This window comes from Cryptomeria japonica, chromosome 10 (genome assembly GCF_030272615.1).
Source record: "Cryptomeria japonica chromosome 10, Sugi_1.0, whole genome shotgun sequence".
NCBI lineage: Eukaryota > Viridiplantae > Streptophyta > Pinopsida > Cupressales > Cupressaceae > Cryptomeria > Cryptomeria japonica.
The window spans coordinates 80082872-80154960 of record NC_081414.1 but is presented as its reverse complement, the minus strand read 5'-3'; positions in this window follow the sequence as shown (position 1 = coordinate 80154960).

Here is a 72089-nt window from a genome sequence, read left to right as displayed (position 1 = left end):
CTAGGGATATGTATGACCACACAAATATGACATGTGGCTCAATAAGAAACAAGCGTAGGTAGGAAATAGGTGTGGGTAGGTAGGAGAAATAATATAATATTCCACATGAGGTGGATCACCCACCGAAGGTGGAATTATCACTCCACAATAAGTGGATATGATAGTGTAATAACAAGATCAACACCATAAGAGGTGGAATTTCTCCTACACACACTATCCCAATGTGGCACAAACACCCAAGTGTCTCATATCCAAACTACTATGAAATGCATTATCCTAAGTAAACTTAAGTAAGTGTAATAATATCCATGATGAATAATTATTTACACCAACAATAACTATTAATCTATTTTACCAACACTGAGTTTTAAGTTGGAATAATTTGTTTTGCATTGCAATTTATTGACAAATGATTCACCCCCCCACTCAGTTGTCCTTCCCGGTTCCTAACACTAAATGAGTTAGTTTAACTTCCCAAGGGGTATCCCATAGTTCTCTATCTCACAGGATCCCTAAAGACAATATTTTGCTCTCAGATCATTGAGAAAATGACTTAGGAATGACAACTCCAAGAATGAGTGATATTTGATCTACATCCATGAATGCATTCTAAGATTTACATTCAATGTGTTAAAATTATGATGATTAAGCTTAAGATGAAGATAGTGATATGATAAAAGATTAAACAATTATCGTCACATGATATACTAGCCTAGCATGAATATTCTATGAAATGAAAACTACTTCTAAATGCAATAATGATGTTTTAACAAAGAGAGGCTAAGATGCTTAGTAAATTAGGCTATAATGTAGATGCATGAAAACTTGAAGATTATTAATAATGAAGAATGAGAGCTCTATTTATAGGGAAAATAGGGCAATGGATGGTCAAGATTGAATAATCTTAACAAGGGCTAGGATTGAAAGTTAATCAATCCATGTTTACAATTCTCACCAATGAAATGGTGACAATTGTCAAAAAGAGGTTGAGTGAGAGGAGATGCAAGAAGCAGTAAATGTCTGAGAAGACATGAAGGTTACCCTAGGATGTAAGGGTTAAGGTTAAGTTAGGGTTATCCAAGGGATAAAGCTTTTATCCAAGGGGTAAAATCTTATGCAAGGGTTAATAAGATAACTAGGGTCAAAGCCATAAGTGTTTAATGAGACCCTCAAGTCAAAAGGATGGTTAAGTTAGAGGAAAGTCTCTAACGAAAGGTGAAAGATGAGTTAACCATAAATGGTTATGTAAGAGCCTTTAATGGTTTGGAAGACTTTAGAGGTTAACCATTTGAAGACACAAAGCCTTTAATGGTTATTGAAGACTTTGGAGGCTTTGAGAAGTGACTTCCTTTTACTTAGGAATGTGACAATAATTAGGAGATGAATTAGGCTAAATTGGAAGTGATTAGAAGAATCTAGAAGGGTTTTAGGAGGCAAGTGGGAGATGTAGAAAATTGCAAATGGATGGGGGAAAATGATTTTAATTAAAATAAAATTACTTTATTTCAACCAAAATAGATGCAACTTGCATAAATACAAGTGGGGGATTTAATAAATAAATTAGATTTATTTATTTGCAAGGATAAATTTAATTAAATGTAAATTTAATTAAAAAGGGAGAAACGGGAATTGTAGTCACATAAATCTGTCCATTTTAATTAAATGAATATTTCGTATTTATTTGATTAAACATCTACTAGCCATCAGTTAATTAAATTAATATTTAATTAATTCATCCCCAAACATTCTTCTATTAATTAAATAAATTATTCAATTTATTTTAATTAATTCATTAAATCAAATTCCATTCAAATTAAATAAATAAAATCTATTTATTTAATTAAATTCCCTTTTCCTGTTTTAAATAAATTAAATAAAACATTTATTTAAAATTGATGCTCTGCAAAAAGGATTAGAAAATCTGTTTGATGGCAACACACACAAGAGCACAAGAAACAAACGTTAGTGTTAGCAACAAAAGATTATCCTAAACAGGCATATCAAGAGAGATATTAAGCATGAAATAGAAAGCATATAAACATAGAATAAAATAGCTAATCAAGATGCTCATAGTTGCTCCTCCCTTGTTCCTCTCCTCTCCAAGTCCCAAATGAGTGTAGCTCTTAGCTTTTAGCACTAGCCATGGATGCCATATGGAGAATCAAGATGGTTGAATATGATAAGCAAATACTATGCAAGAGTAGATAGTGATGCTATGAAAAAGCTCTATGCTAATGCCAGTATAACAACAATACTCTAATGCTTCTTTTTTTGCTTGAGGAGAAGGGTTCTATTTATAGAAGAAATGGGGAAATGAAGGGTTAAGATTGAATGGTTTAATCAAGGGCCAAGTTTGAAAGTTGGGGATCCATGTGCACAATTGGCACCAATAAAATGGTGACAAGTGTCAACATAGGATTGGGTTGAGAGAAGAGGTTGGAGGCATTAAAGGCCTGAGAAGACCTCATGGTTATCTAGAGGCTAAGGGTCAAGTCCAAATTAAGATTACCCACTGGATTAAGAGTTAATCCAAGGATAAACTTTTGTGCAAATGTTTAAGAGATAATCATGGTCAAAGCATTAATGGCCTGACGAGACCTTTGGGTTGGGTAGAGGTTGAGTCAAAACAAATGTTTTAACCATGTGGGAGGGTTTGAGGTAACCATTAATGGTTATTGGAGACTTTGGGGATTAAGTGGTTGAAGGTTGAAAGCCTTCAATGGTTATCAAAGACTTTGAGCCATTTAGTGGTTGAAGGTTGAAAGCTTTTAATGGTTATCAAAGACTTTGAGGGTTTGAGAAGTGACTTCCCTTTTGCTTAGGAATGTGACAAAGTTTAGAGAAGGGGTTAGGTTATTTAGAAGTGATTAGAAAATTCTAGAAGGGGTGGATTTTGTAGGAAAATGCAAGTGGGAGAAATTTTGGTATTTTCAATTAAAATAAAATCTTTTATTTCAATTAAATGGTGTAATTTGCATTTGGATAAATATTCAAATAAATATTAATTTATTTAAATGAGAAAAATTAAGATAAAGCATTAAAATGCTTGAAGACTTTGAGGGAAACCGTTAAAGGCTTGAAGACTTTAAGGAAAACCATTAAAGTCTTAAGAAGACTATAGAAGGAAGCCATCAAGTTTGAAGACTTTAAAGCCATCAAGTTTGAATACTTTAAGGGAAACCATTAAAGGTTTCAAGTGGGTGAGAATAAATAGGATTTTAAATAAATAATTTGTTTGATTAATAGGAGAAGAGGGTTAAGAAGAATTAATTAAATATTAATTTAATTAATTATTAATTGATGGTTAAATAATCAAATAAATACTAAGTATTCATTTAATTAAGTGGACAGATTTATGTGACTACATTTGCCCCTCTTTGAGACGGTGCGGTTTATCGCGTCGTTTCAAAGAAAGAAAAATAGGTGTGAAGAAATGCCCCATAAAATGTAAATTTAATGGGTGGTATGCCCCCTCGAGAGATGGGCCGAATTTTTTTTTTGAAAAATCAGGTGATCTCTCGAAAAAGAATGAAAAGTGGAGTTGAGGTAGAATAGAAGAAATTATAACTAATGATGAAAGAATGGGAGAAAATGGAGTGAATATGAAGAAACAACAAGCCAACGAGTACCTTGAGGTCATGCAAGAGATACATAGCAGATGTAGTGTGGGGTTTGGATTGATGCTATACAATTGATCAAAATTGGTTGAACAATCTGGTGCAATCAGTTTAATTGCCCCGGACAAGTCAAAGCGTGACAGTTGATGTCAGTTGGTCGCTTGGACATGATAAAGTCTGAGTAAGTGAATCAAAGTGACCTGATGTGACTTAGACAATTGATGTAATTGCCCGATGAAGTCAAGGTATATGAAGCAAAATACTCGTTGAGACGTAGACAATTGATGTAATTGTCTGTTGGATTGTGTTTGATTGGTTGATCAATTGATAGTGTGTGCGTGTGATGGATGGTTGTGGGGAATCATGGCAACCCCGTTGAGACTAGGTCATTATGATAAATTCATGTTGTAGTCTAGGATTACCATAATCGATTACCTGTTGAGACCCGAAGATACTTGATCAAAGTATCTGTTGATAGTCTAGGTGTGTGGGAGTCGATGTATCTGTGTAGACAGAGTAACTGGCTTAATTTTATGGATGAGTGAGGATGGGAAGCGATGAAGGGATTAGGATGATGTTGATGATAAAGATAGGGAGGGTGAGGGGGGATTTGATGTTAGATAGAAGATATGGAGGACTAGGACCGAGTCCTATGGAAGAAGATGAGTAAAATAGAGTATGCATTATTATGACTATGTATGCATGATATGTAGCTATTATGAATGTATGGATGGGTGGAATGCAATGAAATGCAATATATACAGATGAGATGGAATGACGATCCATGGTGCTTTATTTTTCATCATTGAGCTTTAAAATGTTGTAAGAAAATACAAGCAACTTGACATAAAGATTCAAGATGACCAGAGTATTGCTTGCGGAACAGACAAGGATTATCTCCTTTCATGCATGAATTGGATCGTCCTCCTTGATCTTAGGTTGATCATATCCTGAGACAAGTGCATACCGTAATAAGAGATAAAACCTTTATCCAGTTTGGATGAGGTAGGAGGAACCAAAGAAAGAGAATTGTACTTGCAAACAAACAATATATACATAAAGAATAAAGAATATGGATCCTTGGTAATGGTTCATGCTCATATGGTCGAGGTATACGCTGTAGTCAGCAAGCTGTAAAGATCTATGACATTTGGCATAAGATCACGTAGCTTGGTGAACTTCCCACGTAGACACCATTAGTACATGCCCCAGAACTTCATCGAAAATAATGCGCAAACGATACAAAACAATGCTGCAAGATCCTGATACAGATAAATGAACGATTGTACTCACAAATCAACCAAGTATTTGATAGCTTAGCATAATTTTCTTGTCAAAGAAAATGTCACTTTTGTCTTTGTTTTGGTAAGGAATGATGCATCCTTGTTGAAGACAGTTTGATTGTTTGATGTTGATTGGTTTGATTGATAAATGGTCATTTTGTTAAGTATGTCACAATGTTTGTTTGGTATCTGCATGGATGAGTATGTACAAGGTATTGCCATGTTTTTTTTGTTTGTGTGATTTTTCAATGGTTTTGTCGATGTTTTTGGATTTTGTGGAACAGTTTTGAATGTTTTTGGATTTTGCGAGACCCTTTTGAATGTTTTTGCCAATGAATCATAAGTAATGTAGAATCCACTTCCATCATCTAGATTTTAAGGGTATTGCCCCCAAGTGTAGACATGACTATGAAAAAAAGTGGGATGCAAGACGCATGAAGTACTTTCTTTGATTACAGATCAAATAACAAGCTATGGTTTAGATGGATGGATGTGTGGATGCATGAATGTGATTGCAATGAATCTGAAAGATACTGGAGCCATTGTCTTTATGAGTGGTGCCTGTTTGCCAGGTTTTCACCATCGCACTTACCCAAGGTGCCACCGAAGTGGTTGTTCACCATTTGGATGCATTATTTTTCTTTACTTTTTTGAATGTTTTTGTATTTCTTCAGGATATTTTTCTGAATGTTTTTGGTATTTTCTGGTATGCAGGGGAGCCTGATGCTCTGTACAGCTTAGGTATAAAACCGTTTTAGGTGCATGCTGTTAATTGGATCTGCGAGCAGTTCTCCTTCTGATGTAGCCAATTGATATGCCCCAGACCCGAACACAGCAGTGACAACATATGGGCCCAACCAATTTGATTCAAACTTGCCCTGATGTTCTCTGTTTGGTTGGTTGCGAGGATTCTCTCATAGAACAAGATCACCTACCTCAAATGTACGAGGTGTAACTCGGTGATTGTAGCTTCTGCTCATGCACTGCTGATAGGCTTTGAGATGGTTGTATGTCACTTGTCGCTTCTCATCAAGTAACTCTAAGTCCTGAAGACGGGATACTCTGTATGCTTCATCATCGATGAGATTGTGCAAGGAAACCCGTAGTGATGGGATCTCGACTTCAATAGGTAAGATAGCTTCTGCACCATAGACCAATGAATAAGGAGTTGCACATGTAGGGGTTCGAATGCTAGTTCGATATCCCCATAGCGCTGGATTTAGTTGAACATGCCAATCATGGCTGGCATCATTGACTGTCTTCTTGAGGATTCTTAATATGTTCTTATTTGATGCTTCGACCTGACCATTTCCTTGTGGGTAATAGGGAGTGGAAAAGCAGTGTTGGATATGAAATTTCTCACAAAGTTCACGGACATCCTGATTTTTGAAAGGAAGACCGTTATCTGTGATGATGGACATGGGTACACCATACCGGCAGATGATGTAGTTGAGGATGAATGAGGCGATCTTCTTGCCGGTGACTTGGGTAAGTGGAACAGCTTCGATCCACTTTGTGAAATATTCAGTGGTGGTAATAATGAATTTATGGCCATTGGATGAAGATGGATGAATCTTACCCACAAGGTCAAGGCCCCATTGACAGAAAGGCCATGCTGTCGTGATTGGTTGTAGTTCCTGGGCCGGTGCATGTATCAGGTTGCCATGAACTTGACATTTCTTGCATTTTTTGACAAAGTAGTAGGAATCCTTTTCCATAGATGGCCAATAATATCCAGCTCGCATGAGTTTCTTGGTTAGTGACGGACCACTTGAGTGAGTCCCGCAAATTCCTTCATGTACCTCTTCTGAAGCCTTTGTTATCTCATCTTGTTCCAGACATCGAAGGAGAGTACCATCAAGACCACGTCGGTATAGGGTTTCGGCAATAATGGTATATCGAGCAGTTTGGTGAATGAAGGTTTTACGTTGGTTATTTGATTGGTTGGGAGGAAGGGTGTGATCGCGGAGATAGGTGTAGAACTCACCGTACCATGGGGATTCAAAACCGACAAGGTGACATATCATCTCGGATTCAGGGATATCATAAGCGGGGATCCAAAGCTGTTCTACCAAGAACTCGTAGCGTGTTGAATTTTGTGGAAGATCTAGGAGAGATGCGATGGTAGCCATAGCGTCAACAGCTCGATTCTAATCTCTGGGTATCTGCTCAAAAGTGATAGTAGTAAATGATGTCTTTAGAGTGTCCACCATTTGCTTATATGGCACGAGTTTATCATCTTTGGTCTGATATTCATCTGTTGCTTGTCGAATGACTAGTTGGGAATCGCCATATACTTGTAGTTCTTGTAATTTCCATTGTACGGCTAACCTGAGTCCTGTGATCAAGGCTTCATACTCTGCTATGTTGTTTGTGCATGGAAATGTGAGCTTGTAAGACTTCGGGATGCTATCACCTTGAGGTGTGATAAACAGAATGCCTGCCCCCGAGCTGTGCCTAGTGTATGAACCATCAAAATATAGTTTCCATGGTTGTGTTGTTGTGATTATGAATATCTCTTCATCTGAAAAATTGGAAATGAGAGGATGATCGCCTATGAGTGGTGCATCGGCCAATTGATCCGCAATGACTTGACCTTTGATAGCTTTACGGTCTACATACTCGATGTCAAATTCACTTAGAATCATCACCCATTTGGCCAAGCGGCCTGTCAATGCTGCTTTGCTGAGTAAATACTTGAGTGGATCAATCTTTGCAATGAGTTGTACCTTGTGTGTTAACAGATAGTGCCTCAGTTTAGTGGCTGCTAAGATTACTGCTAGGCAAGCTCGCTCAATAGGGGTGTAATTGAGTTCAGAGCCCACCAATGTGCGAGAAATGTAGTAAATAGCACACTCTTTTCCTTTTGCATTATGTTGTGCCAGTAGTACACCCAATGTTGTACTTGTTGCTGAGATATAGAGTAACAACGGTCTACTTGGATCTGGTGGCATCAACAATGGTGGATTCATGAGATAGTCTTTAAGCGTCTGAAATGCTTGCTGGCATCGAGCATCCCACTGAAAGCAGATGTTCTTGTGTAGCAGATGTGTAAATGGGTGACACTTATCAGCCAATTGTGCAATGAATCTTCGGATGGATTGAAGTCGTCCTTGTAGTGTCCTTAGCTGACTGATATTCTTTGGTGGTGGCATGTCCATGATTGCTTTTACCTTTGCTGGGTCGACCTCAATACCTTTGCTTGAGACAATGTATCCTAGAAGCTTCCCGGAGGTCACTCCAAAGACACATTTCTTTGGGTTGAGTTGAACACGGTACTGTTCTAGTCTATCAAAGATTTTATCTAAGATGTGGAGATGCCCATCTCTGGTGAGTGATTTTGCTAGTAAGTCATCAACATAATCTTCCATCATAGTATGCATCATGTCATGGAAGATGGTGGTCATTACCCTTTGATAGGTTGCTCCTGCGTTCTTGAGACCGAAAGGCATTACATTCCAGCAATATGTGCCCCATGGACATGTGAAGGCTGTCTTATGTTGGTCCTCTGGTGCGATCTTTATTTGATTGTATCCTGAAAAGCCATCCATGAGTGAAAGCATGGCATGTCCTGCTGTCAGATCCACTATGATGTCGATATTTGGTAGGGGGAAGTCATCCTTAGGACATGCCTTATTTAGATCTCTAAAGTCAGTACAAATGTGGATGCCCCCTTTTGGTTTGCCGACAGGCACAATGTTGGAGATCCATTCTGCATAATCAATTGGTCTAATGAAACCAACATCTAGGAGTTTCTTGAGTTCTGTTTCGACTAGTACTGCAATTTGGGGATGCATCTTAAGAATCTTCTACTTGACAGGTTTGGCTCCTTCTGCTACGGTGAGATGATGCATGACTAAATCAGGATCAAGCCCAGGCATGTCTGCATATGACCATGCAAATTTGATCTGACGCTTCTGGAAGAACTCTATAAACTTAGGCTGTTCCTTTGAAGTGAGAAGAGATGCCAGATGTATGAGATGAGGATTTTCAGGAGTCCCCACATTGTATTCTTTGGTTTCCTCGATGAGAATCGTTGATCGTTCCTGTTGTGCATTAGCAGGGAGAATGTCAAACCCTTCATCCTCAGGTGCCTCAGAGAGGTTTTCACCATTGGATACGCTCTTTCTTTTTACTTTCGTTGGATCAAATAGTGCCACAGTGTGGTTTTCACTGGAAGATCCATGTTTTATTGTTATATTTTTGCACCTGAAAGGTTTGGCATCCGCCCCAAAGTATGCTGCGCTATTAAGTTCAATGGCAAATCCAGCTTTGTGATCCCCGCTTGGTAGGTTATCCCTTAATTCCAAAAAGTCGATGATGGCCTCATTGTTTTGGAAGAGGTCAAGACATGGGGGATTTGGTTGGTTCCATTCGATGAGTTTAGGGTGGATAATGGGCATTACTTCATCGATTATGTTAAGTGCGGGAGATGTATTAGTGAGGGTTAAGACATTATGGTGAAGGTCGTTAATGGTACTCTCCCTGTTAGAATCAGGCGTAGGATGAGACATAGGGTCTGTGGAAGATGTTTCCAGTTTGGGAACCCAAGTGGTCTTTATCTATGCTTCTCCATAAATAGGGATATCTTTGCATGGCAGAGGTAGTGATGCATCTTCCTCATCTGAAGTATTAAGTTGTACCGAATCAAATTCCCATTCATGTGAGTCGGTCTCTGAATCACTTTCCAGCATCCGATTGCTATACCATACTGGGATGTCTTTTGAGTTAAACACTGCAGGTGTGATTGGTTGATGTACCTTTGTAGTGATCGGTGCTACAGGAAGTTTGATGGGGATAAAAGAATCTGGCATAGGAAGTATCGGCAGTGTTGACTCAGTGGCTTCTGCGGGAACTGCTGGTACCATAGATGCTACTGGAGGTTCTGATACAGTTGCTGCTGCTAATGGTACTATGGATGTAATGGCTGCTGCGAATGGGATTACTGGTTTGATTGGTGGGATGATTGGTATTGTAGATGGTTGTGTTGGGGTTGTGAGCCTCGATGTGGCAGTCGGGATGGTGCTTGAAGCTGCTTTGATAATGAAAGGTGTCCTTTTTGCAGTAGGTTGACATAATGGTTTGGTGGGTTTTCCTTTGAATTTGAGTTTAGGAAATATCTCTTTTTCAAAGCCTAGGCCTGTATTACCTTTGGGCTTTAATTATGGTAGCAGAGGTTCATGTCGTCCTTGTTTGCAATATCCTAAAGCACTTTGACCATCATATCCCATTCTTTTCATAATGAGGAGACCTTTGCCATACTGATCTGTAGGAAGTCTAACTTGCGGTATATTAGTGGTGATGGGATCTTTATAGATCCAGTCCGCTAAGTCCTCATCTTGGGTTTCTTCTTCTTGACTCTTTCCAAGGATGAAAGGCGTCAAAGCACATGCAAGCATGTTTAGTGGTTGCTGGAGTAACTGCTGTGGTTTACCATGTGTTCGAGGAAAAGTGGGCATTTGTCCCACACAAAAGAGTTGACTCAAGTTGTATTCCCCGGGACCTTCCTCTGCTAGTTTCATCTTAAGCTTTTCTTGCTTTGGTATAGTGGTGTTTGAACTGGCAAGAGAGGCTGGACTTATATATGATGTGGAGGAAATGGCTTCTCTATTATTAGGAACAGTAATCTCTGGTTGATGGCTGATATTATGGCAAAATGCAAAGGGGTTTACATCGCCCAGAATTGTGATCTCTACACCGTTATGTGGGAACTTGATACATTGATGGTAGGTAGATGGAACGGCTTGCATGGCATGTATCCAAGGTCTCCCTAATAATAGATTGTATGGCAGAGGAAGGTCCAGAACCTGACAGATGATGTGCTTTACCATAGGGCCCACGAGGATTGGTAGTACCACAGCTCCTTTGGATGAACGCTCTACATCATCATAGGCTTTGATTGTGATCTTCTTGCGAGGATCCACTGATTCTACCGCATAGCCCAATGCTGTGACCAACTGTAGTGTACAAATGTTCAGGCCTGCTCTATTATCGATCAAGACTCGCTTGATCCTGTGTTGGTTGATAAAGCCTTCAATGTGTAGCGAAGCGTTATGAGGTTGCTGAAAGGAAGAGTTGTCACTTTCGAAAAAAGTGAGACAAGGTGATGACTTTAGACTTCCAACCATTGCTTGAAATTGGTCTGTATTCAGGTTTGCAGGGACTGACGCCTCTTGGAGTGCTTGATCCAAGATAGTTTTATGAGATGGCGATAGACGCAAAATCTCTAAAATGGATATAAGCACAGGGGTTTTGTCTAATTGTTCCACAAGATTGTACTGCTTTGGGATGGAGGTGGTGCCTTGTGGAGCTGCCTTTATGGTGACCTTGCCGCGACGCGTAACAACATTGCAATTTGAGTTGGGATTTTTGAAGGTTATAGTTGCAACTTGTTCACTGGCATCATACAGATGATTTACAGTGTAATTATACGCAGCCTGTGTATAATCAGTGGTATCAGTGCCTCTCGTGGAAGTGGAAGGACCCCTTTGATCTTGTGATGGAAGTGGATTTTTGAACATCAGATGATCATTATTTGTTGTTTTTGGGTCATGCCCTTCTATTTCAATTTCTTCTCGGTCAATAAGATCCTGAATAAGATCTTTTAATCGGTGACAATTACTTGTCTTGTGTCCTCTTCCTTGATGGAATTCACAGTGTTCAGTATCTCTCCACCATGCCGGTTTGACCTGAGGCTCATAGTTTGATAGTTTAGGTAGAGTGACCAAATTTTGAGAAATGAGTTGTCGCAATACTATTTCAATGGGTTCCCCTAAGGGAGTGTATGTGCGTTTCTGTTTTTGCTGACGAGGTCTAGGTTCATCGTGAGATGTGATGCAACCTTGATTAGAAGGAACATTTGTGTTGTTTTGAGGTGGAGGATTTTGTCCTGCAAACCGAACCACAGGTTGTGCATTTTGGATAGTCTAGGCATCCACAACCCCATCGTTGACGATATTCTTGTTTTTATTCCAGAAGCTTGGTTTATCACTATTGAAGCGCAGGCGAGGACCATCTTTTGGTTCATTAAAGATTTTGATGAGTCCTTTCTTGATGAGTGCCCGTTCACATTTTAAACCCTTGGTGATCATATCATTAAAAGAGTTTGTGTCTTTGACATCCAGGTGAAATTACATTTCTTCGTTTAAGTTGGAAATGAATATTTCCACTAGTTCTCGTTCAGGTCATTTGGCGCCATCGTTGCAGGAATACTGAGAATAGTTCACCTGGTTTTTGTTTGGTGTTGCACAGATCAGCCATGGTGATGTCGCGTTCAATGTTATGAGAGTAATGAGCGAGGAATTTTTGGATAAGTTCCTCAAATGTTCTAATGCCACCTAGTAGTCAGGAAAACCATGATGTGGTTGTTCCTCCCAAGCTTTGGGGAAAAAGGCACATTAGGTATGTGTCTTCATATGCTACTTCGAGACAAGCGGAATGAAATTCTCGGACATGATCGCGGGGATCCCCCTTTCCTCTATATTTTTCAAATTTGGGTGTTTTGAATCCTCGTGGAAATGGTGGCATGTAAAGATTCCTATCAAAAGGATAGGGACAAATGTCATTGAGTGAGAATTGGTTAGTCTTGACACCACTATGAAGCTGTTGGGCGAGATTCTCGACTTGTTGCCGCAACATCTCCATTTCATTTGGAGGAGGAGGTGGTGGGTTACCTCGAGGAATGTTATATCTGATGGGATCTCTACCTCTTTACTCTTCATGGCAACTTTGTCTTTCTGATGCTTGTCTTAATTTGGCAAGATCAAAGTCAGAGGGGAGTTTTGCGCCTTCTTGAGCGAGTCTTAAGAAGTGAGCATCTGCATTGCTCCTGAGTATTTCGTCAAAAAGTCTGTTAAAGAGAGGGTTATGCTGAGCCCTTTCTATTGTTGCAGGAGTGGGAGTACTTGGGTTTTCATCATCTGCATTTCTTCCAAGTGCTTCTTGAAATTCATTGAGATTTTCCTCTTCTTCTTCTTCCCTTTCTATTTCTCGTTGCCTGGACTATGATCGGGTTTGGGCCATTTTGTTTATAATCTTTTTGTTGAAGTTGTGTGAAAATGATGATGAGTTTGTGTTGAAATGAGAGATTGATGGTTGGTGAATTGTGTTGCACGTGAATCTCTAACACCTTTAAGGTGGATGTAACCGAAATTCCTTCTTTGAATTGCTTGTTTGTTTGATAAGTTTTGATGTGATAAGGTGTAGAGAAATCTGAGATGTGTTATAGATTTAACTACCTAGTAATGAGAGGATTCACTCATGAACTAGTTTTAACCTGTGTAGATGTGTCTCTTAGGATGAGCTTATCCTAGATGTAGAAACAATCTAAAAAGTGATGTGATGTGTTTGATTTCAAGCAATATCTAAAAGAGAACTTGGGACAAGAACCTCTTAATGTTTTGAGAGTTGGGATGGATTGATGATGAAGTGATTATGTATGAGTGAGATGATGTATGAAAATGTTTTCAAATTCAATAAAAACTTTGTGTTACAAATGGGACAAACTCTACCTCTTCTCTTTCAGGTGTTGGAGGTATTTCTCAAGCTGTGTTGTAGGTGATGCAGACGTTTGGGAAGAAATTGGGATTAATCTTTCCTCCTTGATTTTTGTGATAACTCAGAGCTCTATATTGCATAAAAGCTCTGCGGTTCAATGATTCGGAATCAAATTCGTTTGTTTTGCCTTGAAGGTAGAGACGCATGTGATGTAGAAAGATTCTATGGGAGACAAATATTTGTCGATTGATATAGAAGAATTTCCTCTTTTTGATCAAAGCCTTTGAGCTCAATGGTCTTCTTTTCAAGTTGATATTCCGATGACGCTTCTTCTTTCGCAAGATGTGAAGAATGGTCATAAAATTTGACTCTTTGTTGTTTGTACCTTATTTTTGATGTTTTTGGTTGTTTTGACAAATGTTTGGTTGGATGAATACTTTGTTTTTGGGAAGTGATTTTTCTGACTTTTCTTTGACAAGAAAACAAAGCAAGCATACAAACACAAGATTGTAGCCTCAAAGGCACAAATGAGTATGGGTCTAGATCAACCCAATCCTTGGACTTGTATATGACCCTTCCTTTAGATGTATTTTAAGGTGTATTTCCAAAGCCTGAAGTCGGCTCAATGTGCATTTGGTCTTTAAAACAAACACACTTCAAACACTTTTTATCCCTAAGGTCAAATGGCTAGTTGTGATAAATTTAGCCCACATCTTGATATTTCTTCGACTTTGGTACTACATACCTTATGAATCCCGCCTTGGCAGGTAAGGATGTGATATACTAGGTCTTGCACGAGCATAACAAATAGATGATCCCTATGATGGGGGAGTCACCACTTTTATCAAGCCACAAGTGACTTTTCAAAAAGCTATGTTTCTACTCAAGGAAATAAGTATGGTGAGTATCTTGGGAGCAAAACCATCTATGCTCTTGCACTAAATTATATCGCAAATATCTTCAATCAATAGAACGGGTGGGCAACTACTTAAAGGTGTTTAGTCATGTTCGATGTTTTTGGACATAAGTTCATTTTGTAGTGACTCACTTAAGAGCCTTGTAACTGGTGGTGGGGCCCATTTGTCCTTTCGGCCAGTTACACTGTAGGAACAGCTATACCCAAGGCTACAGCTTTCGCTCACACCTGATTTCTATAGCGGCTCGAAGGATTTACCGCTCAAGGTCGTTTCCAAGAGTGATGTGTCTCTTGGCAAGCCTCTCTTAAAAAGATAAAATTTTGAGTGTTACTAACACTTTTCTCTTGCACCTAGGACCACGAAAGCCAAGGGAGAGGATAGTGTGTGTTAGAAGTAGGACCACTCAACCAACTCTTTGCACAAGTGTGCCAAGCACGAAAAACACTTGTTCTTTTTAATCTATCATTGTAATGTGATCTAACTATTTGGAGATGTTGCTCCAACAATCATGGTGTTCTTTTTAATTTTCAAAGGCAATTGTTTGAGTTTTATCTTGATGCAAGAAATAAAATTTGCCTTGTTGATTTTAAGCACCAAAACGAAGTTTGTTTCCTAACTTGCAAAAAAAATAAAGTTGTTTTTGAATAAGTTTGTGGTTCTTTTTACCTTGGAACAATGAAATTCTTTTTAAGAGCCCCAAACAAATGTGTGATTCTTTTTTAAAAGCCCAAATTTGAAATGTGAAGTTAATTTTAAACCAAAATAAAAAGTGAATTCATTTTTAAAACCAACTTAAAAAACAAGTTAGTAAAAAATATAAATCTACTTTTTAATCTAATTTAAATCTGCACAAAAGAGAAAAATAGTTAGTAAAATCCGCCTATTTGGTGGGCTTTTACAAGCCTAATTTTTTTTTTTTTGGTTTTTTTTTTTTTTTTGGTTACAAGGTGATTTGTACAACGTTTTGTTACAATAGTGCTAGTCTGCGTTTGAACAGAGGCACTATTTAACACAAACGCACTAAAAGAAAGGGAAAGACAGAGAAGGCAAAAGCACTGAAACAGGGTGAATAACGCCAAAATAATGTCAAACGCACCAAAACAGTGTCAAAAGCGCAACCTGTGTGACATTTTCAACATTCAAACATGTTATTGGTTAAAAACAAAAAAAAAAAGTTGATCTTTTTGGTGTTTGGATTCACGTCGGGTTCACCAAATGATGCTCTGCAAAAAGGATTAGAAAATCTGTTTGATGGCAACACACACAAGAGCACAAGAAACAAACGTTAGTGTTAGCAACAAAAGATTATCCTAAACAGGCATATCAAGAGAGATATTAAGCATGAAATAGAAAGCATATAAACATAGAATAAAATAGCTAATCAAGATGCTCATAGTTGCTCCTCCCTTGTTCCTCTCCTCTCCAAGTCCCAAATGAGTGTAGCTCTCAGCTTTTAGCACTAGCCATGGATGCCATATGGAGATTCAAGATGGTTGAATATGATAAGCAAATACTATGCAAGAGTAGATAGTGATGCTATGAAAAAGCTCTATGCTAATGCCAGTATAACAACAATACTCTAATGCTTCTTTTTTTTCTTGAGGAGAAGGGTTCTATTTATAGAAGAAATGGGGAAATGAAGGGTTAAGATTGAATGGTTTAATCAAGGGCCAAGTTTGAAAGTTGGGGATCCATGTGCACAATTGGCACCAATAAAATGGTGACAAGTGTCAACATAGGATTGGGTTGAGAGAAGAGGTTGGAGGCATTAAAGGCCTGAGAAGACCTCATGGTTATCTAGAGGCTAAGGGTCAAGTCCAAATTAAGATTACCCACTGGATTAAGAGTTAATCCAAGGATAAACTTTTGTGCAAATGTTTAAGAGATAATCATGGTCAAAGCATTAATGGCCTGATGAGACCTTTGGGTTGGGTAGAGGTTGAGTCAAAACAAATGTTTTAACCATGTGGGAGCGTTTGAGGTAACCATTAATGGTTATTGGAGACTTTGGGGATTAAGTGGTTGAAGGTTGAAAGCCTTCAATGGTTATCAAAGACTTTGAGCCATTTAGTGGTTGAAGGTTGAAAGCTTTTAATGGTTATCAAAGACTTTGAGGGTTTGAGAAGTGACTTCCCTTTTGCTTAGGAATGTGACAAAGTTTAGAGAAGGGGTTAGGTTATTTAGAAGTGATTAGAAAATTCTAGAAGGGGTTTAGGCATGCAAGTGGATTTTGTAGGAAAATGCAAGTGGGAGAAATTTTGGTATTTTCAATTAAAATAAAATCATTTATTTCAATTAAATGGTGTAATTTGCATTTGGATAAATATTCAAATAAATATTAATTTATTTAAATGAGAAAAATTAAGATAAAGCATTAAAATGCTTGAAGACTTTGAGGGAAACCATTAAAGGCTTGAAGACTTTAAGGAAAACCATTAAAGTCTTAAGAAGACTATAGAAGGAAGCCATCAAGTTTGAAGACTTTAAAGCCATCAAGTTTGAATACTTTAAGGGAAACCATTAAATGTTTCAAGTGGGTGAGGATAATTAGGATTTTAAATAAATAATTTATTTAAAATAGTTGTGCAACTTGCTTTTGTAGGAAAATACAAGTGGGTGGAGGATAAAGGTGATTTAAATAAATTATTTATTTAAAATAATTGTGCAACTTGCATTTGTAGGAAAATGCAAGTGGGTAGAGGATAAAGGTGATTTAAATAAATTATTTATTTAAAATAATTGTGCAACTTGCATTTGTAGGAAAATGCAAGTGGGTAGAGGATAAAGGTGATTTAAATAAATGTTAATTTATTTAAATGTGAGAGGTGGGATTTTGGGGGATTTAAATAAATATTGATTTATTTAAATGTGAGAGAATATTTAATTAAATAAATATGATTTATTTATTTAATTAATGGTCTGAATTTGGTTAAGTGAATTAAATCAAATAAATTGAATAATTTATTTAATTAATAGGAGAAGAGGGTTAAGATGAATTAATTAAATATTAATTTAATTAATTATTAATTGATGGTTAAATAATCAAATAAATACTAAGTATTCATTTAATTAAGTGGACAGATTTATGTGACTACAAAAATCATTATCCCCACCCCACTTGCATTTTCCTACAAATGCAACTTGCACACATTTATTAAAATAAATGAATTTTTATTTTAATAAAATCCTATTTTCCCTCACCCACCAAATCCACTTGCAAAATCTAATCCCCTTCTAGATTCTTCTAACCCCTTCCTAATCAGCCTAATCCATCCCCTAATTATTGTCACATTCCTAAGCAAAGGGAAGTCACTTCTCAAAGCCTAAAAGTCTTTGATAACCATTAAAGGCTTCCAACCTTCAACCACTAAATGTCTCAAAGTCTTGGATAACCTTTGAAAGCTTCCAACCTTCAACCACTTAATCCACAAAGTCTTCAAAAACCATTAATGGTTAGTCCAAACCCTCCTACATGGTTAAAACATTTGTTTTGACTCAACCTCTACCCAACCCAAGGGTCTCATCGGGCCTTTAATGCTTTGACCATGATTATCTCTTAATCATTTGCACAAAGGTTTATCCTTGGATTAACTCTTAATCCAGTGGGTAATCTTAATTTAGGCTTGACCCTTACCTTATAGATAACCATGAGGTCTTCTCAGGCATTCAATGCCTCCAACCCCTTTCTTTCAACCCAACCCTATGTTGACACTTGTCACCATTTCATTGGTACAAATTGTGCACATGGATCCCCAACTTTCAAGCTTGACCCTTGATTAAACCCTTCAATCCTGGCCATCCATTGCTCCATTTTTCCTATAAATAGAGCCCATTCCTTCATAAGCCAGATCCTGAAAACTTGTATGCATTTAGGCTATAGACATTTTTAGAGAGCATTTAGCATAAGCAATCTAACATCTTATCATTTTGGTTAAAATATATCATTTTAGCATCAATAGATTAGTATTAGCTTTTCATTTCACATTTAGAGCTATACTACAATCTCAATCCTCCATAAGCATCCATAGTGCAAAAAGCTGCTGAGAGCTACACTATTTTGGAACTTGGAGAGGAGAGGAACAAGGGAGAAGGAGCTGAGGCCATGCTAAGAGGTAGTTGGAGATGCCTCATAATCTTTGTTTCGTTTATTAGATACATTAGCATGCTTTTAGTGTCTCTCTTGGTATGCCTTCATAGATTAGTTTTTGATTGACTAACACTAACGGTTTTTGTGTCTTTGGTGTTGTTTATCATTTGCTAACCTTGTGCCATTTCGCAGGGCATCAGGAATTAATTAAATAAAGTGATTTATTTAATTAAAGGCTTAGAAAAGGTTTAGGTGGTTTTAATGAAATAAATTGAGTAATTTATTTAATCAAATAGATGAAAATGAAAAAATTAATAAAATAAAATTTAATTAATAGGAGGAATGGGGTTAAAATAAAGATGAAATATTTATTTAGGAAAGTGGTCAGATTTATACATCTACAGAATCATTAGTAAATCTACGAACCCCTTTTAATAAAAAAACTCTCTCAAGAGAAAGGACCAAGAATGAACCCAATGGAAAAATTCTTTAACATAAAAAACAAAAAAATAGGGGGCTCCCTATTTTTAATAGGACATATGTGCAAGATATAATAGGTACTTCATACCAAGTGACATTTCTTAGAACCATTTGTGCAAAGATGGATGATCCTTCAACTCCATAACAAGGTGCATAAGGTGCTTTGGACTGATTGATCCTAAAGAATATATATTATGGACATGATTGCAAGGTTAAGACACCTAAATAATAAAAAATCTTCAAACAATTTAAACTAAACCTCCTTGTCTTTTCTCCATCTTAGCACAACTCATTTAGATGAAGTCTACTCTCTTGTGTTAATCTCTAGTTGAAAAGGTTTAGATTATCACTTAAACTAAAACATGTTCTTGTATCAAACCTCTTCAAATTCTAATCAACTAGCTCTAATACTAAATGATTAATAAGGCATAGTGGTTACACCTCTTTTAATGACGAACACAATAGTATTCAAAATATTAATTAAAAATTTCATAATGATGCTACCAATATAAATAAAGGTTATAAATACTACACGTGTGTGGGAATAATAAAATAGTGCTATGTAAATGTAAGTAAAGACACAAAGCAAGCTAAACATAATATATTGCCTTTGAGAAATTATAAAAGGGTGCAAAATCTAGCAAGTGTTACAATGTTGTTGTCTTTGTGTAGTTTCTAAAATACACGATATATGCAACCATCACAAAACAAATACCTTTTCATTTATGTGTTTGAAATGCCATTAAAAATTATAAAATATAAATATTTTAACATGAGTTGGCTTAATAATAAAACTTATATAAAAATTATACTATTTTTTTGTCCTCCACTTATTAAAAATGAAATGAATTAATTCAAGTGTTACATTCATCATACTCCCATATCTCTCCAATGCAAAATGATATCACCACCTTTAAATCACTAATCATTATGATATGGAATCCAATCAACATGGTATATAACTTCATTTCACAATAGCAATTAATGACTTAAATGTCAACACAAAAGGGAGATTTCACCCAGTATTCATTTCTTTCTTAGTATTAATATTGACAACTCCAATGAGAGGTTGTGAAAACATTTCAAACTATAAAAGTTGCTACCAACCAATCGATTTCAAATAATATCATCCACTCAAATCAATAATTTGATAAAAAAAATAGTTCATGGTGTAGCTATCTTTTTTAATAAAGTAGTTAAAGTGATGGTCCACTAATCTAACTAAAGTGATCCAATTTTTCATATTAGAGAGATATGCCCTTAACATATATCATATATGTGTATTTGTGGATAGATTTATTTGTCTTTATCTATAACATATAATTGTGAGACTTCTTTCAAATATTGTCTCACAAGAGATATGCCCTTAACATGCAGATTATGGGTATCTCTATTAAGATACATATTAATAAAATCGTGTTTGTTCAATATGTCTCAATTTCAAATAGAAGTATATTAAAAGTTCATAATGAGTTTGTCTCAATTTATAAAAGATGTATATATGGATAAGAAATAATATTGAATAATTATGTTGTGAATCATGGATTCAGGTGAGTCATTGTTACAAAATTATTAATATATTTGTCGACACTTGAAATTGATCATGCTCTTTCAAGATCATTATCACTCAGGCATTCATTCTGCTAACACTACCTTGTGTTACCATGTGACACATTTATCCTATTTCCCACATTAATTAAATAAAGTCAATTTTTTAATTAATTAAATATTTTTCCCATCTATTAAAATTAATTAATTTTTAAAATTATTTCATTATTTTATCCTCCTAGATAACCCTTTTGCAATAATTAATTAAACAATTTTATCATTATTTAATTGATTATTGCTAGTTGCATGACTAATTAAGATCTTGCTAGATTCATTGAACTTAGACACTTGTCACAAATACCAAACTAGCTTTGCATCCCATCCATTCATTTCATACTAAATCCTTAAATCTCAATATTTTGCATAAAGATATACTCTAATGGACCTCCTAACCATTTCCCTTAACCCTCATGTGACATTTCACATTAATACAACTTTTGATCTAGGCCCTGATCCTCGTTCAATCCTAACAATCCACCATCAATTCATTTAGGCCCTTAGTTTCCTTGTAAATTATATAGCTTAGAAACTTCTCATCTTATTTGGATATCCAATCTTGTGATATTCTTATGTTGTCCATTTGTGTATTAAATCATCTTGATCATAACGTCATGTTTTTAGAACCAAGAGCAATCAACATTACACTTGATCATTATGATGTTTATATGTATCTAGTTTGAACAAGTTAGATTTAATGAATATTTTAGTGATATCATTTGCATTATTGTACTTGTCTCAATCAAGTTACTATATATCTTCCTTTATTTCAAACATGATATTATAAAAAAGAATATTGGAAATATTGCATCATACTTAAGTGTAATAAATCAATAACTATAATTGATATTAAAATGCTTCTTCAATAAATAGAATGATAATAAGTTGTATATTAAATCTTAGTAAACGAGATCATGAGGTTTTTATAAGTAATAATGTAAATTTTCTCCACATTATTTATACAAGAATACCATATTTTTTTTGGTTTTTATTATGCTGGGAAATAGATTTCAATATTTCACTACCTCCATTTAGGTCAGGAGATTGACTTTGACACCTACCACTATCATCACTTCATCAAACAACATCGTAGTCTACTAGAATTTTTATTCTGATTAGCAGCCACTATACAACATCCCAATCGACTAGATTTCTGATTCTGATTGGCAACCATTATAATGCTATGGAATTTTCAATAAAATCCAAGAAATGAAAGAGACCTTAGAATCACAAAATTCTAACCTATAACTAGAAAGAACATCTTGATTAGTGGATGTAGTATGGATTTTCCTGGTGCTTGTTTGAACATCATAATCTACTAGATTTCTGATTCTAATTGACAACCACTATAAACCTATCATTTCTCAATAAAATTCAACTAAAATGAAAGAGACCTTAGAATCACAAAATTCTAACCTATAGGTAGAAAGAACATTTTGATTAATAGATATAGGATAGACTTTTCCCATACTTGTTTATACAGCTGTATATACAATCTTTTAAACAACAAGTAATCTTCTAGACATTTTATTGTGATTAGCAGTCGCTATACAACATCACATCGTACTAGATTTCTGATTCTAATTAACAACCACTATAAAATTGTCTTTCACAAAGATTTTAACTTATTCCTTTAAATTGCATAAACTTTTTCGTTGTTTATACATCTCTGGATAAAGTTCAAAATTTCTACGATTCTCAACTCTAGGCTATGCAGCTGTCGTTTTCTTATGGAATAGTTAAATTTCGGAATGCAGTAAGACCACCTCACATTTCTGCCCACTTGTTGTCGTGTATGAAAGATTAAAAGGGATAACAAAATATTCAACCTGATCTTGTTTGTGCAACTGGCACTCCAGTGGATAACAAAGTCTGGAAAGCAGATAAAAAGGGTGATATTTCTCCCTCCCACTATTGTGACATCAGGACAGGCCCCTCCATGAAAAGGAAGACTCCTCCAAACTGTACAACAACACGTTATAAAGCGAAGAGCGTCCCATCCATATTGCTTAATGGTCTCGAATGCTCCATGTTTTAACCAGATGAATCTGCTTCTCACATCACTTTCCGTAGTTTTTATTAAGGCTTCGGATGCTCCCTATGGGCATTTTCATGTTCATCAAGCTCTACATAGCAGAAGAGAGAGAGTACAGCCCCTGCCATTTTCTCCATCTCTTGATCAACTTGAGGAATTCAGAATGGGCTGTGCTCTCTCTCTTCTTCCATTGGGCTTGATGTTAATTTCAGAATGCTTTTTCTTCTCTGTCTCATTCTCTGAAGATGATGTTAATCTACAAGTTCATGTAAAGTTGTCAGTGCCAAATTCTGAATATCCTTGTTTTTTTGGTGCAGGAGGCTTGTTTTGCTTATATTTATTTATATAAGCTGGAAAAGAGAAAATCAATAGCCAGGTTCGTCTCTACCATTTATCTTGTTCTTCACTATGTTGCTTATAATGTAGGGTCATTCAGTGATTACTAACTATAGATCTGGGTTCTGAATGTTTATATTGATCCTTTTATGTATTTTGGAGGGATAAGTTTAGCCTTGTATTTTTATGCATGCTAAGGATGAAGTCTGTCTTCGCATTTAACTTTTCAACAAAATATAGGGTAACTGAGACAGTAATAGTTAGATCTGGGTTTTCAATGTTTATTTTGATTATGTTTTGGAGTATTGTAATAAAATAGTTTTTCAATATAATAGTGTCTTTTTCATTCAATGTTTCTAATAATAAAGAGAAAAATCAAACAAACATCAAATGTAATTGAATTCAGAAACTGTTTTGTATTTTTTTAAACATGCTGCATGTCTTTCTCTCTGTCTTTCCATTACTTGGCTGGATATTTTGTACTTTGAAGTTTCCTGCACTGTAGATGGCTATGTTAATATCTCTTCACGGGTTTAGTTTTATTTAGATTAATTTCTCATTAGTTTATTTATTAGGTTTTTCTGTTCCGGCAGTTTTGTATAACAGTTTACAACTGTTTTTGCCTCCTCTTTATATCTGCTTGTTTATTTTATTTTGAATGTACAGTTTTTTTTATTGGAATACAAATTATATTCAGATTGCCATTCTTTCCATTCTTTTTTCTATCTGCTGCTAACAGAGATTCCAGATTGTTATTTTCTGCTAGGCTAACAGTGGTATCAGAGCTTTGGAGTTTGGAGTATATTTTTATGTGAAGCATTTGAAGATTGCAGCTTTCTACAGAATCAAAATACAGAAACAAAAAAAAATAAAAATTGATTCAGGTGAAATCAATTTATTTATTTGTACAAGAATTTAATATCTTGTTATATTTGGTAAAGTTTGGCAAGAGATTTTGAGCAATCCTATAAATTTGCAAACTCTACAAATTTTATATACATTTATTTTCAATTTACAATGCAGTCCATTGTTTCATTGATTGGGGAAATATTAACTGGAAAAGATACTTGGTTGGAATGGCATAGAAAAGTGGAAAATACATTAATTTTTAATGATTTATGGTATAAAATATGTGATGGAGATACCCAACCTACCGAACCAACAGATGTTAAAGAAAAAGAAATTTGGAATTATAAAAATTCAAAAGCCTTGGCTTTGATAAGAGCTTTAGTTAATGGAGATGTATATCGTCATATACAGGGATGCAAATTTGCTTGGGAAGCCCTTGACAAATTAAAAAATTTATTTGATTCTCATTCAGAATTAGAATTTATTCAGTTACAATTAAAATTGTTCAATCTTGAATTAAAAAATGGTGATGTTATGAGTTTGGCTTCTGAAATTAGAGCCATAAAACAAGATGTTAATGCTGCTGGTGGGAAAGTTGATATTTATCTCACTGCTTTTATTAAGGCACTCCTTCCAACACATTCTACTTATCTAGAGTCCCTACAAGCAAGTAACCAATTGAAAACCATTACTTTTGATTTATTGGTTGAAAAGTTGGCTGAACGTGAAAAAGCTTTTGGAAGGAAAATAGATAATATTAATGAAAATGTTTGTTTTGCTCACCAAGAAAAACCTCTAAATAAGAGCTCTTCAAGAGGAGGTTATAATGATAGAGGCAAAGGTAGAGGTCAATGGAGGAAAAATGATAATCAAAATGATAGGCAACATTTATATTGTAAAAGATGTGGTAGAAAAGGAAGTCATGAAGCACATGAATGCAAGTTGTCATGGGATAAGATAGAAAGTTTTAAAGAAAATACTTTTAAGCAAAAAGATAAAATAAAAGTTTATAATGATGATAAACATTCAGATGATAAAATTTCAGGAGCAGCCCAATTTGCTTGTGATAGTGATGGTGATCAATATGTGCTTTCTATTTTTTACTTTGCATCTAATTCCTCATGGTATGATTCTTGGATCTTAGATACTGGAGCCACACAACATATGACATTTCGGCGTGATTACTTTGAGGAATTTCATGAAAGTGCATGTGGTTCAATTTATTTAGCTGATAAATCAAGTCTCAAACCTATTGGAAAAGGAACTGTTCGATTTAAGTTGCCTAATCTTCCAGACTTTGTGCTTCATGATGTATTGTTTATTCCTCAATTGCAACGTAATTTGTTATCACTAGTATTGATTCGACAACAAGGCTACTCTATTCTGTTAAAAGATGGACAAGTTGTTGTTAGAAAACAATCAAATAATCAAATTGTATTCACTGGATGTGAGGATGGGAGATTATTAAAACTAAATGGCACTTCTTTTTCTAAAATTTTTGCATATCTTACTAAAGAAGGTAGTCTATCTCCTGTTCTTTTATGGCATGCAAGACTTGGGCATATTGGTTATGATAACATTCATATCTTGCAAAAGCATGTTGTTGATGGCTTACCTGTTTTGCCTAATACAATTGAAAAATGTGAAGCATGTATTCTTGCCAAGCAACATAGAAATTCTTTTCCTCGCTCCACTTGGAGAGCACAAAGAAAATTGCAGCTTATTCATTCTGATTTATGTGGGCCTTTACCAATAAGTTTTGTGGGAGGATCTAAGTATTTCATGTTGTTTATTGATGATTATAGTCGCATGACTTGGATTTATTTCTTGCAGCAAAAATCAGAAACTTTTGAAATTTTTAAAAGGTTTCGTGTTATGATTGAAAAACAAGCTCAATCTCAAATTGGTACTCTTCGAACAGATAATGGTGGAGAATTTACTTCTCTTGTTTTTGAGGACTATCTACGTCAAAATGGGATCCAACATCATCTTACTGTTCCAGGTACTCCTCAACAAAACGGTGTTGTTGAACGAATGAATAGAACTATCATGAATATGGTCTGTGCAATGTTATATTTTAAAGGAATAAAATTACATTTTTGGGCTGAAGCAGCAAGAACTGCAGTTTATCTTCGTAATAGATCTCCATCATCTGCATTACATCAATCTATTCCATATGAAGTGTGGTTTGGATATCCTCCTTCTGTTCGACATCTCCGCATTTTTGGTTCCACTTGCTATGCTTTAATTCCCAAGGACAAAAGAAGTAAGTTACAGCATCACAGTATTAAGTGTATTTTTCTTGGTTATTCAGAATCTTCCAAAGCATATCGGTTGTATGATGAAGTCAACAAAACTTTTTTTATTACATGTGATGTTGTATTTGTTGAAACCTCCAACATTGCTGAAAATGATGAATGTAAATTCAAACAGCTTGATACAATTACAAATTTGTCTCCTTTGATAGAAAACTCTTGTGAGATTCCACATATAGAATCTATATCTCCAAGTGATCTAATTCATGTTTCTCCATCAATAAATGACCAAGAAGAAGCCCATCATGATGAGCTTGAACTCTCTGAACTATCAACCACTGATACAACATCTAGTAATGAAATGGTCACATCTTTTGTGCAGCCAAAGTCTTCTCATAAGTGGGCAAAACAAGTTCAACAAACATTGAAAGATTTAAGACCTGATGAAATAGGTAAAACAGGTACAAGAAGCTCTTACAAAGCAAGGCTCCAAGCTCAAACCAATAGTGCAGATAACTTGGAGGCCATTGGTGAACTCAATCTCATAATTGACTCTGAACCATCATCCTATAATGAAGCCAAAAATATTACAGTATGGAGGAAAGCTATGCAAGATGAGTATGATGCTCTTTTGAAAAATGACACATGGCAGTTGGTTGATCCTCCACTTGGTTGTAAACCTATTGGCTGCAAGTGGATTTTTAGGAATAAATATAAAGCAGATGGTACACTTGACAAACACAAAGCCCGACTTGTTGCCAAAGGTTATGCTCAAAAGGAGGGGATAGATTATGATGAAACCTTTGCACCTACAGCAAAACAGACCACCATTCATGCTTTGTTGGCCCTTGCAGCTCAATATGGGTGGAAAATTCACCAAATGGATGTTAAAACGACATTCTTAAATGGTGATCTCAAAGAATCGGTTTATATGACTCAACCAGATGGGTATGCAGTCAATGAAAAAGAACATCAAGTATGCAAGCTTGTCAAATCATTATATGGTTTGAAACAAGCTCCTCGAGCCTAGTATGAAAAACTTACCGAGTATCTTTTAAAGTTGAACTTCCAGCATTTTGAATTTGATGATGCCACACTTTTTGTTAAAAAACTTGATAAGATTATTGTCTATCTTATTGTTTATGTGGATGATTTATTTATCACTGGTCCCGATGAGAATAATATTCAAAATGTGAAAGAACAACTGAAGCAAGGTTTTGATATGACTGATTTGGGCCATCTTCATTACTATTTGGGTATTGAGGTAACTCAAACACCTCATTTTATTTTTATCACCCAACAAAAATATATTGGTGAACTTTTGCATAAGTTTGGCATGGTTGATTGTAAACCCCTTAGTACTCCTATGGAGCAAAATCTTAAGCTCTCTTCAGATGACCCTTCAGCATTGGTTGATGCAACTATCTATAGGAAACTTGTTGGTAGTTTGATTTATGCTACAACTACCCGTTCGGATATTTCTTTTGTTGTTGGAGTTCTTTCAAGGTTTATGCAACAACCTAGAGAAACTCATTGGTTAGTTGCCAAGCGCATTCTTCTCTATTTGCAAGGTACTCAGCACTATGGGCTCAAATACTCCAAGACAAACCGATTTTCTTTGGTTGGCTATTCCGATTCCGATTATGCAGGTGATTCTACAGATGGAAAATCTACATCCGGGTATTTAATGTATCTTGGATCTGCTCTCATCTCTTGGAGATCTAAAAAGCAATCTGTTCCAGCTACCTCTTCTTCCGAAGCTGAATATATGGCCGCCTTTGAAGCAACTCGGGAAATCTTATGGTTTCAAAGAATTCTTGAAGACTTGCAGACACCACAGATTTCATCAACTCCACTCTTCATTGACAATCAATCTGCTATCAAAATGGCTAAAAATCCAGTATTTCATGATCGCACCAAGCACATCAATACAAAGTTTCATTTGATTCGGCATTATGTGAAAGATGGCACCATATACCTTAAATATTGCCCCACTGTAGATCAACCAGCATATATTCTTACCAAGGCTTTGGGCAGAGAAAAGTTTGAGATGTTCAGAGAAATGCTCGGCTTAACCCCTTCAGTTTAAGGGGGGGATGTTAATATCTCTTCACGGGTTTATTTCTCTTCACGGGTTTAGTTTTATTTAGATTAATTTCTCATTAGTTTATTTATTAGGTTTTTCTATTCCGGCAGTTTTGTATAACAGTTTACAACTGTTTTTGCCTCCTCTTTATATCTGCTTGTTTATTTTATTTTGAATGTACAGTTTTTTTTATTGGAATACAAATTATATTCAGATTGCCATTCTTTCCATTGTTTTTTCTATCTGCTGCTAACAGAGATTCCAGATTGTTATTTTCTGCTAGGCTAATAGGCTACTACCAGGTTATAATCACTTTGTTACTAGAAAAGGGAAACCAAGCAAGCTTAGTGTTACAGAAATTGTTAAACATATAATGTAGTCTCTATACAAAATGTCATGCAATATTGTTCTATTCTGTCATTGTTTTTTTATTAGCTTTTAAGCTAAGAAACTTTCTATATGTAAAGACATTTATCGCATATTTTAGCCTCAATACTATGGCATTCAAAGTTGAATAAGGTCATCTTGTGTTGTTCATATTTAGGATTTAAACTTAATCCTAGGGATATGTTGTCTTGTTCATATTTAGAGTTTAAACATAATCCTTGTTCATATTTAGGGTTTATACTTAATTTTTGGGATTGTTTAAAAATTTTTAATGCAAGTTTATTATTTACAATAATTGTGAGATTTTGATTGCAATTAAGTTTACAGACTTAGAATTTTAATTGTTTTTCCTAATAGATAAAAATAAAAAAATGTTATTTTAATTTTATTATAAAATAAAAATAGAGCATTAAGTCTTCCTTTAAATGAATTCAATTGCTTTCAAGTCAAATATTTGAACTAGTGTTCATGGTTTGGAAGTTTTGAACTATGGCTTCTGCAAGCGAATGTCCCCAAAATAGTGTCCTGAAGGTATTCAATGAGGTATGTCTACTGAAACTGCTATGGATGCAATTTTACCCATCCTCGAATTCAATAAAGCATGTCAATAATTATAGCAGCATACTTTTATTGGTTATTTTCCAAGAGAAATCCCCATGACAATAGTGTAATGGAATTGATTATCAAACCATAGGTCCTACATGAGGTCCATTTGGATGTTGTCCAAATTCATGCTAGGGGATTTTTTCTTTTTTTTTATTTTTCTTAAGTTAGCTATGCATAGGCCACTCTACAATATGCTCCTTGGGATGTGTTGCACCTCTCTATTGGTTGTCCAACCATGGACTCGATACTTCTTAGTCCCAGATGAAAAAATCTTCGTGTGTTTGTGTGGCTTGAATTTCCTAGGCTTCCTTTGTCTTTGCTCAATTACTTTGCATTCCATTGCTTCTTCTCTAGGAAAGGTTATTTGTGTTGAGCTATACCACTTTTATCAAGCTCATCCTCAAAGAAGGGTCTATGTCAAAATTGATTTGTCTAAAGAGTTGAAAGAGTCAAATTATGTTTTGATTGACAATATTCATCACACTCAATGAGTATTATATCTGAATCTAACTAATAATTTCATTTGATGCCAATCCTCTAAACATGAAATTAATGGTTTCCCTTACATAGACTACGGATAATTACCCTCCTATGATCCTTGGCCTTCATTAGGCTTCTAAGCCTACCACGTGTTAGCTCAAAGACAAATGGAAAATAGTAACTAATTGAAAGGGAAAATATGGTATTGTCAATAGTACTAAAACAAAAGCTTAGGATTCTCCCACTGTGCACTCAACCTACTATTTCAAACCCTTCTACAAAGGGAAAATATGTTTGAGTGGCCTCAACCAAGATCCCTACTCATCTAAGGTTTTTGAAAATTCCTTAGCCTCCATTGGCTCTTTAATCAAATCCAAAATTTCTACCCCATCCTCCCACTTTGTGGAATTCTTGCAGGCCACCTACACGTTTGGAAGATGGAGATTTTTTTTAGAGGAATGGTGAAATGCCACTCCCATTCCTCAATTTGGTTCTCTTGGTATATTTTTCCTAAAATTGATTTTCCATTCTAGATAAGTTAAAAGGTGATGATATGTGAGATTCACATCCATAAATTTCCTCTCTTAGAATATATTTTTTCTCACTAAACTCTTTAGGAAGTAGTCTATGTGTGATACTCATCAAAAATATTTTGGCCTTGATGTTTTATGTTGGATATTGCTACTGCTAGGATATGTTGTTTTCATTGATGTCAACATATTCATGTGTTTTGGTGTTGCACATAAATGTTTTGGTGATTCGATGATTGTAGTGAGTTGATCTGGTTGGTTTATCTATTTTCTATGCTGAATCAACTAGTGATATTTCATTCCTTACTGATTCCAGGATGTTATGTGATGATTTGATTGAGTTGAGGATTCTGGTATGGAGATTGGTTTTTAGTGTTCAGTATTGCAGTGTTCTGGTGTTTCATTCATTGTGCTTAGGTATGATCATATCATGTGTTGTGGATTTGAGAGAGTGTTTGGGATGTTCATGTGTAGCTTCATTTCAGATGGTTCATGATTTGATGCTCTACAAGATATCTTTCTTGTCTGAGTTGTCGTTGTTAAGTGTTCTTGAGTGTTAGCATGTTGATTGATGAAGATTTGATTAAGTGGTGTTGTTGTAGCTATTGTGGATGGTTCTAACATTCTTGTTGGTGTTTCATAATCATGACCTATTTTTTATGATGGCCTAAATTGATCATTGTGTGTGTTCTTGTTGATCTTATGGGTCCCGTGATATTCTTCATGTTATGCGATATTTATGGCAGTTTAATATGTTGCGGTTGATCTTGGTGAGATTTCTGATGGTGTTGCGCATTTGAGGAATTGATTTAGGTCCATACTATGTTTTTTATGACATTGTATTGGTCCAATGGTTGATTTATGTATCATGTGATGTAATTTTGTCATTAGGTGTTAAGGGTTTGGCCGACCTTGTAGTCAAGGTTGATGATTTGTATAAATGGATGTAATACTATGTAATTGGTGGTTAGGTGAGGTGTTGATGATGACTCTGCATTATCAGAGAGTGGTTTATATGCGATCAAGAGAATTCATCTTTCGGTATGGTATATTGAGAAAATATTGGTGAAGGGTGGACATATGAGCTTAATTGGATCTATCATCAGGAATTACCATATGTTATTTTTGTAGTTCATCTTTGTTAGATTGTAGTCCAAGTTTCTTTGTAAGGTAGTGAACCTTCCTTGAGGGTTGTAGCCTTTTGGGTCATTGTAATTTGAGAAGTGAGCTCTAGGCAATGTGCTTGAATGCATGTGCATTACCCATTGTAATATTTACATATACTACTACAGAGTATCATCTTATAGTGGGTAGGTTTCCACCATGGTTTTTCCCTTAACCATGTTTTCCACGCCAAAATCTTGGTGTTATGTGTGTTGCTATTATTGTTGTTATCTTTATTTTTGCTATAGCTGATCAAATATGAGATTGTGCTTAACTTGTCTAATTTGGTGAAAACTGATTCACCCCCCCCCCCCCCCTCTCATTTTTCCTTCCTTGTTGTTGCCAATAAGTGGTATCAGAGCTAGATCCTTTGGAAGAATCTTAAACTACTTGAGGAGATCCAGGATGGAAACCTATTTGTTTAAGGAGAGTCCTAGATTTGATAAAAATAAATATACTGTTTGGAAGGACTGGATGGAAATTCATTTGAAGTGTCTTGGAGAAGATTATTGGAAGATTAGAAATAAAGTCTACAATGTTCCTCTGAATGGTCAGGTTACTTTTAATGAAATCAAGGAATCCGAACATAACATAAGGGCAAAGGAAGCATTGCTGAGTACCTTGACCGCTTTAGAAATGACTAATGTAATGGGTTTGAATACTACACATGAGATATGAAAAAAGCTAGAGGTCTTGTATGAAGGAGATGCACAAGTTAAAGTTTCTAAGTTGCAAAGTTTGAAGGGAAAGTAGGCAACATTGGAGATGGGACAAGATGAGAACATAACTTCCTTTATGGCTAAAGTGAATGAGCTTGTTATGAACATCATATGTGTTGGTAGAACTCTTGAGGAAGATGAGATTGATGCTAAGGTGTTAAGATCCTTGCCTTCTACTTAAAAAGCTAAAGTTTCTTCTATTGATGAGATATGGAGTGTGACTACTATGACAAGAGACATGTTGGTTGGTAAGCTAGCTGCATTTGAGTTGAGCGAATTTGGAAAATCACATGGTAAATTTGAGATTGCATTTAAAGCCTCTATATCAAGGAAACAAAAGTATGATCCGGGAGAGATTTCATCTAGGGTTTCTAGATATGAAAGAGAGATAAGAGAAATGGAAGAACAAGAAAGGGAGTTGGATGAGCTTGAAGCACTTATTGCTCGAAGATTTCCTAAGGGAGCTAATAAATATGATGGAAAGTTACCTTTGAAATGTTTCTCTTCTAGTAAGATTATGAATGCCTCTGGTATAGATATTGCAACATGGACTAAAACTAAAGGTAATATCTTTCTGTAGACACCCAAAAATGGTCAACGCTTGCGAAGTCATACTTTAACATTTGCGCATTGCCTTATTTTAGGTTTTTGCATCACATTAACATTTTCTCCTATGTTACGCACTTGGTTTTTTATCATTTGCGAGCATCAAGTCATTCTTCTACATTCTTCAATCATCTCGTCCTCGAATTTGGTCTTGTCGACAACATTATCCAGTCATGATTTTGATCAATTTTATCTTTGTGCGTGTTAATTTGTCATCATTTTTGACATCGTCAATCCTAATTAGGGTTTTGTCCTCTCATAAATCTTATCATCAATCTCATCATTTTGGACATCGTCAATCCTAATTAGGGTTTTGTCCTCTTTTCAATCTTGTCATCATGCGATCGATTTGTCATCGATCGTTGTCATTGTTCGATCTTGTCATCTTGCGATCAATTTGTCATCGATCATGGTCATTATCAATCTTGTCGTCTTGCAATCCATTTTGTCATCGATTCTTGTCTTCTTGTCAATCTTGTCATTTTGCAATCGATTTGTCATTGATCGTTGTCTGTCTCAATTATGTCAATTTGGATCAATTTGTCATTGTTCCTCGTCAATTGGCGCATTTAATCAAGTCATTTATCACATTGGTCATTTATCAATTCAAAATCAAATCAAATCGAGTCAATTATCAAATCAAGACCTAATTTGTCTTCCTTGCATTTCTTCTAAGGTTTTATGATTTATTCATTTAACCTAATTTGTCATTTCTTCCTCTAGGTTAAATAATTCATTTATTTATCCTAGGTCTTCGTGTCACAATTAAATGTTTCATTTGATTGGCTAATTAATCATTCCTCTTTTTGTGAATTAATTAATAAATGAAAATTTATTAATTGATTTACCTAATTTCTCCTAACTCCTAATCTCCTAATTTTTCATTCCCTCTTTGTGAATTAATTGATAAATGAGAAATTATTAATTAATTCACTAAGTTCCTATTTTCCTCATTTCTAATTTTCTAATTTTCATTAATTTCCTAAATTCTAAATTCTAATTCCTAATTCCACCTATTTTCTAATTTCCTAAATGCAATTTCCACCTAATTATCTTGTCTCTAGTTCTCCCTATTTGTGTGCTTCATGCGTCATACTCTTGACATAGCAATTTGTCATAGAATTTCTCTTGACATAGCAATTTGTCATAGAATTTCTCTTGACATAGCAATTTGTCATAGAATTTGTCTTGACATAGCAATTTGTCATAAAATCTGTCATAAAATTGTCATAAGCCTCTTAACATAGCAAGATGTCATAAGGTTCTAGTTCTCTAAGCTTTGCATTGGCAATATGTCATAATTCATGACATAGAAGGTGTCATAACCTTCTTCTTTTCACTAAATTTTGCCATTTTGAAATCAATTGCCTCTAATATCCATTTCATGCTAATTTGTTCATTTCTCCAATTTCTCTATAAATTGGATGATCTTCATCAATCAAAGTAATTCCTATCAGACTAATGAACTTATGCTTCTAGTACTCTTGAGCTTTTCATCAATCTTGCTTTCAATTGTATGTGCACTTGTAGGTGAGACCCACAAATCCATTGAAGAGGAAAGAAGAACAATGGAGCCGCATGGAAGGAGCATTCAATTCTACATTTGGTTTGCATAATCTTTCATTTTGAATGCTTTGTTTTCATATCTCTATTGAGTGTGCTTGGAATTAGGTTCATTTCAATGAGTGTTCCTTTTGATTGAGTTATCATGTCTAGTGTTTTGATCTACTTTTTTGATGATTCCTAATTTCCGATGCTACACTTTCACTTGAATGCCAGTGAGAAAATTTGTTTCATTGATCAAATTGCTGAAAGTTGGTTGTGGCATAGGACGATGTGTCATGTTAAATTTTACTACATGATAAGGATAAGTTCTACTCAAGCTATTAAAAGATTTGCCTAAGATTGTGAAGCCCTCTAATTTGGTATGTAAAGAATGTCAGTTGGGAAAGCAAACAAGAACTTCAGTTAAGAGTAAGATGTATACATCTAATGGACTATTAGATCTTGTGCATACTGACTTGTTTGGTCCTACAAGAGTGAGAAGACTGCAGGGTGACAGGTATTTCATGTTGTTGATTGATGACTACTCTATAATGAAGTGGGTGACTTTTCTAAGGGAGAAATCAAAAGTATTGGATAAATTCAAGATATTCAAAGCAAAGGTAGAGACTGGGATAGGATTGAAGCTTAAGTGTCTGAAATCTGATAGAGGAGGAGAATTCACATCCGGTGAGTTTGATACATTTTGTGAGAGGAATGGAATTAGAAGACAATTATCTACTCCTAGAACCCCTCAATACAATGGAGTTGTTGAAAGGAAGAACAAAATAATCTTGGATTCTGCAAGAATGATGTTGATTGAAGGAAATGTTGTGCAAACCTTTTAGAAAGAAGTTCTTAGTAGTGTTGTTTACACATTCAAATGGGTGCATATAAAAGGTGATTCTGGTTAGACTCCTTATGAGCTATGGTTTGGTCATGTTCCTATAGTTAGATATTTCAGAGTTTTTGGAAGAAAATTTTATATAAAAAGAGATGAGGATATAGGAAAGTTTGATGCAATGTGTGATGAGGGAATATTCTTGCACTAGTACATTTGGGCCTAATTTTCGATGACTAATTGTTAGATTTGCGATGACACAATGTCGGACTTCTGACCAAATTTACCGTCAAAAACTCATCATCGGGCTTCCCAATGATGCCATTTGCGTCAGTTGTCCGACGATGTTATGAACTCCTCCGACGACAGCTATATTTGCACCCTTGGTCACAAATTTTGGTGGAATTCCGTCGGCTGCTATGTTTTCTCCTCGACAACTGTTTGACATGGAACTGACGTCGGATATGCAACATCCTTATCGGATGTTTCATTAGTTGTCATCGGAATTCTGACGGCGAGAGATGATGTGGGTCAAACGGCTTTGCTGTCAGTGCATGAAAGCATTGAACGAGTTCTACTTTTAAAAATTGCATAAAACATTTATTATTTATTTGATTCAGTGTTATTTGCAAAAAATGATTATCAATGATGTTTCCTTTCTCCAAGAATTATCTAGGATCTTTCCATCAGATAATATGTAACATCGAATGACTAAATCTTATCTTTACAAATGCTTATTTTATTTAATTATTATCTAAGCATGAATTAAAATTTATATCTGTATGGAAGAAGGAAACATACAAGCTGAAGAGTCATGTGTAAGCAAATTTCATAAAAGAAAGCAAGCAGGCATTATCTTGAATGACATGGAAACAAGCTCATCAACTGCCTAGAAGAGAGCAATTGGAGAAAAGTAGAGGAAAGTGTTAAAGGGTGATAAATATATAGAGAGTATGCAATACAAACAAACAATGTCTCGAGTGTGTGATGTGACGTCTCTAATTTATGTCTGGAGGGAATAACTGGTTTTGGAATTCCTGTGAAACCTATTAGGCCATGCTTGGAGGAAATCAATGTGTTCATGCAAGGAGCACCTTTTTTCTATTATGAGAATGATGCTTTTGCACCGAAGGATATTTGGAAGTCAATATCCAAAAATTTTTGTAGTGTGGAACCAGAGTTGGCAGACTCAAAGTAATTTTCAGCTTTCAGAAGACCAAGACGTTATGTACACAATCTCCCAATAGAAGGGCGATTTCAAGCATTACCTCTCCCCTGCATGACTATTCAGGAAGCACTTCCTCAGACAAAGGACTATTAGCCTCCATGGGATCAAATAAAAAAATTGAAGCATAGACTCTAGACAATGTGGTGGTGTCCTTCATGAAGAACTCTACACTATAATTGAAAATTCACAAGGGAAACTGCAAGATAGTGAAGAGAAATACATTCTTGAAAAGTGGGAAGAATGGATCTTGGTTTGGGTGGGATCAAGTCAGGTGGCTCCTCTAGAGGTTGACAAGATAGAAATTTTAGTCACATAAATCTGTCCACTTAATTAAATGAATACTTAGTATTTATTTGATTATTTAACCATCAATTAATAATTAATTAAATTAATATTTAATTAATTCATCTTAACCCTCTTCTCCTATTAATTAAATAAATTATTCAATTTATTTGATTTAATTCACTTAACCAAATTCAGACCATTAATTAAATAAATAAATCATATTTATTTAATTAAATATTCTCTCACATTTAAATAAATTAATATTTATTTAAATCCCCCAAAATCCCACCTCTCACATTTAAATAAATTAACATTTATTTAAATCACCTTTATCCTCTACCCACTTGCATTTTCCTACAAATGCAAGTTGCACAATTATTTTAAATAAATAATTTATTTAAATCACCTTTATCCTCTACCCACTTGCATTTTCCTACAAATGCAAGTTGCACAATTATTTTAAATAAATAATTTATTTAAATCACCTTTATCCTCCACCCACTTGTATTTTCCTACAAAAGCAAGTTGCACAACTATTTTAAATAAATTATTTATTTAAAATCCTATTTATCCTCACCCACTTGAAACCTTTAAAGGTTTCCCTTAAAGTATTCAAACTTGATGGCTTTAAAGTCTTCAAACTTGATGGCTTCCTTCTATAGTCTTCTTAAGACTTTAATGGTTTTCCTTAAAGTCTTCAAGCCTTTAATGGTTCCCCTCAAAGTCTTCAAGCATTTTAATGTTTTATCTTCCTTTTTCTCATTTAAATAAATTAATATTTATTTGAATATTTATCCAAATACAACTTGCACACATTTATTGAAATAAATGAATTTTTATTTTAATAAAATCCTATTTTCCCTCACCCACCAAATCCACTTGCAAAATCTAATCCCCTTCTAGATTCTTCTAACCCCTTCCTAATTAGCCTAATCCATCCCCTAATTATTGTCACATTCCTAAGCAAAATGGAGTCACTTCTCAAAGCCTAAAAGTCTTTGATAACCATTAAAGGCTTCCAACCTTCAACCACTAAATGTCTCAAAGTCTTGGATAACCTTTGAAAGCTTCCAACCTTCAACCACTTAATCCACAAAGTCTTCAAAAACCATTAATGGTTAACCCAAACCCTCCTACATGGTTAAAACATTTGTTTTGACTCAACCTCTACCCAACCCAAGGGTCTCATCAAGCCTTTAATGCTTTGACCATGATTATCTCTTAATCATTTGCACAAAGGTTTATCCTTGCATTAACTCCTAATCCAGTGGGTAATCCTAATTTAGGCTTGACCCTTACTTTCTAGATAACCATGAGGTCTCCTCAGGCATTTAATGCCTCCAACCTCTTCTCTCAACCCAATCTTATGTTGACACTTGTCACCATTTCATTGGTGCAAATTGTGCACATGGATCCCCAACTTTCAAGCTTGACCCTTGATTAAACCTTTCAATCCTGGCCATCCATTGCTCCATTTTTCCTATAAATAGACCCCATTCCTTCATAATCCAGATCCTGAAAACTTGTATGCATTTAGGTTATAGACATTTTTAGAGAGCATTTAGCATAGCATAACTAAAATCTTGTCTTTTTGGTAAAATCAATCATTTTAGCATCAATAGCATAGTATTTAGCTTTTCATTTCATATTTGAAGCTTAATATTAAATCTCAATCCTCCATAAGCATCCATAGTGCAAAAAGCTGCTGAGAGCTACACTCATTTGGGACTTGGAGAGGAGAGGAACAAGGGAGGAGCAACTATGAGCATCTTGATTAGCTATTTTATTCTATGTTTATATGCTTTCTATTTCATGCTTAATATCTCTCTTGATATGCCTGTTTAGGATAATCTTTTGTTGCTAACACTAACGTTTGTTTCTTGTGCTCTTGTGTGTGTTGCCATCAAACAGATTTTGTAATCCTTTTTGCAAAGCATCATTTGGTGAACCCGACATGAATCTAAATACCAAAAAGATCAACTTTTTTTTTTTTAACCAATAACATGTTTGAATGTTGAAAATGTCACACAGGTTGCGCTTTTGACACTGTTTTGGTGCGTTTGACATTATTTTGGCGCTATTCACCCTATTTCAATGCTTTTGCCTTCTCTATCTTTCCCTTTCTTTTAGTGCATTTATGTTAAATAGTGCCTCTGTTCAAACGCAGACTAGCGCTATTGTAACAAAACGTTGTACAAATCACCTTGTAACCAAAAAAAAATTAGGGTTGTAGAAGCCCACCAAATAGGCGGATTTTACTAACTATTTTTCTCTTTTGTGCAGATTTAAATTAGATTAAAAAGTAGATTTATATTTTTTTACTAACTTGTTTTTGAAGTTGGTTTTAAAAATGAATTCACTTTTTATTTTGGTTTAAAATTAACTTCACATTTCAACTTTAGGCTTTTAAAAAAAAGAATCACACATTTGTTTGGGGCTCTTAAAAAGAATTTCATTGTTCCAAGGTAAAAAGAACCACAAACTTATACAAAAACAACTTTATTTTTTTTGCAAGTTAGGAAACAAACTTCGTTTTGGTGCTTAAAATCAACAAGGCAAATTTTATTTCTTGCATCAAGATAAAACTCACAATCCACACTTCCATTTTTGGTGCAAATAAAATTCACAATCAACTTGTCTCATTTTTAAAGCAATTTTACTTCAGGCAAACGTGTTTTTCATTAAGTTGACCAGGATTTTCAAATTCTAGTTTACTCAAACAATTGCCTTTGAAAATTAAAAAGAACACCATGATTGTTGGAGCAACATCTCCAAATAGTTAGATCACATTGCAATGGTAGATTAAAAAGAACAAGTGTTTTTCGTGCTTGGCACACTTGTGCAAAGAGTTGGTTGAGTGGTCCTACTTCTAACACACACTATCCTCTCCCTTGGCTTTCGTGGTCCTAGGTGCAAGAGAAAAGTGTTAGTAACACTCAAAATTTTATCTTTTTAAGAGAGGCCTGCCAAGAGACACATCACTCTTGGGAACGACCTTGAGCGGTAAATCCTTCGAGCCGCTATAGAAATCAGGTGTGAGCGAAAGCTGTAGCCTTGGGTATAGCTGTTCCTACAGTGTAACTGGCCGAAAGGACAAATGGGCCCCACCACCAGTTACAAGGCTCTTAAGTGAGTCACTGCAGAATGAACTTATGTCCAAAAACATCGAACATGACTAAACACTTTTAAGTAGTAGCCCACCCGTTCTATTGATTGAGGATATTTGCGATATAATTTAGTGCAAGAGCATAGATGGTTTTTCTCCCAAGATACTCACCATACATATTTCCTTGAGTAGAAACATAGCTTTTTGAAAAGTCACTTGTGGCTTGATAAAAGTGGTGACTCCCCCATCATAGGGATCATCTATTTGTTATGCTCGTGCAAGACTTATTATATCACATCCTTACCTGCCACGGCGGGATTCATAAGGTATGTAGTACCAAAGTCGAAGAAATATCAAGATGTGGGCTAAATTTATCACAACTGGCCATTTGACCTTAGGGATAAAAAGTGTTTGAAGTGTGTTCGTTTTAAAGACCAAGTGCAAATTGAGCCGACTTCAGGCTTTGGAAATACACCTTAAAATACATCTAAAGGAAGGGTTATATAAAAGTCCAAGGATTGGGTTGATCTAGACCCATACTCATTTGTGCCTTTGAGGCAACATTCTTGTGTTTGTGTGCTTGCTTTGTTTTCTTGTCAAAGAAAAATCAGAAAATCACTTCCCAAAAGAAAAGTATTCATCCAACCAAACATCTGTCAAAACAATCGAAAAAAAACATCAAAAACAAAGTGCAAACAACAAAGAGTCAAAAACTTTATGACCATTCTTCACATCTTGCGAAAGAAGAAGCGTCATCAGAATATCAACTTGAAAAGAAGACCATTGAGCTCAAAGGCTTTGATCAAAAGGAGGAAATTCTTCTATATAAATAGACAAATCTTTGTCTCACATAGAGTCTTTCTGCGTCACATGCGTCTCTACCTTCAAGGAAAAACAAACGAATTTGATTCTGAATCATTGAACCGCAGAGCTTTTATGCAATATAGAGCTCTGAGTTATCACAAAAACCAAGGAGGAAAGATTAATCCCAACTTCTTCCCAAACGTCTGTATCACATACAACACAGCTCGAGAAATACCACCAACAGCCGAAAGGGAAGAGATAGAGTTTGTCCCATTTGTAACACAAAGTTTTTATTGAAGTTGAAAACATTTTCATCCATCATCTCACTCATACATCATCACTTCATCATCAATCCGTCCCAACTCTCGAAACATTAAGAGGTTCTTGTCCCAAGATCCCTTTTTAGCTATTGCTTGAATCAAATGCATCATATCACTTTTTAGATTGTTTCTACATCTAGGATAAGCTCATCCTAAGAGACACATCTAGCGCAGGGTAAAACTAGTTCATGAGTGAATCCTCTCATTACTAGGTAGTCAAAATCTGTAACACATCTCAGATTTCTCTACACCTTATCACATCCAAACTCATCAAACAAACAAGCAATTCAAAGAAGGAATTTCGGTTACATCTACCTTAAAGTATTAGAGATCCACATACAACACAAATCACCAATCATCAATCTTTCATTTCATCAACAACTCATCGTCATCTTTAATCAACTTCAACAAAAACTTGCAAGCACAATGGCTCAAACCCGATCACGGTCAAGGCAACGAGAAATAGAAATTGAGGAAGAAGAAGACAAAAATCTCAATGAATTTCAAGAAGCACTTGGAGGAAATATAAATGATGAAAACCCAAGTACTCCCACTCCTGCAACAATCGAAAGGGCTCAGCATAACCCTCTCTTTAACAGACTTTTTGACGAAATACTCAAGAGCAATGCGGATGCTCACTTCTTAAGACTCGCTCAAGAAGGAGCAAAACTCCCCTCTGACTTTGATCTTGCCCAATTAAGACAAGCATCAGAAAGACAAAGTCGCCATGAAGAGGAAAGAGGTAGAGATCCCATCAGATATAACATTCCTTGAGGTAACCCACCACCTCCTCCTCCAAATGAAATGGAGATGTTGCGGCAACAAGTCGAAAATCTCGCCCAACAGCTTCATAGTGGTGTCAAGACTAACCAATTCTCACTCAATGACATCTGTCCCTATCCTTTTGATAGGAATCTTTACATGCCACCCTTTCCATGAGGATTCAAAACACCCAAATTTGAAAAATATAGAGGAAAGGGGGATCCCCGTGATCATGTCCGAGAATTTCATTCCGCTTGTCTCGAAGTAGCATATGAAGACACATACCTAATGCACCTTTTTCCCCAAAGCTTGGGAGGAACAACCACATCATGGTTTTCCCGACTACCAGGTGGCATTAGAACATTTGAGGAACTTATCCAAAAATTCCTCACTCATTACTCTCATAACATTGAACGCGACATCACCATGGCTGATCTGTGCAATACCAAACAAAAACCAGGTGAACTATTCTCATTATTCCTGCAACGATGGCGCCAAATGTCTAGCAGACGTTCTCTTTAGTTACCTGAATGAGAACTAGTGGAAATTTTCATTTCCAACTTAAACGAAGAAATGGAATTTCACCTGGATGTCAAAGACATAGATTCTTTTAACGATATGATCACCAAGGGTTTAAAATGTGAAAGGGCACTCATCAAGAAAGGACTCATCAAAATCTTTAATGAACCAAAAGATGGTCCTCGCCTGCGCTACAATAGTGACAAACCAAACTTCTGGAACAAGAATAAGAATATCGTCAATGATGGGGTTGTGGATGCTCGAACTATCCAAAATGCACAACCTGTGGTTCGGTTTGCAGGACAAAATCCTCCACCTCAGAATAACACAAATGTTCCTCCTAATCAAGGTCACATCACATCTCATGATGAACCAAGACCTCGTCCACAAAAACAAAAACGTGCATATGCTCCCTTAGGGGAACCCATTGAAATAGTGTTGCGACAACTCATTTCTCAGAATTTGATCACTCTACCTAAGTTATCCAACTATGAGCCTCAGGTCAAACCGGCATGGTGGAGAGATACTGAACATTGTGAATTCCATCAAGGAAGAGGACACAAGACAAGTAATTGTCACCGATTGAAAGATCTCATTCAAGATCTTATTGACCGAGGAGAAATTGGAATTGAAGGACATGACCCAAAAACAACAAATAATGATCATTTGATGTTCAAAAATCCACTTCCATCACAAGATCAAAGGGGTCCTTTCACTTCCCGGCGAGGCACTGATACCACTGATTATACGCAGGCTGCGTATAACTACACTGTAAATCACCTGTATGATGCCAGTGAACAAATTGCAACTATCACCTTCAAAAATCCCACCTCAAATTGCAATGTTGTTACACGTCGTGGCAAGGTCACCATCAAGGCAGCTCCACAAGGCACCACCTCCGTCCCAAAGTAGTACAATCTTGTGGAACAATTAGACAAAACCCCTGCACTTATATCCATTCTAGAACTATTGCGCCTATCGCCATCTCATAAAACAATCTTGGATCAAGCACTCCAAGAGGCGTCAGTCCCTGCAAACCTAAATACGGACCAATTTCAAGCCATGGTTGGAAATCTAAAGTCATCACCTTGTCTCACTTTTTCTGAAAGTGACAACTCTTCCTTCCAGCAACCTCATAATGCCTCGCTACACATTGAAGGATTTATCAACCAGCATAGGATTAAGCGAGTCTTGATCGATAATGGAGTAGGCCTGAACATTTGCACACTACAGTTGGTCACAGCATTGGGATATGCAATAGAATCAGTGGATCCTCACAAGAAGATCACCATCAAGGCCTATGATGATGCAGAGCGTTCATCCAAAGGAGCTGTGGTACTACCAATCCGAGTGGGTCCTGTGGTAAAGCACATCATTTGTCAGGTTCTGGACCTTCCTCTACCATACAATCTATTATTAGGGAGACCTTGGATACATGCCATGCAATCCGTTCCATCTACCTACCATCAATGTATCAAGTTCCCACATAACGGTGTAGAGATCACAATCCTAGGCGATGCAAATCCCTTTTCTTTTGGCCATAATATCAACCATCAACCAGAGATTACTGTTCCTAATAATAGGGAAGCCATTTCCTCTACATCATATGTAAGTCCCGCCTCTCTTGCCAGTTCGAACACCACTATGCCCAAGCAAGAAAAGCTTAAGATGAAAGTAGCAGAGGAAGGTCCTGGAGAATACAACTTGAGTCAGCTCTTTTGTGTGGGACAAATGCCCACTTCTCCTAGAACACATGGTAAGCCACAACAGTTACTCTAGCAACCACTAATCACGCCAGCATGTGCCTTGATGCCTTTCGTCCTTGGAAAGAGTCAAGAGGAAGAGACACAAGATGAGGACCTAGCGGAATGGATCTATAAAGATCCCATCACCACTGATAAACCGCGAGTTACACTTCCTACAGAACAGTATGGCAAAGGCCTCCCCATTATGCAAAGAATGGGATATGATGGTCAGAGTGCTTTGGGATACTGTAAACAAGGATGACATGAACCTCTGCTACCAGAATTAAAGCCCAAAGGTAATACAGGCCTAGGCTTTGAAAAAGAGATCCTTCCTAAACTCAGATTCAAAGGAAAACCCAGCAAACCATTTTGCCCACCTACTACAAAGAGGACACCTTTCATAATCAAAGCACCATCAAGCATTATCCCCACTGCCCCATTGAGGCTCACAACCCCACCGCAATCGTCACCAATGTCATTCATCCCACCCAACGAACCAGTAAACCCATCAGCAACACCATTTGTAGCAACAACTGTATCAAAACCCGCAGTAGCATCTATGGCACCAGCCGTTCCAACAGAAGCCACTAAGTCAACATTGCCGATACTTCCAATAACAAATCCTTTAATCCCCATCACAGTTCCTGTAGCACCAATTACTACAAAGATACATAAACCAATCACACCTGCCGTGTTTAACTCCAAAGACATCCCAGTATGGTATAGCAATCGAATGCTGGAAAGTGATTCAGAGACCGACTCACATGAGTGGGAGTTTGATACTGTATAGCTTAACACTTCAGATGAGGAAGACACATCACCACCTCCACCACGCAAAGACATCCCTATTTACGGAGAAGCACAGATAAAGACCACTTGGGTACCTGAGCTGGAAATATCTTCCACAGACCCTACGTCTCATCCTACGCCTGATTCTGACAGGGAGAGTACCATTAACGACCTTCACCATAACGTCTTAACCCTCACTGATACATCTCCCACACTTAACCTAATCGATGAAGTAATGCCATTATCCACCCTGAACTCATCGAATGGAACCAATCAAATCCTCCATGTCTTGACCTCTTCCAAAACGATGAGGCTATCATTGACTTTTTGGAATTACGGGATAATCTACCAAGCGGGGATCACAAAGCTGGATTCGCCATTGAACTTAATAGCGTAACATACTTCGAGGCGGATGCCAAACCTTTCAGCTGCAAAAATATAACAATGAAACATGGATCTTCCAGTGAAAACCACACTGTGGCACTGTTTGATCCCACAAAAGTAAAAAGAAAGAGCGTATCCAACGGTGAAAACCTCTTTGAGGCACCTGAGGATGAAGGGTTTGACATTCTCCCTACTAATGCACAACAGGAACGATCAACGATTCTCATCGAGGAAACCAAAGAATACAATGTGGGGACTCCTGAAAATCCTCATATCATACATCTGGCATCTCTTCTCACTCCAAAGGAACAACCTAAATTTATAGAGTTCTTCCAGAAGCGTCAGATCAACTTTGCATGGTCATATGCAGACATGCCTGGGCTTGATCCTGATTTAGTCATGCATCACCTCACCGTAGCAGAAGGAGCCAAACCTGTCAAGCAGAAGCTTCGTAAGATGCATCCCCAGATTGCAGTGCTAGTCAAAACAAAACTCAAGAAACTCCCAGATGTTGGTTTCATTAGACCAATTGATTATGCAGAATGGATCTCCAACATTGTGTTGTTCTCAAAATCTGATTCCCCTTCAATGCCTTTAATAATATAATCTAAAATGGGTGCCCAGAAGACGTCAAGGATAAAGAGATTTCAGAGACAACATATGACAAGGTTTGGTTAGACCTTCTACACTTCGAGCTCTTCCTTAAGCCCAAGCGGGTATACCCTTTGTGAATTAACTTCACATTCTTAAGAAACAAACCCACAGCAAACCAGTCCAGAAAACCAGTGAGTTTATTCACCTTGAAAAACAACTGAAAACAAAGAATGAAACAATACTCAACTTCAGCATATTTGATCAACAAAGCATGCAATAAACAGCTTCGATTAGTACCAGTGCTTTATCCAAGGCTACAGAGTCACTCAAACTCAAATAAAACTCCTGAAATAAAATATCTCTATACTTCCCATCAACTTGGTCTCCATTTATCCCTGTAAATGCCTAGCATCAACAAGAATTTAATCACTTCAAAATAAGCTATGGTCCTCAAAATTCAAAGTTTATCCTAAAGTATTTACTGGTAGAGTGGTCATGCATGTTTAATTTCCCTCCTAAAGAGAAAAGCTAGAAACACCCATACTGAGATTGCCTTACAATTCCATTCAAACAGAAAAATCCTAGACTATTCTGAATGAAAGAATAAATACAATTAAGGACAAATTTGAAGACGACACAGAGCTTTACTCAAAACTGACGGTCTGTATATTGATATTCATTTGAAAAGGTTTAACAAAAGTCTGATTCTCCATTAAACCTTGGAAAAGCTCAGATAACATTTCTGCAGCGTTTTCTTACAAAAATTTTGTGATCCCTTTCTCTCTAGTCCTGGTATCCATTTATAACAATATGGATGCACAAAGCTTCGGACTTCTTGAGGAAAGTTTGTTACAATTACTTCAAAAATTGAAGAAGTTACAATTTCAGTTATGCGCTCTTTTCAGCTTCTTCAGCAGTCTGTTGGACGGGTTGTTCAGTTGCAACCTCTTCTGGCTCTTCAGGGACACTCTCTAACTGCTCCGGATCTCGAGTGGAATATTTAACTCCCCACTCACTATACGTCTCCTCGGTCGGCCATACAAAATTAATCACATCACTTTTAACCTTAGTCAACCCTTTCCAAGAATTCCTCAGTTTGTTGACTTCTGAGTTAAGAAAACTGTAGTGTGATTTAATTCTCTCTATTTCCTATATGGTTATAACAAAAAATGAGGTATCATCCAGATCAATAATTCCCTTGACCCTTGCTGACAATTTGGCATTTATCTCATTGAGCCATATCTGCTTATCTTTCAGCTGATCTGGATTGGCAAAAATTCCTGGGAGTAACTCACAAACCTGATCAGTGTATTCCTTTTTAAGCAATTTAACCCTTCTTTCCACATTATCCACCTCTGTTGCCAATTGCAATAAACTCTTAGTGATATCAGAAGTGGATTTGATAATAGGGTTAGCTCTTGCTTCATCACAGGAAACACACATGAACTCCAAATCCTGCTCCCTAGGCCTCCATCTGTCAAAAATGGGTGTCAATATGGCCTTATCTCTTCTCAACTCAATCCATATCTCCATGACTTTTCCTACACTATTGTGAAGGAGTGAAGCATTTATAGTGTCTGCAAAACTGGAGACTGTGGCCTTGATCTTTTCTTCATACTTCCCTGCATAATAGGCCTGAGTTTGCTTAAGACTCTCCAATTCTTGGGGAGTTATCTCTATCATCTGAGAGCTGGAAGGTGCAGGAGATGGTGGGAGCTCAATAATGGGGCTAGTAGGTGGAGGTCTTGCAAGAGAAGAGGTGATCATTAATGTTGAAGACTCACCCTGTTGACGTTGTCCTCCTAATCGGCTCTGCAATCTGGCAATAATACTCTCCTTGCCTCTTATTTCCTCCTTGGCACTGTCATAAGCCTTCAAGACTGTTTCCAATTTGAGCTGGAGGGCTTCCTTTTCTTTAGCATCCTTCTCAGCTACTGCAACACTAAATTTGGCAGTCTCCAACACTATGCTAGCGGCCTCTACTACCCCTGTACTCTCTACTCTCTTAACCATTAATCCACCAATGTGACTTGTCCCTGTGGTGTCTTTACCCTTCTTGTCCTCATTTCTCTTAAGGGACCACATGACTAGAGCAGCATTGTCTTTACTGAATGTAACCCCTTCCATGGGTTTGGTTTCTTTTCTCACTGCATCCAGCACCAGAGCATCAGCAATATTCCATTCTGGTAGAATGAGCACTCCAGCTTGTGCTACTAAATCTCTTCCCTGTTCAGGAGTGATGGTTTTGAATTCTTCCATCATCTCCTGTTTTATTTCTTCCTCCACTAAGGCTAGATCTTTATCAGGTTGTTCTACCTTTCTTGTTTCACATCTAGCATTATACTTATCTATATGTTGTTTCCAGATAAACTGCACAAATGCTTCAGATGTGACAAAACTATCATCCGCTAGAAAGGCACTAGTGGCCTTCTTTATCTCAGGATCCCACTCCTGGCCTTTGAGTTCAGTTGAAGTGATGTCCATTTGTGCTTCAATGGGCTCTTCTGGCATCCCTTCTTCCACTTCATCATATGTATACGCAATCTCCCCCAAGCTGCCCAACTGAGAGAGGTATTCAGTTGCTGCTTGTTCATCTCCAATGTGGAGAGGGTATTGGGATGGGGAATATAAGGGTGTATCTGATTGCACCTCCTTCCCCACCCTCTACTTCTTTGGGCTATCTTGTATGTGAATGACTTCATGTGTTTTCCTCTTCCCTTTGGATGAAGAGGGTTCCCCTCTTGCAGACACCAACACACTGTAACCTGCTTTCTTATGCAGGGTGTAATCACCAGGAGGGATGGCTTTAATAGGAGCTGATTTCCCCAAAATCATTCTTGCTTTCTCAGGGTTGTTTTTAATTACAACTTCCCTTTTCTCCTTTATTGTCTGCATCACATCCTCAAAACAAATAATCAAAAATTTTATCTTTTCTTCCAATGGGAAGAAGCTAGACAATGGGTCATAGCTAGCATCAAATTGATGCACAAAATCCAGGGCCTTCCTGTAAGCTACCCATTTTTCCTTCCTCAACTCCTGTTCATCCAAATCAAATTCATTCCTGATGAGGTCTTCAGGAAAGTGGAATTGATGGGGCCTACCTCTGCATGCTACTTTCTTCCGGAATACACCATTGTAGAAGTCCTCCGGATCAGCACATCTAGACACTGCAGTGGACAAATGGTAGGGTTTGAGGAAATCCTCAAAACATTTCCAACCTCCCTTGGTGATTACAAATTGGTGGGCTACTGTAGCTGTAGGGAAAATAGTCCCTTTACCTCTGCCGGTTAACTCTGCCTCTTGCAAGTCACCAATTTGTCTAAGAATCTCAGCTATTCCCACTTTAAGGGGGACCTGGTATGGTAACAAAAATGGGGTGCCTCTAAAACCAAAGACCCTAAAAACTGTGGAGACTGGATACAAGTACATATCACCCCAGTTATGAACTATCTTGATACTCTCTACGAATTCTTTTGGTCTTAAGAATTCCAGAAGAACCTTGGGGATTCTTGGATTGTCAAAGCAAAGGAGAGTCCTTATCTTGGATGCAAAATATTTATCAAACTTTAGAAAACTTGCATCCTCTCTATCCCATGACAATACAGTACTCCATAATTGCACCGGCATCTTTTCTCCCTCCTTTTCTTTTACCAGGTCCATTCCACTGGTGAAATAATCTCCACCTTTGAAGAGGAAGAGGTGCATCAATAGTGAATACCACCCAAATGGCCTATCCACCTTCCCATTCTTTATCCCTATCAATCCTCCATGGATAGCATCAGCAATATAGGAAGCATAATCAAATGTAATAGCAAGAGAAGGATTCAAAATTTGAACAATCATTAACAGATAATGATTTGGCATATTAGATTCAGCATCCTCTCCTAGAACTTGGCAAAGTGCCCAGTACATCCCTTTTGCCCTCGAGGTAAACATACTTAATGAAAAAGGCTCTTGTGTATTGGGCCCTACAACTGCTAACCCTCCCACTTTCAGAAAAAGTTCTTTGAGAGGCCCATTCCTGAGATGAGTCCTCTGTGCCCTGTATACCTGAGCCAATTGTGTGAAGTTTATAGGTTCCAAGAAGTTGGTAGCCTCACTAAGCCCGAACGCTGTTCTCAACTCTTCTGCATTTATCTCCACGAGGGTTTTTCCATTCACATCCCAGATACACCTGGTAACTGAATCATAATTCAATGCCATTTGGGTTAACAAATCTGTATCCACGAACACCCCTGGGACTACCAATCTCCCAACATCTAATTCCCAAATGCTATTTTGAGGAGCAGGAGAATTCCTCATTCCAAAACCGACTTTAAATAACCCCAACCCAGACAATCCCACCTGCGGGTCTCTCAACCAATTACCCTTGTCATATAATCCTTCTCCAATTTTCAGTCGGGGAGCCTTGGGTACTAACTCTTTGGCCTTAGACGCCTGGTTAGTTGACAGCGTCAACTGCTCTAAAAAGTCATCACATACACTTCTTTCCAGATAATCAACTTTACCAGAAAATTCCCTTTTAGGAGCCATTTGCAATACAACCAGATGAATATCACTTCTGAAAACACTTCTGTTATACGAGAACAATTTTACTTATTACAACACAACAATGGCTGCGAAATAAGAAAAAACCTGATGCTTGCTTGAAGAAATTCGCTCTGCAACTAGTTTGCCTTCTCTGTATTTGTAAAAGATAACTCCGCATTTGCCTCCTCTGCAAAAATCCTTTTAAGAGGTATCCTTACTTGGTTGTTAGGAAATCAAATGCTTGTACTCTGGGCCTTAACTGTAACATTGATTCCGCATGCTTCGGCCGTCCCTTCAAAATCGAATTCATACGAGAATTCATATTTTAGCTCCAACGGGTCGCAGTCTTTTTGCAAGTGTCTCTCTGTGAATTTCATTTTGACGGCTTTGTCCTTAGTCTAAGTCCTATCTTTTTATTGGCTACATAATATCACGTGGCATCCGACCATTGGCTTAGAAAATCCCCTCACATTCTATTTTGATACTGGCTGAATGTCGCCCTTTATACTGTGGCGGGCCCGTGTCTTTCTCTTTTTGCCATGTCATCATCATGACACGTGGACGACCGATATTCATTCTCGCTATTTCGCAGCCTTAAAGGGTGAGCATTTAACCCTCGCGAAATAGCGCGGGCCGTTGGATTATCTTTCAAGTTAATCACCTTTTAATCCTTCGAACAGGTCCTCAGGAATGGTGGGCCCGCTGAGTCATCAGTGACATCTGGCATCTAGTCATCCAGTGTGCTGATTTGTCGCTCTGTCACTTGCCGGAAGAAGAACCATGGGGGCCCCACTTCAGTCTCGACAGGTCTATCTCAGAAATGGTGGGCCCACGGACACGCCATGGACACCTGGCTCCTCGTTATCTTCGGAGCCGACCTGTCACATTTTCATTTGTCAAGCATACACTATAGGGACCCACAGCTTCCTTTTAGACCACGTGTCATCAAGACACGTGGATGGTCCAGGTTAACTTTTTCTATTTCGCAGCCTTAAAAGGTGAGCATCTTACCCTTGCGAAATAGCGTGAGCCGTTAGATCTTATCTCGACTTGCTCGGCATTTAAACCCTGTTAGAAGCTCTCAGAGGTGGTGGGCCCACGGACACGTCATGGACACCTAACGCCTTGTCCTACTGACTGTGGCGGCCTGTGCCACGTGTTACCTTATAATACGCCAGAAGAAAGCCACGGGGCTCCAGCTATCTCTGACAGCTATGCCTTCCACTTACCCCATCGTGACACATGGACGGCTGATATTCATTCTCGCTATTTCGCGGCCTTAAAAGGTGAGCACTTAACCCTTGCGAAATAGCGCTGACCGTCGGATCCTTTCTCAAGTTGATCGGCATTTAAACCCTGTTAGGAGCTTTCAGAAGAGGTGGGCCCACGGACACGCCACGGACACCTGGCGCCCTGTCATCTTCGAAGCTGACCTGTCGACTTTTCATTCGCTGGAAGGAGCCACAGGGTCTCAATGAATTGTAAGAGCTATCCCTGCCAGGTCACCTCCACCTGTGAGCTGACTCATCTTTGGGGCCCACTTTGATCCTTAATCTTAAAATGCTGACTGTGGCGACCTGTGCCACGTGCTACCCTCTAATACGCTAGAGAAGACCACGTAAGGGGGGCCCTACCTTCTTTGACGGCCGCAACCTTTACTTCCTCCGCATGACACATGGACGGTTGATATTCATCCTCGCTATTTCGCAGCCTTAAAGGGTGAACACTTATCCCTTGCGAAATAGCGCCAACTGTCGGATCTTTCCCCAAGTTGATCAGTGTTTACTGGGCCCGGCACTTTAGAAGGAAATAATAAAAGGCGAAATTTTTTTCAAATAATCAACATGACCGCCTAGGTAAATAGCAAGGGGGGACACTTCTTACGACCCCGCGACCCATGACTTAAGTGAAATAAAGTAACGTCGGAATAGAAACCAGGGGACTTAATACAAAAGATAAAGCCTAAAACTTAGAAAAACCTTAAACCCTCTAGGTTTAGAACAAAGCTGAGACACCTGGGGCCACACCCTACGAATATTTTCAAAGAACCATAGCCAATTATGGGAAAAGAACCCAATTTTAAAAACAGTGATAACACATTGTGCCTGTCGGCAAACCAAAAGGGGGCATCCGCATTTGTACTGACTTTAGAGATCTGAATAAGGCATGTCCTAAGGATGACTTCCCCCTACCAAATATCGACATCATAGTGGATCTAACAGCAGGACATGCCATGCTTTCACTCATGGATGGCTTTTCAGGATACAATCAAATAAAGATCGCACCAGAAGATCAACATAAGACAGCCTTCACATGTCCATGGGGCACATACTGCTGGAATGTAATGCCTTTTGGTCTAAAGAATGCAGGAGCGACCTATCAAAGAGCAATGACCAGCATCTTCCATGACATGATGCATACTATGATGGAAGATTATGTTGATGACTTACTAGCAAAATCACTTACTAGAGAAGGACATCTCCACATCTTAGATCAAATCTTTGATAGACTGGAACAATATCATGTTCGACTCAACCCAAAGAAATGTGTCTTTGGAGTGACCTCCGGGAAGCTTCTAGGATACATTGTCTCAAGCAAAGGCATTGAGGTCGATCCAGCAAAGGTTAAGGCAATAATGGACATGCCACCTCCAAAGAATATCAGTCAGCTAAGGACATTACAAGGGCGACTTCAATCCATCCGAAGATTCATTGCACAATTGGCTAATAAGTGTCACCCATTTACACATCTGCTACACAAGAACATCCGCTTTCAGTGGGATGCCCGATGCCAGCAAGCATTTCAGACGCTTAAAGACTATCTCATGAATCCACCATTGCTGATGCCACCAGATCCACGTAGACCATTGTTACTCTATATCTCAGCAACAAGTACAGCATTAGGTGTACTACTGGCACAACATAATGCAGATACATCTCTCGCACACTGGTGGACTATGAACTCAATTACATGCCTATTGAGCGAGCTTGCCTAGCAGTAATCTTAGCAGCCACTAAACTAAGGCACTATCTGTTAACACACAAGGTACAACTCATTGCAAAGATTGATCCACTCAAGTATTTACTCAGCAAAGCAGCATTGACAGGTCGCTTGGCCAAATGGGTGATGATTCTAAGTGAATTTGACATCGAGTATGTAGACCGTAAAGCTATCAAAGGTCAGGTTATTGCAGATCAGTTGGCCGATGCACCACTCATAGGCGATCATGCCCTCATTTCCAATTTTTCAGATGAAGAGATATTCATGATCATAGAAGTACAACCATGGAAACTATATTTTGATGGTTCATACACTAGGCATGGCTCAGGGGCAGGCATTCTGTTTATCACACCTCAAGGTGATAGCATCCCGAAGTCTTACAGGCTCACATTTCCATGCACAAACAACATAGCAGAGTATGAGGCCTTGATCACAGGACTCAGGTTAGCCGTACAATGGAAATTACAAGAACTACAAGTATATGGTGATTCCCAACTAGTCATTCAACAAGCAACAGATGAATATCAGACCAAAGATGATAAACTCATGCCATATAAGCAAATGGTGGACACTCTAAAGACATCATTTACTACTATCACTTTTGAGCAGATACCAAGAGATCAGAATCGAGCTGCTGACGCTATGGCTACCATCGCATCTCTCCTAGATCTTCCACAAAATTCAACATGCTACAAGTTCTTGGTAGAACAGCTTTGGATCCCCGCTTATGATATCCCCGAATCCAAAATGATATGTCACCTTGTTGGTTCCGAATCCCCATGGTACAGTGAGTTCTACACCTATCTCCGCGATCACACCCTTCCTCCCAACCAATCAAATAACCAACGTAAAACCTTCATTCGCCAAACTGCTCGATATACCATTATTGCCAAAACCCTATACCATCGTAGTCTTGATGGTACTCTCCTTCGATGTCTGGAATAAGATGAGATAACAAAGGCTTTGGAAGAGGTACATGAAGGAATTTGCGGGACTCACTCAATTGGTCCATCACTAGCCAAGAAGATCATGCGAGCAGGATACTATTGGCCATCTATGGAAAAGGATTCCTACTACTTTGTCAGAAAATGCAAGAAATGTCAAGTTCATGGCGACCTGATACATGCACCGGCCTAGGAACTGCAGCCAATCACGACACCATGGCCTTTCTGTCAATGGGGCCTTGACCTTGTTGGTAAGATTCATCCATCTTCATCCAATGGCCATAAATTCATTATTACTGCCACCGAATATTTCACAAAGTGGATCGAAACTGTTCCACTTACCCAAGTCACCGGCAAGCAGATCACCTCATTCATCCTCAATTACATCATCTGTCGGTATGGTGTACCCATGTCCATCATCACAGATAACGGTCTTCCTTTCAAAAATCAGGATGTCCGTGAACTTTGTGAGAAATTTCATATCCAACACCGCTTTTCCACTCCCTATTACCCACAAGGCAATGGTCAGGCCGAAGCATCCAATAAAAACATATTGAGAATCCTAAAGAAGACAGTCAATGATGCCGGTCGTGATTGGCATGTTCAATTGAATCCAGCATTATGGGCATATCGAACTAGCATTCGAACCCCTACAGGTGCAACTCCTTATTCATTGGTCTATGGTGCAGAAGCTATCTTACCTATTGAGGTTGAGATACCATCATTACGAGTTTCCTTGCATAATCTCATCGTTGATGAAGCATACAGAGTCTCACGCCTTCAGGACTTAGAGTTACTTGATGAGAAGCGACAAGCTGCATACAATCACCTCAAAGCCTATCAGCAACGCATGAGTAGAAGCTACAATCACCGAGTTAGACCTCGTACATTTGAGGTAGCTGATCTTGTTCTTCGAGAGAATCCTCGCAACCAACCAAATAGAGAACATCAAGGCAAGTTTGAATCAAACTGGCTCGGCCCATATGTTGTCACTGCTGTATTCGGGTCCGGGGCATATCAGTTGGCTACATCAGAAGGAGAACCGCTTGCAGATCCAATCAACAGCATGCACCTCAAACGGTTTTATACCTAAGGTATACAGAGCATCAGGCTCCCCTACATATCAGAAAATATCAAAAACATTCAGAAAATGTCCTAAAGAAAATACAAAAACATTCAAAAAAAGTAAAGAAAAATCATGCATCCAAACGGTGAACAACCACTCCGGTGGCACCTTGGGTAAGTGCGATGGTGAAAACCTGGCAAACAGGTGCCACTCGTAAGGGCTATGGCTCCATTATCTTTTCAAACTTGTTGCGATCACATTTACTTCATACATACATCCATCCATCCAAAGCCATGGCTTGTTATTCATCTGTCATTAAGAAAGTACTCCATGCATCTAGCATCCCACCTTTTCATAGTCAGGTCTAAAAACTGGGGGCAATACCCTTAACCTATTGATGGAAGTGGATTCTACATTGTCTTATGTGTCATTACGCTCTTCATTCAGGAAATCATCAAAAATATCAAAAACATTCAAAAACAATACAAAATCCAAAAACATTCAAAAATGTTTCACAAAATCCAAAAACATCAAAAAAACCATTGAAAATCACCAAAAAACATGACAACACCTTGTACATATTCATCCGATCAGATACAAAACAAACATTGACAAAATACTCACACAAATGACCACTTATCACTCGACCAACACAATCAACATCAACAATCCAAACTGTCTTAAACAAGGATGCATCCTTCCTTATCAAAACAAAGACAAGATGACATTTTCTTTGACAAGAAAATTATGTTAATCTATCAAATACTTGGTTGATTTATGAGTACAATCATTTGTTTATCTGTATCGGGATCTTTCAGCATTATTTTGTATCGTTTGCGCATTACTTCCGATGAAGTTCTGGGGCATGTACTAATGGTGTCTACGTGGGAAGTTCACCAAGCTACGTGATCATAGGCAAAAATGCAGTCCTAGATCATTACAGCTTGCTGACTAAAGCATATACCTCGACCATATGGACATGAACCATTACCAAGGATCCATATTCTTTATTCTTTATGTATATACTGTTTGTTTACAGGTACAATTCTCTTTCTTTGGTTCCTCCTGCCTCATCCAAACTGGATAAAGGTTTTATCTCTTATTACGGTATGCACTTGTCTCAGGATATGGTCAACCTAAGATCAAGGAGGACGATCCAAGTCATGCATGAAAGGAGATAATCCTTGTCTGTTCCGCAAGCAATACTCAGGTCAACTTGATCCATTATATCAAGTTGCTTGTATTAACTTGCTATATCAAATCCATGTAAGAAATACTCTGGTCATCTTGAATCTTTATGTCAAGTTGCTTGTATTTTCTTACAACATTTTAAAGCTCAATGATGAAAAATAAAGCACCATGGATCATCATTCCATCTCATCTGTATATATTGCATTTCGTTGCATTCCACCCATCCATACATTCATAATAGCTGCATATCATGCATACATAGTCATAATAATGCATACTCTATTTTACTCATCTTCTTCCATAGGACTCAGTCCTAGTCCTCCGTATCTTCTATCTAACATCGAATCCCCCCTCACCCTCCCTATCTTGATCATCAACATCATCCTAATCCCTTCATCGCTTCCCATCCTCACTCATCCACAAAATTAAGCCAGTTACTCTGTCTACACAGATACATCGACTCCCACACACCTAGACTATCAACAGATACTCTGATCAAGTATCTTCAGGTCTCAACAGGTAATCGATCATGGTAATCCTAGACTACATCAGGCATTTATCATAATGACCTAGTCTCAACGGGGCTGCCATGATTCCGCACAACCATCCATCACACGCACACACTATCAATTGATCAACCAATCAAACACAATCCAACAGACAATTACATCAATTCTCTACGTCTTAACGAGTGTTTTGCTTCATATACTTTGACTTCATCGGGCAATTACATCACTTGTCTAAGTCACATCAGGTCACTTTGATTCACTTACTCAGACTTTATCATGTCCAAGTGACCAACTGACATCAACTGTCACACTTTGACTTGACCGGGGCAATTAAACTGATTGCACCAGATTGTCCAACCAATTTTGATCAATTGTATAGCATCAATCCAAACCCCACACTACATCTGCTATGTATCTCTTGCATGACCTCAGGGTACTCGTTGGCTTGTTGTTTCTTCATATTCACTCCATTTTCTCCCATTCTTTCATCATTAGTTCTAATTTCTTCTATTCTACCTCCCCTCCACTTTGCATTCTTTTTCGAGAGATCGCGCGATTTTTCAAAATAAAATTTGGCCCATCTCTCGAGGGGCCATACCACCCATTAAATTTATATTTTATGGGGCATTTCTTCACACCTATTTTTCTTTCTTTGAAACGACGCGATAAACTGTACCATCTCAAAAAGGGGCAAATGTAGTCACATAAATCTGTCCACTTAATTAAATGAATACTTAGTATTTATTTGATTATTTAACCATCAATTAATAATTAATTAAATTAATATTTAATTAATTCATCTTAACCCTCTTCTCCTATTAATTAAATAAATTATTCAATTTATTTGATTTAATTCACTTAACCAAATTCAGACCATTAATTAAATAAATAAATCATATTTATTTAATTAAATATTCTCTCACATTTAAATAAATTAATATTTATTTAAATCCCCCAAAATCCCACCTCTCACATTTAAATAAATTAACATTTATTTAAATCACCTTTATCCTCTACCCACTTGCATTTTCCTACAAATGCAAGTTGCACAATTATTTTAAATAAATAATTTATTTAAATCACCTTTATCCTCTACCCACTTGCATTTTCCTACAAATGCAAGTTGCACAATTATTTTAAATAAATAATTTATTTAAATCACCTTTATCCTCCACCCACTTGTATTTTCCTACAAAAGCAAGTTGCACAACTATTTTAAATAAATTATTTATTTAAAATCCTATTTATCCTCACCCACTTGAAACCTTTAATGTTTTCCCTTAAAGTATTCAAACTTGATGGCATCCTTCTATAGTCTTCTTAAGACTTTAATGGTTTTCCTTAAAGTCTTCAAGCCTTTAATGGTTCCCCTCAAAGTCTTCAAGCATTTTAATGCTTTATCTTCCTTTTTCTCATTTAAATAAATTAATATTTATTTGAATATTTATCCAAATACAACTTGCACACATTTATTGAAATAAATGAATTTTTATTTTAATAAAATCCTATTTTCCCTCACCCACCAAATCCACTTGCAAAATCTAATCCCCTTCTAGATTCTTCTAACCCCTTCCTAATTAGCCTAATCCATTCCCTAATTATTGTCACATTCCTAAGCAAAATGGAGTCACTTCTCAAAGCCTAAAAGTCTTTGATAACCATTAAAGGCTTCCAACCTTCAACCACTAAATGTCTCAAAGTCTTGGATAACCTTTGAAAGCTTCCAACCTTCAACCACTTAATCCACAAAGTCTTCAAAAACCATTAATGGTTAACCCAAACCCTCCTACATGGTTAAAACATTTGTTTTGACTCAACCTCTACCCAACCCAAGGGTCTCATCAAGCCTTTAATGCTTTGACCATGATTATCTCTTAATCATTTGCACAAAGGTTTATCCTTACATTAACTCCTAATCCAGTGGGTAATCCTAATTTAGGCTTGACCCTTACCTTCTAGATAACCATGAGGTCTCCTCAGGCATTTAATGCCTCCAACCTCTTCTCTCAACCCAATCTTATGTTGACACTTGTCACCATTTCATTGGTGCAAATTGTGCACATGGATCCCCAACTTTCAAGCTTGACCCTTGATTAAACCTTTCAATCCTGGCCATCCATTGCTCCATTTTTCCTATAAATAGACCCCATTCCTTCATAATCCAGATCCTGAAAACTTGTATGCATTTAGGCTATAGACATTTTTAGAGAGCATTTAGCATAGCATAACTAAAATCTTGTCTTTTTGGTAAAATCAATCATTTTAGCATCAATAGCATAGTATTTAGCTTTTCATTTCATATTTGAAGCTTAATATTAAATCTCAATCCTCCATAAGCATCCATAGTGCAAAAAGCTGCTGAGAGCTACACTCATTTGGGACTTGGAGAGGAGAGGAACAAGGGAGGAGCAACTATGAGCATCTTGATTAGCTATTTTATTCTATGTTTATATGCTTTCTATTTCATGCTTAATATCTCTCTTGATATGCCTGTTTAGGATAATCTTTTGTTGCTAACACTAACGTTTGTTTCTTGTGCTCTTGTGTGTGTTGCCATCAAACAGATTTTCTAATCCTTTTTGCAGAGCATCAGAAATCATATTAGATTTCAAAAAGATCACACTCGTGGAACTTCGTGTGCGACTGATCGATTATGCAGTTTGGGTAATGCATTCCAAATAGATACAGTTGCATACCATTTATCTGTCTTGATTAAAGCCTTTTATCTTGATGGCATTAAATTAAAGTACTTTCTCTTCTATCTGGTATTGGTGGAGAAGAGGTCGATAGGTGGAAAGGTAGGTCAATGCAAAGCAACCTCTTCTCCACCAATACTAGATAGAAGAGAAAGAACTTTAATTTAATGCCATCAAGATAAAAGTATTTAATCAAGACAGATAAATGGCATGCAACTGTATCTATTTGGAATGTATTACCCAAACAACGCAATCGATCAGTCGCACACAAAGTTCCACGAGTGTGATCTTTTTCAAATTCCTATATGATTTCTATCTCGTCAACCTCTAGAGGAGCCACCTGACTTAGCCCCACCCAAACTAAGATCCATTCTTCCCACTTTTCAAGAATGTATTTCTCTTCACTATCTTGCAGTTTCCCTCATGAATTTTCAATTATAGTGCAGAGTTCTTCACGAGGGACACCACCACATCGTCTAGAGTCTATGCTTCAATTTTTTTCTTTGATCCCATGGAGGCCAATAGTCCTTTGTCTGAGGAAGTTCTTCCTGAATAGTCATGGGGGGGGAGAGGTAATGCTTGAAATCTCCCTTGTATTGGGAGATTGTGTACATAACCTCTTGGTCTTCTGAAACCTAAAAATTACTTCGAGTCCGCCAACTCTGGTTCCACATTATAGAATTTTTTGGATATTGCCTTCCAAATATCCTTCGGTGCAAAAGCATCATTCTCATAATAGAAAAAAGGTGCTCCTTGCATGAACACATTGATTTCCTCCAATCATGGCCTAATAGGTTTCGCAGGAACTCCAAAACCAGTTAGTCCCTCTGGACATAAATTAGAGACATCACATCACACACTCCAGATATTGTTTGTTTATATTGCATACTCTCTATCTATTTATCACCCTTTAACACTTTCCTCTGCTTTTCTCCAATTGCTCTCTTCTAGGTAGCTGATGAGCTTGTTTCCATGTCATTCAAGATAATGCCTGCTTGCTTTCTTTTACGAAATTTGCTTGCACATGACTCTTTAGCTTGTATGTTCTGCTTCCATACAGATATAAATTTTAACTCATGCTCAGATAATAATTAAATAAAATAAGCATTTGTAAAGAAAAGATTTAGTCATTCGATGTTACATATTATCTGACGGAAAGATCCTAGACAATTCTTGGAGAAAGGAAACATCATTGATAAACTTTTTTTTCAAATAACACTGAATCAAATAAATTAAAAATGTTTCATATAATTTTTAAAAGTAGAACTCATTTAATGCTTTAATGCACCGATGACAAAGTCGTCTGACCCACACCATTATCCATAATAGAACAAATCAATATAATAGGCTATTATAAAGAATATATACAAAAATATGAAAGAACATTAAATTACCATTACAAATCCATAAACCATTAAATAGTGAAAATAGATATAAATTTGTAAATGTCTCCCTACAAACACCACAACCATAACCAAAACAAAAAAAAATTCTTACCCGCAAAAACTAAGTAGCTGGTGAGTTGCATGTCTACAACATCTCTCAAATGATCAAACCGTTTCTTAATTTTGTTCTTCTGATTAGTCAATGGATTTAGTTGCATGTACAAGTTTTGTATTTGAAGCCTTCCATTTCCCTATATTTGAGACTTAATAAAATTCTTGTGAGTAGGAAATTGAGTCAAGAGTTACGTGTGAAGAATTTGGCAAAGTAAGTGATGACAATCAAACTCAAATTTTATCTGTCTAGAAAGCCTTTTATCCTGATGGCATTAAATTAATGTTCTTTCTCTATTTTCTAGTGATCTCTGGAGTAGAGGTTGCTTTGCGTTGACCTGGGATACATTTAACTTGTGTTGTATCTGCGTAAATATGTATCATAGGTTGATGCAATGCAACCTCTGCTCCACCAATACCAGATAGAAGAAAAAGTACTTTAATTTAATGCCATCAGGATAAAATGCTTTCAAGACATATATTAGGTATAAAAGGAATCCTACCTTGTCATTTGAAGGGGTCTACCTACAATTGAAGTGCTCTCTTAATTATAAAATCAATTCAATTCCAAGTGAACAAGCAATCAAGCATTGAAGGAGAATTCAAGTTGGTGCTGGTGCATTTGGAAGACCAAAGGACTCAATAAAACCATTAAAGACTTTTGAAGGTCTTAGGAGTGAAGAGATAATCAATTGTGATGTCTTAAGGTCCATTATGGCCTTTAATGATGAAAATTATAATAAGTTTATAATATGTCCTAAAGGGCCTAGTAAGGACCTTAGGACCAACAAAAAGATGTAATAGGAATTTATGGCTTAGGGAGTCTACAAGAGTTTAGGCAAGTTCAATAAATCATTTCATGACCTTGTGTGTCGGCAATTAAGTTTTTTGATCAAATAGTTGATGTAATGCTTTGGACGACAGAGAATGCTGGTGTACGAACTAGGACAAGCAATAACAACAATTTTTTGTTTTCTTGAATTTTTTTGGTGTTTTGGCTTGTGGTAACTTTGTCTTGAGTGTGTATTTGAATTCCTAATGCATTGAAGAGACCTTGAACATCTTATTTGTAGGGAAGATGCACTAATAATCCATTTCTCTCAGACTTAAGACTAGTTGCATTGACTATTCTAACAGATTTGTGCAATTTGGCATTTGATTTGGTTGATTTACAATGAGAATGGTCATTCCATGAATGTAAAAGGCCTAGTATTCATGGGATGGCACTCCTCTAACATGTACAATAAATTACTAATAGGTTGATGTGTAGATTGGGTGGAGAACCAGGGTGCTCACCAAAACAACGAATGTAAGGGTGGATAAATTGCTTGCTAAGGAGCAGCAATAGCAAATCCGCCTTAAGGAGGGGCGCATTTTATGATTGACAGTGTTTAGAAATTTCAAATGAAAGGTGAATCCATCATCATTTGGATGGTATAGTGTTTGGAAGAGGGGTATATGAGAAACCCTACTTTTAAGGGTTTGTGAGAGGCTAAATAAGGGATTTTGCATCTAAGAAGGTGAAAACTTGTAAATAATTGCATTTCCTTAGTTTTGAATCATATACTTTCCAAAGAAACCTTTTGATAGTAGATTTTGTGTACCATCCTAATCCAAAAAGAATTCATTTTGTCTACATTCGATAGTCATTGCTAAAATCAGTTTAAAGTGTACTCATTTAGGGACCTTTCATAAAATATTCTCAACTTACACATCATAAAAGGATCTTAAAATATTCATTATTTATAATGATAAGAATTTGGTTTTTCCATACACCTTCCTTTACTATTTTAAAAATATCATCGACCAAAATATTGTGCGGCAATAGTATGGAGTGCATTTCATCTATTTTATGCTTAAATATTTCATCATACCACTTTTTTTCAAAGGCAACTGATCGATTGTGTTGTTTGGGTAATGCATTCCAAATAGATACAGTTGCATACCATTTATCTGTCTTGAAAGCCTTTTATCATGATGGCATTAAATTAAAGTTCTTTCTCTATTTTCTTGTGATCTCTGGAGAAGAGGTTGTGTTGTATTGACTTGGGATACATTTAACTTGTGTTGTATCTGAAAAAATATGTATCCTAGGACGATGCAATGTAACCTCTGCTCCACCAATACCAGATAGAAGAGAAAGTACTTTAATTTAAAGCCATCAGGATAAAATGCTTTCAAGACATATATTAGGTATAAAAGGAAGCCTACACTGTCATTTGAAGGGTTTTACCTACAATTCAAGTGATCTCTTAATTATAAAATCAATTCAGTTCCAAGTGAACAAGGAATCATATTTTAAATTAAGAAATGGGCAGGAGATTAAGAATATAAACCTTCCATATTGCACACTTCAAGTTATATTCAAATTACAAGTTACATTTATAGGGTCTGTCCTATTCGAGCTAGCTACTATTTCAACACATTCTAACACATGTATCTATTTCTATGCAATAATTAGTAGTAGCTACATATACTAGCATGGTACATAAGTTCTTTTCTAATAGTGCCCTTCATATGCAATTCTTTCAAGATTATTTAGTTGTATCTACCTTCTTAGGTTATGCAAATGGAGATTAGATTAGGTTATGTATCTACTTTCTTGCTCTATAATTCTTGGTGTGTTTAATAAATTTTTATCCCTTTGGTGAAAAAAAAGGAGGTTGATGATAAATATCTATGTTGTCTATTAGTTGATTCCCATGAAAATAAGTGGTTAATGCTGATACAAAGTAACACTAACGGAAAAATTTAATGATGATCTAATACAAATCACTGTTGAACTTACCTTTGTCTCATATAACCCTATGTTGGCTAGGCCCCACAATAATTATATGATCCTAATTACTACTATCCTAAACCTTGCATTGACCGTCACAATTTCATTGTGAGTTGAGTTAATTAGTCCATTAGTGAGATTGGGAAAAAGTTTGGGATTGAGTTAGGTGTTGGTGGAAGGTTGAAGGAGGTACACTATCATCATAATTAATGTTAGAGAGCTTTGTGTGAAGAAGAATGGCCATGAAAGGAGTGACTATCCTAAGTGCTTGAGACTATCACAAAAAGTGAGTGTTGCAGTAGTGAATCTTCCTTTGACCTTTGTGTGTTTGGGAGGGTAAAGACCCATGGTGGTATATGTTGAGTGGTTGGGAGGGTAAAGACCCACATATAGACTATCTACTTTGACATCCTAGGATGGTGTCCACCTACACTAAAACCTTGTGGGCACTCTCTATCTAATACTAACATATACATAACATGTGCCTCTCATATAACCTTATGTTGGCTAGGCCCGACCATAATTAGAAGATCCTAACTACTAAAAATACTAGATTCTCCCCTAAAAGGTTATTGAGTCATAGAAGGCCTAGCTTGATAGCCCTATAGTCTCTCATACCTAAAATATCCTTCTGTCGATGATGGTAACATACGACTACCCTATGGCCCCTACTATGCTCTAGACCTTTGTCCCTAATATTGATACTATTGGGTTTTTCTTTGTAAATCATATAGTAAGTCTAAATTATCCTTTGAAGGATGGGGAGGCCTATGAACACTTTAGTCCCTTCATCAAGGTTACAAACTTCTCTCATGCCTCTTGTGTCCTCCCATGTACCTCCTTTTTCATAAGAGACTTTGCCATAGCAACCCTAAAGTCATTTGGATTGGCCATGTGTAGGAAAACTGAAATTTTGGGCTTTCCACCCCTAATGAAATAATTGACAAGTAACTTGTCTTGAATGTAATCTACAAACTACAATAACTCCAAAAACTAACTCTCATGTTGAGCCACTATGAAACCTTATTATGTAAATTGTGAAACTCATCTATGCATCTCTATCAAAAATATTTTGAAATAGAACACACTTTGAAGCACTCCAAAATGGTATCTGGAGAGGGTTTCCAATGTGAGTTGGTGCATTTTATCCTCCCAGTACCAAAAGGTGGAATCAAGTCCTCTCAAAAATTGCATTGAAATTATTCATTTAGGTTGCTCATATATAGATGCAACCCAAAGCATAAGTCCAAGCTAAGTAACCAAGACTTATCCTCAACCCCATTTGTGGATCTTAAAAATTTAGAGGATTGGAGATGAATAAACTCTCGAATATGATCCTTTGTCTCATGATATGTTCTTGCTATAGTCTATACCTCTATGTGTATTTCCCAAATTCAAGGTGAACTCCTAATAAGCTCCCAAGATGCAAGTATATGCTCCTCTACTACAAGTGGATCCTCATGGCTTGTAAGATTTGAGGTCTATACTTGGGCTACTCATCTTGGTGAAAACTCTCAAAGTGATATGACCCTTCCTTCCATTTCCTACACCCTATTTTCTAACCCACACCTCATAACCTTTACCTCACTTCCTATCATTATTACCTTCCATCTACCTTTCATATCACCTATCTTAACCTCCTCCACTTTCCTACATCCTATCCTAAACCTTAACCCCATACACACTTGCTTTTACTTCACCTACCTAACCCCATTCCATCCTTCACATCCTTTTATCTCCCCCCATTCACTTTCCTGGCTTCCAAACCCCTTACATATCCTAACTTACTCTTTCACCATTACATCCTTCATCACTTACCTCCCTATCTTATCCTACCCACACCTCATAACCTTATACCTCTCAGCTTCCATTTTATACCACCTTCCTAATAGTACACTTATGCTCCCTTCCAAAACATCGACAAAAAATAATACTTGATCACTACATAGTGCTCTCACGGTTCTGCAGCAGGGATTTTTTGTCACAACCATATATACTAGCATCCATAATTAGGATATATTTTACATAATGGAACTTGATCACGCAGGTTTAGGTCATCCCTCTCCTTAACTAGGATATATTTTAAATATGAAAAGTAGTGTTAATATGTTTCAGGCCTACTATATTGTTCATTATTTAAAATGCGGTGTTTAATTAATACATGATTGTAGAATTATTCAACGGTTTGGGTCTTGTAAGAAATTCTTCTTTTAAATTGATCATTTCATATTACAGAAACCTCTCACCATCTCTGCTATTGGCAATTAATCTGATAAATCTATAATAAACTTTGAATCTAAATATTTGAATATGTATAACAATGAATTTTCTGATTATACCCTACCTTTTTTCTTCAATCGGATCTTGTAATGCCCAATTTAGAGTGAAACGATGATAATTGAAATGGCTGCCCTGACAAACACATTCCTGTAGTGATTAAACCAGCACAGGGAACCTATGTCTACCTCCCTCCTTCGTGTTCATTGGGGGATGGCCCAACAATAACTTCTCAACTTATTAGACCCCCGCCCATGACTTCTTGAGTGCGTAATCAATCCAGATTCTTTCTCCAGAATCAGCATGGGAGGAACCACTTCATTCTGTGGCTGGAGCATTTGTGGCATAAAGGTCCTACCAGGAACCAACCATTTGACTCGATTTGGTTTATTCCGTCATAGTGTCGAAGCATCTGTCCAGAAGCGAGATGTGGGCAAGGAACACAATGCATTATGACAAGAAGCTATCTCCTTCAGACATCTAAGCGGTGACTGCAATTAGGAGGTCGAGCCCTGTCATCATGTGAATTAGATGTATTCTCTCCCTAGTCGATCGAGTGCATAAACAACCTGATCTGATCTCTTTGTCCTACAGTCATCCAATCAGTGCATAAATGATCTATCCCTTTTCATACAAGAAAGAGCACCTGACTTGATCTCTTTGTTCAGTTGAGCGCATCGGCATATCGATCAAATGCATCCCGATCGAGCCATACACTAGCAGTATAGCTAGGATAGCTAGTATTTTGTAATGGCAGAGGTGAGATGAAGAGGCAGGATTTTATAATGGTAGAGGTTGATGAGATGAAGAGGCGGGATTTATGAAATGACTTGGTCTTTTCTTTTTTTTTTAAGTAATGCCTGAGGTCGTCGGAATTTTGATGAACACGGGAACTTTTTCTAAAAAAACACAAATGTCATTGCCAATTCCTTCTCCGTCGAAGCCAAATGTTGCATTATCATTGGAATTCAGACAAAATCGGGCATTTAAAAAAAAAAAAATCAAATTCAGATCACAATATACCTTCTCTATCAGAATCCTCCATCGGAATTTTAGGCCAAATGTATTAGTGTTGGGATACTCTACTAAGAGAAAGGCCTACCATTATTACAATAAGAGGTTGAAGAAGATAGTGGAAAGTATAAATATGAAGGTTGATGAATATCATGGGAAGAAAATCATAGCATGTGGATAGGATATTGTTTCTAAGCCTGCATAGACTGAGATCCTGAAGCAGAATGATCCAGTAGAGACAACTAATCTATATATTGTTGTTGTTGGTGAATAAGTTCAAGAGCCTGAGAATCAAAATAATTCAAAGACTCCGAGGTAGGTGAAATTGAATCATTCAAAGAATCATATTATTGGTGATAAGAACAAAGGTGTGATGACTAGAAGAAGACTTGTTACTGAAGAGATATGCCTAATTTCAAAGATTGAGCCTAAATATGTTGTTGAAGCATGTAAGGATGAGAAGTGGATAAAATCTATCAAGGAAGAGTTGAATCAGATTGATAAGAATAACACTTGGGAGCTTATTCTGAGACCTAAAAACATGAATGTGATTAGTACTAAATGGGTGTTCCAGAATGAATTGAATGAAGCTAGTGAAGTCTTAGAGAACAAAGCAAGATTGGTATGTAAGGGATTCTCTCAAATGGAAGGTATTGATTATGAGGAGACCCTTGCTCTTATAGAAATTATTGAAGTTGTTAGACTTCTGCTTGCATATGCTGCTTACAAGAATTTTACGGTATATCAGATGGATGTCAAGTCAACCTTTTTGAATGGTGATCTTGAGGAGGAAGTCTACAGTGAGCAACTAGAAGGATTCTCATTATCGGATGAAGGAGACTTGGTATGTAGATTGAAGAAAGCATTGTATGGACTGAACCAAGCCCCTAGAGCCCGGTATGCTAGATTAGATAAGTATTTGATGAAGTTGGGATTTTGTAAAGGTCCTGCTGATAGTAATTTATACTTCAAGGTTGAGAATGATAACATTTTGATTGTTGAAGTGTTTGTTGATGACATTATTTTTGGAGAAGATGATGATTTAAGTATAAAGTTTGCTAATGACATGCAAAAGGAATTTGAGAAGTCTATGATAGGTGAGATGAGATTCTTCTCAGGATTGCAGATTACTCAGACTGGTAAAGGTATTTTCAATTCGCAATCTAAGGATGTGAAGGAACTATTGAAGAAATTTGGGTTAGCTGATTCTAAACTTGTTGGAACTCCTATGGTGATAGGATGCAGGTTGTCTAAGAATGATGAATCTCAGAAATTTAATCAGACCTTGTATAGATATATGGTAGGTGGACTTGTTGGAAATAACAATGAAGTAAAAATGAGAGGGGGGTGAACCAATTTTCACTGGATCTACAAACTTAACCACAAAAACAAATATGATAAATTGCAACAACAACAATGATAAGAATATAAATAGCACAACACACAACACAAATATTTTAACATGGAAAACCTGGTTAAGGGAAAAACCAAGGTGGGAACCTACCTACAAAAAGATGATACTCTGTAGTAGTATGTGAAAATATTACACTGGGGAATTCACATGCATTTAGGCACACTGGCTAGAGCTCACTGCTCAAATTATAATAACCCAAAAGGCTACAACCCTTAGGGAAGTCTCACTAAATTACAATGAGATCCAAACTATAATCTGGAAGGAATGAACTGAAAGAATAACATCTCCAAATTCCTGATGACAATTCCACTTAAGCACAATTGTCTTTGATCAATCACAATTCCAAAGGATGTATTCGCTTGTTTTCACCTTTAACAATCTCTGATAATGAAGACACTACATTGATACACAATCTATAAATACATATCATCAACCTTGGCAAAAAGATCATCTAAACCCTCATCTCACAATTACAAAATTACATCACACTATATAAAGATCGACCACCAGACCAATATAATAATATAAATGATGTAACAAGGACCTAATTCAAATATCCAAATTCTCAACACCATCGGAAATCATGCCAAGATCAACTGCAACACGCTACATCACCAGGAAAACCACATAACACGAAGAACATCATCGAACCATTAAAAACACAAGATAATTGCACAATGATCAATGCGAATCATCAAGATAATAAGACACAATTAGGAAACACCACCAAGCACATTAGAATCATCAGTAACAGTTGTACCAACACCACTTATCAAATCTTCATCAATCAACATCTGACACTCAAGAACACTAAAAAAGAAACAACTGTCATGAAGAAAAGATAACTTGTGGAGCACCAAATCACAATCCATCTCAAATTAAGATACACAAGACCATCCCAAACAATCTCCCAAAAACTCAGCACAAGATCTAATCACATCGGAATATACAAAGGGAAATACTAAACTTTGCAAAGCACTAATCAGATAGACAAACTGCAAAATCAGATCGTATGATATTATCAATTAAGATTCCCGAATTACCAGTACCAATCAGCAATCACCAAAGTAGGAATATGTTGACATCAATGACAACAACATATCCTAGAAACAACAATGTCCAACAGGATTGTTTTACCTAACTCAGACTAGACCGGATATCATGTATGTTGTTTGTCTTTGTGCCAGATTTCAAGTTGATCCTAAAGAGACTCGTGTTACTGTTGTGAAGAGGATTTTCAGATATTTGAAGGGAACTATTGACTGTGGTTTGTTGTCTCTGAAGAATGATGATTTCATTCTATGTGCCTATACTGATGTTGATTGGGTAGGTGATGTAGATGACCAGAAGAGCACTACCAGTGGAGCTTTCTTTTTGGGGAAGAAGTTGGTTTCATGGGAAAGTAAGCAACAAGATGCTATATCTCTATCTACTACTGAAGCTAAATACATTGTTGCTGCTAGCAACTATACTCAGGTAGTTTAGAGGAAGAAGATGTTGAAAGACATTAGAGTTGTGTATGATGAGCTTACTATTATTTACTATGACAATTCAAGTGCTATTAATATTTCAAAGAATCTGGTATTTCACTCTAAAAAAAAGCATATATCAATTAAGTATCATTTCTTGAGGGATAAAGTTAGTGATGAGGAAGTTAAACTGGAGTATGTATCTACAAAGGATCATATTGCAGATATTTTCACTAAGCCTTTAGTTGTTGATACATTTGTGTATTTGAGAGACAAGTTAGGGCTCTATGCCCCTCCTGATGAAAACTAGGTACATGAAATTGCATCAATCTGGTGGACTTCACAGTTCTATCTATTTATCTGGGTTGATGAATTGGTGTTGTTACTCAGCTGGGGTAGTCAATATGTGGTTCAGAGTTAGAGTTTGTCTAGTTTGGAGGGAGACGCTACATCATTTTACATCTTTGGCATTGTTGTCAAAGGGGGAGAGAAGCATGTGAGAAACTGCCTTATCTTTGGTGCTTTGTGTGCATGATCTTAGGGGGAGTTTGTTGGAGTTTGCTGGTGTTGATTTATTCCTTTGCATTGATTGTTTTTCACATTCATATGTTGCCATCAATGCCAAAGGGGGAGACTGTTGGATATTGTTGCTGCTAAGATATGTTGTTGTCATTGATGTCAACATATTCCTGTGTTTTGGCGATCCGGTGATTTTAGTGAGTTGATATAGTTGGTTTATCTGTTTTCTATGTTGAATGAACTAGAGATACTTCATTATTTATTGATTCCATGATGCTATGTGATGATTTGATCGAGTTGAGGATTCTGGTATAGAGATTGGTTTTTAGTGTTCAGTATTGCAATGTTCTCGTGTTTGATCCGTTGTGCTCCGGTATGATCATATCGTGTGTTACGGATTTGAGAGTGTTTGGGATGTTTGTGTGTATATTCATTTTAGATGGTTCATGATTTAATGCTCCACAAGCTATCTTTCTTCTTTGAGTTGTTATCGTTAAGCATTCTTGAGTGTTAGCATGTTGATTGATGAAGATTTGATTAAGTGGTGTTGTTGCAGCTATTGTGGATGGTTCTAACGTTCTTATTTGTGTTTCCTAATCATTTCCTATTTGTTCTGATGGTGTGTATTGATAATTGTGCATGTTCTTGTTGATCCTATGGGTCTGGTGATATTCTTCATGTTATGCGGTATTTTTGGTGGTGTAACATGTTATACTTGATATTGGCAAGATTTCTGATAGTGGTGCACGTTTGAGGAGTTGATATAGGTCCGTGCTATGTGGTTTATGACATTGTATTGGTCTAGTGGTTGATTTATGTATCATGTGATGTAATTTTGTAATTAGGTGTTAAGGGTTTGGCTGACCTTGTAGTCAAGGTTGATGATTTGTATAAATGGGTGTAATACTTATGTAATTGGTGGTTAGGTGAGGTGTTGTTGTTGAGTCTGCATTATCAGAGAGTGGTGTATGTGCAATCAAGATAATTCATCTTTCAGTGTTGTGTATTGAGTAGAGATTGGTGAAGGGAAAACATATGATCTTAACCAGAACTGTCATCAGGTATGAGCAGATGTTATTTTTGCAGTTCATCTTTATCGGATTGTAGTCTGAGTTTCTTTGTAAGGTAGTGAACCTTCCATGAGGGTTGTATCCTTCTAGGTCTTTTATAATTTGAGCAGTGAGCTCTAGGCAATGTGCCTGAATGCATGTGCATTACCCATTGTAATATTTACACATACTATTGTAGAGTATCATCTTATTATGGGTAGGTTCCCACCATATTTTTTCCGTTAAAAGGGTTTACCACATCAAAATCTTGGTGCTATGTGTGTTTCTATTATTGTTGCTATCTTTCCTTTTGCTGCAATTGATCAGATCTAAGATTGTGCTTAATTTTCTAGTCTGGTGAAAACTGATTTACCCCCCTCCCCCTCTCATTTTTCCTTCCTTGTTTTTGCCTACATTTTATTCCTTCAAGAATTTAAAATTTCTACAAAATGTCATATTATTTGGCCTAATAGTATTTTGTTTACCATCAATCACAAAGTTGACCATGGAGGGTTCATCTCTTTTCTTACATCATGGTGTCATTCCTATGTGGTGGATTTTGGGTGTAGTCTAGATTCTCATGTATATCAATAATAATTCCTTTTTAATCATTAATGTTTATACTTGTAATGATACTATGCAGAGATCTAGTATCTGGTGGTGGATTGCAGATTCAGTG